The sequence below is a fragment of the Phyllobates terribilis genome, unplaced genomic scaffold (assembly GCF_046119375.1).
Source record: "Phyllobates terribilis strain yellow unplaced genomic scaffold, ASM4611937v1 Scaffold_4__5_contigs__length_816908805, whole genome shotgun sequence".
NCBI lineage: Eukaryota > Metazoa > Chordata > Amphibia > Anura > Dendrobatidae > Phyllobates > Phyllobates terribilis.
The window spans coordinates 678,189,682-678,254,859 of record NW_027362764.1 but is presented as its reverse complement, the minus strand read 5'-3'; the positions used below and the strand labels follow the sequence as shown (position 1 = coordinate 678,254,859).

The window sequence follows — 65,178 nt, the reverse complement described above, 5'->3', positions numbered from 1 at the left end:
GACACAGCAAGGGGACTCCAAAAAGAGTTTCCATTTTTTCCCAAAATTGTGGCACAGACACCACTTAACCCTAGAACGCATACCTGGGGCCGCGCAGTCCCGCCCTGTTAATTGTTTTCTATTTTCTGCAAGATTACTTTAGTTAGAATTTTGAAACTCTAGGTATTCTTCATGTATATAGTTGTTTGTCATTTGAGTTTGAGTTATTCAATGTTATTTGCACACGGGCCTAAAAGGCCCCAGGTATATGAAAGTGTAGATTTTTATGGTCATGCGTTCTAGGGTTAAGTGGCATCAATTGCCCCACAGTTGCTTAAAACGGTTGGTGAGGTGATATTACCAAATCCTCAAGCTTTTAGCCTCCCAAGGATAACACAGGATTAGAAAAGTCCTTGCGAATCCATGATTTGTTCATCTTTATAAACGTGAGTCTGTCTACATTCTCAGTGGACAGCCGCGTGCGCTTATCTGTCAGCACACCATCAGCAGCGCTGAACACACGTTCAGAGAGAACACTGGCTGCAGGGCATGACAAGATCTCCAAGGCGTGAGTGGCGAGCTCCGGCCATTTTTCCAGATTGGAATACCAAAATGAGCAAGGGTCCAGTGACATAGTCATGGCTTCGATGTTCACTTGGAGATACTCCTGCACCATCCTCTCTAGGCATTGACTATGTGTCAGACTTCTTGTCTCCTGTGGCCTTGCAAAGGATGGTCTAAAAAAGTGGTGAAGCGATTTCACAAAATTGCTGTTACCAGCAGATACTGTGTTACTGTTACGGTTTGAGTGATGAAGACTCGACAGTGCCGCGGTTGGCAAGTTAGAACTGTGAGATTCACTTCGTGCACCACTGGTGTTTTGTGGAAAAGCACATGTAAGATTCTGCAACAGCGTCTGCAGATACTCCTGCATGCGTCAATCCCTTTTTATGGCAGGAATTATTTCGGCAAATTTACTTTTGTACCGGGGATCTAAGAGTGTGGCAACCCAGTAGTCGAGATTACTTCGAATTCTGCAATCTGAGGGTCATGTTGCAGGTAGTGCAGCAAGAAGGCACTCATGTGTCTTGCGCATCCAGGAGGACCAAGTCCTTGTTGTGTTGGTAGCGAGGTAAGAATCATGCTTCTTTCCTCTGCCCTCTCCCCCCAACCTCGCACAACAGAAATGTGATCAAGGTCTCCCTCATCTGATGAGTCTTCCATGCCCATCGCCAGTTCATCCTCCACTTCTTCCTCGGCTCCTGCACCTTCCTCAACAGTTTGGCTGCTACCATGCGCCCTGTTTAATCCCTCTCCCCCACCCTCCCATGCCTGCCTCCTTGGTGCTGCCAACCGTCTGGACCTTGGAGATGTTATCCCTTCCGCATACGACTCCTCCTCTACTTCCTCCACCTCCTCTTGTCCGACCACCTGACTCTGAATTCTGTTTAATGTGTGCTCCAGCATGTAAATCACCGGAATAGTTATGCTGATAATGGCATCGTCGTCAGCACTAAACATCTTCGTCGCCATTTCAAAACTGTGCAGAAAAGTGTGTGGCGCCCCTGAGGGTGCAGTCACCACAGAGTTACTGCATCTCACCCAGAGGTGTGGTATCTCACCCTCAGGTAAGGAAGGCGTATGGCTAACACCTAACATCCAACACCTGCATCCAACACATACCCGCAGCGGGGTTAGGGCGAGATTGCTCCTAAGGGAGAGCACAGTTCCAGGTCCCTAGCTGGTGGGAGGATCCTATGTAGTGGGTGCTTAGGGGAGCAGCTTAGGGGAGCACATGACAGGGAGAGTATAAATTGAAAGCCATCTTAGAAAGAGCAAGCCAGTCAGAGGAGGAAAAGTGACAGGAGCAGAGGCTCGGCATGAGCTCTGCTCCGGAGGCGGGCCTAGCCTGGGAGGCCCAGGACTGAAGGAGAGAAGAGAGGAGTGGGAGCAGGAAGGCTCCAGGAACCGAAGGGACACTAGGGCTACGGGCCGTGCAGAAGGCCACCTGTACTCCCGCTGCTACCAGGAGGTAGAGGGGTCAGGCCAGATAAGGGGAACCGGTCCCTCAACTAGAGGAGAAACAGCAAGGCTCAACTAGAAACCGGAGGCTGCAGCATTTCATGTACTGCAGGCAAAAGTCCACACCAGTCTCACTAAGAAGGTAGCCACATAGGACCCAGGGGACGGAACACAAGTCGCCCGCCAAGGCCCGAGGATACCGGATAGAAGTGTCACTGGGTGTGAGGTGCAGGGAGAAGGCCAGAGAAAGGACACACAGAAGGGGGTCCTGCTAAGTACTCCGGAGTAGTGTTGAGCCACCCCCGTAGTGTTCGAGTTCGGTTCGGTTCGTCGAACACCCGTGTGTTCGCCGAACTGTTCGTCGAACTGTTCGTCGAACACCTTCGAACACCGTTAAAACCAATGGCAGGCAAACAAAAACACATAGAAACACATAGAAAACACCTTCAAAGGTGTCCAAAAGCTGACAAACTGCTCAGAAGACACAACTAACACATGGAAAAGTGACAAGTACATATAGTCATGCGAAAAGAAAAGAGGTGGAGGAGTAAAAGGAGGGGGAGACACAGATATAGGCATGTCATGCCCTTCTAAAATCCAAAAAGTGAGAAGCCGAGACGGCCAGTCCGCTCCTGCCCGTGCCACCTCCGTGTCGCCGGGTTTGTGCCAGAGCCGCGGTGAACCCTGACGGCCAGCCCCCCTCTCCCTATACTGGTGCCTGTCCGCTGGTGGGTCGAGAGAGCCCCCCTGTGGTGGAGGCAGCTCTAAGCTTTTTAATTTAAATTGTCCCTCTAATTTGAATGAATACACTTTAAATCCATTTACAAGGATCTATTGGAGGGCAAGTCTCATGCCAGCAGCCGTGTAATTCCAGCTCCAGTAGCGTCCACTAAAGCTGCTGCAGTTAAAAAGCTTTTATAAGGATCGAGCTCGGCTGTCCACCGCAAGGCATACTAGTGCCAGTCCCAGCCCCTATGCCTTGGGGTGCCTCCTGATGCTCTTCACTAAGTATCCCGTGGTCCCGAAGCATTTCCTTTGAAAAAATTGAGTGTCCAAACTACAGGTGGTGTAGCTTGCTTAACAGCCGGGATAATCCGCTGACTAGCAGACACTGCTACTAGGCACAAAGTATTTCCTGGGCTAGATGCAGTTAAAAATTTGTAAGTAGATACTCTCGTTGGATGCTGAGAAAGCATTCCATAGAGTCTCCTGGCACGCCATATATGATTCTCTTAAAAAGCTTGGGGTAGGGGTCTAGGGGACCCTTTTATAGCCAAAATCACGGCCCTGTATCACAATACGTCACCTAGGCTGAAGATAAATGGAACTGTAGCACCGAGGGCTCGGTTGCTACAGACGTATTGCACCTCACCCAGAGGTGTGATATCTCACTCTCAGATAAGGATGGAGTGTGGATCAGGACCCGACACCTGCATGCATTACACCACATTGCCGTGGGGCAGGGCGACCAATATGCCCCTGAGATGGGCACGACAGTCCCTGTCCCTGGCTGGAGTGGGGGGAGGGAACACTGAGGAAGGGGAACCCTGCAGTGCAGGAGCAGGGAGGAAGCAGTTCCTGGGTGCATTGAGAAGGGAGTATAAAAGGTGGGCACCATCTTAGTTCAGTGCAGAGAAGTCTGAGCAGAAGTGGCAGGGAGCAGGGGCTCTGCATGGGCTCTGCTCCGGAGGCGGGCCTAGTAACAGAGGCCCAGCCCTGCAAGAGGGAGAAGGAAGGAAGAGGAGCGGAGAAGGCTCCAGGAACGAGGAATGAAGGGATCCCAGGGGTGCGGACGGGCGAGTCGCCACCGCACGCCCGAATCCACCTGCGTGGAGGGGTCAGGCCAAAGGGGGAGACCGGTCCCCGAACTAGTGGAGGCAGGAAACGACCCTCAGCTAGAAACCGGAGGCTCTGACATTTTATGTGGCGCAGCCCCTTGCTTCACCCGCTAGGAAGGCACCACATAGGGTCAGGGAAACTGGCGCCAAGTTTACCAAGAGGAGGCCCGAGGCAGCCGGACAGAAGTGTTGGTAAGAAAGGCCAGACAAAGGACACACAAAGGGGGTCCTGTGAAGCGCTCCAAAGTTATCTGGGAGTTGTCTGAGCCCCTCACCTGGTGAGCACAGTACGACGTGGGCAGCCGTTACCTGCAGACGTGGTCTGGATAATAAGAACTGTGAGTAAAGGCCCTGAACTGCATCACTGACTCCGTGTCGTTACTGCTGCTGCCCTGCACCATCACCCCCATCCTCCGCATACACTGCCCTGAGGCTATACTCCTCCCGTGGGGAGTTATGCTACGCTCTGCTGCACCCACAACACCAGCCTTAGCGGTCTGCCCTGTAGCGGCGGTTCACTCTGATCGCAATCCACGGGTGGCGTAGTCGGACATTTAAACATCAAAACCACATAAATAGTTCCGCCACTGGTTTGACCGCCCTGAGCCACGGAACCGGATCGCCGCCACGAAGACTACAACCACCAGCATCCACCAAAAAGTGTCCGGCTCCGGGTGTCCCAAGGCCCAGGGGGTGCGTCAGAACATTTTCATCACCTTTCACAATCACCAATGGGACAAGGCAGGGATGTCCTCTGTCCCCTCTCTTATACATCCTAGTGACGGAGCACCTGCTCTCATCAATTCGCCATAACCCCAATATTAGGTGGATTGAGGTGGGAGGCACCGAGTTCAAGTGCTCTCTATTTGCTGATGATGTCCTAGTATATATCACTCAATCACATATATCCATCCCTGCTGTTATGGCTGAAATAGATCACTTTGTTACATGGTAAAATTTTAAAATCAATGCAGCGAAGTCTGAGGCCCTCGATGTCTCCCTCCCTAAATCCATATAGGATTCCATCCAGTCCAACTTTCCCTTTGCCTGGCCCTCACAGGGTATCAAATACTTAGGAATTCCTATTCATAGAGACCTCTCCCATCTATGTTATCTTAATTTTGGGCCCTTTATTGAACAATTCCATACAGACCACGGTTGGCAAGTTAGAACTGTAAGATTCACTACGTGAACCACTGGTGTTTTGTGGAAAAGCACATGTACACCGCGTTCCAAATTATTATGCAAAAAGTGTTTAGGAGTGATAAGGGAAGAATTTGTTTGTTTGTCAGTTAAACTCATTGATGGTGATGTGTGTCAGGGCTCTTTATATCACTGTAAGCAATTGCAGACACCTGTGCTAATTAGTTTGGCAGGTGTGTCCAATGAAAGGCAAGACTACTTAAGAAGGCTCTCTCACATTATTAAGCAGCCTACATTTTCTGCCAAAATGGGAAAGAAAAAGGATGTGTCGGCTGCTGAGAAGCAACAAATTGTGGAGTGTTTAGGTCAAGGCATGACTACAATCAACATTGTGCGATGATCAGGATGAAGTGTCTTGGCAATCAAGAAGTATGTAGCTGACTCACAGTACACACGTGTGCGTGCTGATAAGGGCAAATTGAGGACTCTTTCCTACAGGCAATTACGTCAGGTTGAAACAGCAGCGGCAAAAAAGCCTTGTCATAGCAGCAGACAAGTTTTTGAAGCTGCTTGTGCCTCCAACGTCCCCCGAACAACAAGATGCAGGGTCCTTCAGAGGTTTGCAGCTGTGCATATGCCATCCTGTCGACCTCCTCTATCCACTTCACACAAGCAGAAACGGCTCCATTGGGCCAAACATTACATGAAGACTGATTTCAAAACTGTTTTGTTCACGGATGAGTGCCGTGCAGCGCTCGATGGTCCAGATGAATGGAGTGGAGGATGGCTGGTTGATGGACACCCCACGCAAACACGGCTACAGCGCCAACAAGGAGGAGGTGGAGTAATGTTTTGGGCTGGAATCATGGGGAGAAAGATTGTCGGCCCCTTTAGGATCCCTGAAGGCGCTAAAGATGAACTCCATAATGTATGTGGATTTTCTCAAACAGCACTTCCTGCCATGGTTCAAGAAGAAGAACCGTGTATTTCACAGCAAGATCATTTTTCTGCATGATAATGCACCATCTCATGCTGCACATAAAACATCTGCATCTCTGGCTGATATGGGCATAAAAGGGGACAAACTTATGGTGTGACCCCCATGCTCCCCTGACCTCTACCCCATTCAGAACCTTTGGAGCATCATTAAAAGGAGTGTCTATGATGGCGGGAGGCAGTTCACATCTAAGCAACAGCTCTGGGAGGGTATTCTGTCCTCATGCAAAACAATTGAAGCAGAAACCATCCAAAACCTGACAAATTCAATGGACGAGAGAGTTCAGAAGCTCCTTTCGAACAAGGGGTCCTATGTGAAAATGTAACATCACCTAGAATAAAGTTTTGAGTTGAAAACTGTTTGATTTCAGTTTCTAACAACCTGCTAATGCTTATAATTTCAAAAATGACCATTTTTTTGGTCTTTATTAAAATGAAAAGGTTGATCGAAAAGTTTGGGGGATCTAAGAGTGTGGCAACCCAGTAGTCATGATTACTTCGAATTCTGACAATATGAGGGTCATGCTGCAGGTAGTGCAGCAAGAAGGCACTTATGTGTCTTGCGCATCTCGGAGCCCCAAAATTATTTTCCGGGCTAGATGCAGCTAAAAATTATTTTTAATTTTAAATCTGGTGAAGCTTATTATAGATGGCCTAATAGGATCAGTGCTGCACACTGCTACAAAGCCCAAACTATTTTCCAGTCAAGATACAGATAAACATGATTAGTAATTTGAAAGCTTAAAACGGTTGGTAGGGTGATTTTAACCAATCATCAAGCTTTTACTCTCCCCAGGATGACACAGGGGTAGAAAAGTCATTTCGGATCCATGATTTGTTCATCTTTATGAACGTGAGTCTGTCTACATTATCAGTGGAGAGCCGCGTGCGCTTATTTGTCAGCACACCACCAGCAGCGCTGAACACACGTTCAGACAGAACGCTGGCTGCGGGGCATGACAAGATCTCCAAGGCGTAAGTGGCTAGCTCCGGCCATTTATCCAGATTGGAAGCCCAAAAAGAGCAAGGGTCCAGTGACACAGTCGTGGCTTCAATGTTTACTTGGAGATACTCCTGTACCATCGTCTCTAGGCGTTGACTATGTGTCAGACTTCTTGTCTCCTGTGGCCTTGCAAAGGATGGGCTAAAAAAGTGGTGAAATGATTCCGCAAAATTGATGTTACCAGCAGATACTGTGGTTCTGTTACGGTTTGAGTGCTGAACACTTGACGGTCCCACGGTTGGCAAGTTGGAACTGTGAGATTCACTACGTGCACCACTGGTATTTTGTGGAAAAGCACATGTAAGATTCTGCAACAGTCTCTGCTGATACTCCTGCATGCGTGCATCCCTTTCTATGGCAGGAATAATTTCTGCAAATTTACTTTTGTACCGGGGATCTAACAGTGTGGCAACCCAGTAGTCAGGATTATTTCTAATTCTCACAATTCGAGGGTCATGTTGCAGGTAGTGCAGCAAGAAGGCACTCATGTGTGTTGCGCATCCAGGAGCACCAAGTCCCTGTTGTGTTGGTGGCGAGGTAACAATCATGCTTCCTTCCTCTGTCCTCTCCCCCCAACCTCGCACAACAGAAATGTGATCAAGGTCTCCCTCATCTGATGAGTCTTCCATCAGTTCGTCCTCCACTTCTTCCTGGGCTCCTGCACCTTCCTCACTAGTTTGGCTGCTACCATGCGCCCTGGTAAAACCATCTCCCCCACCCTCACATGCCTGCCGCCTTGGTGCTGCCGACCGTCTGGAACTTGCAGATGTTAGCCCTTCCGCATACAAATCCTCCTCCTCTACTTTCTCCACCTCCTCTTGTGCCACCACCTGACTCCGAATTCTGTTTAACATGTGCTCCAGCATGTAAATCACCGGAATAGTCATGCTGATAATGGCATCGTCAGCACTAAACATCTTCGTCGCCATTTCAAAACTGTGCAGAAGGGTGCATAGGTTCCTGATCTGAGACCACTCCTCCAGCGTGATTTGCCCCACCTCTGAATCTCGTTGGCCCAGGCTATACGTCAGAACGTATTGCACCAGGGCTTGTCGGTGCTGCCACAGTCGCTGCAACATGTGCAGAGTTGAATTCCACCGGGTAGGCACATCGCATTTTAGCCGGTGAAGTGTCAGGCCCAACGACTTCTATAGAGATGTAAGTCGCTGAGCTGCGGGATGCGAACGGCGGAAGTGAGCACACAGCGACCGTGCCCTCTGCAGAAGGCCATCTAGTCTGGGATAGTGGGCTAAAAATTGCTGGACAACCAGGTTCAACACGTGAGCCATACAAGGCACGTGTGTGACATTGCCCCGGCGAAGGGCCGCACCCAGGTTTGCAGCATTGTCGCACACGGCCTTCCCTGGTTTCAGGTCCAGTGGAGACAACCATTCATGAAATTGGTTCTCCAGAGCTGACCACAACTCCTCAGCTGTGTGACTCACATTTCCCAGACATTTCAATGTAAAAACCGCCTGATGACGTTGAGCCCTACTGCCAGCATAGTAAGGAGGTGTGCAGGATCCCTTCTGCGCAGTTAGAAAGCTTGTGGCATGACCAGACAGGCTTTGGGTGCAGGTGGAAGACCGAGAGGAGGTTGAGGAGGCAGAAGCAGTGGAGGAACTTTGACATAAAGAGGATTGACGCACAACTCGTGGGGACGGCAAGACTTGGACAGCAGCCCCTTGTCCTGCTGTCACCATAGTTACCCAGTGCCCAGTCAGCGACATGTAACGCCCCTGTCCATGCCTACTCGTCCAAGTGTCTGTGGTGAAATGCACCCTGTCACACACAGAGTTTCTCAATGAAGCGGTGATGTTGTGTGCGACATGCTGGTGGAGCGCAGGCACACCTTTCTTTGAGAAGTAGTGCCGACTGGGCATCTGGTACTGGGGCACTGTGACGGACATAAGGTCTCGAAAATCCTCTGTGTCCACCAGGCGGAAAGGCAGCATTTCTGTAGCCAAGAGCTTGCAGATGGTGAAATTCAACCTCTTAGCTATCTCATGGCTAGGAGGAAATGGTCTTTTACTTGTCCACATCTGAGGGACCGAGGGCTGGCTACTGTGCTTAGACGGGGTTGATAAGGGTGTCCCCGGCAAACTGCCGGTCTGTGAGGAAGATGCAGGCGGACATGTTAGGTTGCCTTGATCCAAAGGTGGTGCTATCGATGTCGGACAGCACTCAACACCAGCTGGTGTTACCACCTCCAAAGAAAATGATGACCTGCCAATCACGCTGGCTGTTGCGGGTAAAGAGGTGGCAGGTCTGCGCCCCAAAACAGGTGTGACTGCTGTCCCCCCAGTCACAGAGGATGAAGAGGCCGCGGATGCACAAGATATGGCAGATGGTGATTGGCCCGGCCGGCTAGGCCGCATTGTAGCACACTGAGCTTCCCACTGCAACTTATGCTTCATGTCCATGTGCCGGTTCATGCATGAAGTACTCAAACTATGTATTTTTTGGCCTCTACTTAGCTTTTGCTGACAAATGTTACAGATAACACGAGTTGGGTCATCTTTATCGATCTGAAAAAATGCCCAGGCTATGCAAGGCTTAGCACCCATGCGACCTGAAGAGCCACCACGACTTGTGTTGAGAGGCAGAGTTGTGTTTGAGGATGCAGTTGTTGACGTGCTTCCAGTACTGCGTCTCTGTCCAGGAAGGCGCAACCTGACCTCGTCGTCACTAGCATCTTCCTCCACCTCCTCTGCTGACCTCATCTCTTGGCTGACTGTGGGTTGACAGTAAGTGGGATCTCCGACCTCATCATCATCACCCTGTGCGTTATCACACCCGTCGTCCTCAGAGCCAACCTGTTCCTGCCCTGACAAAAAACTAAAGTTGTCGCTCCAATCAGGTATTTGAGTCTTATCATCGTCTTCCTCATTGTCTCCACCAACAGGAGTTACAGTTTGGGAATGAGGGTCTACATTATGGTCAGAACCTTCTGCGTCTGGTCCTGGATCCGACTCATAAAGATTCTGGGCATCAGTGCAGATCATTTCCTCGTCTGGATTCACAGAAGCGCTGGAGTCGACCTCTGATTCCCAGGCTATAGTATGAGTAAACAGCTCTGCAGACTCAACCATCTGTTCTACCTCATACTCAGACGGGCAGCTGGAGATTTGGGAGCTGTGAGGAAGCAAGTGCGATTGGGGTGACACCTTTGAGGACTGGAGTATTTGTGATGTTGAAGTTGATGTGGAGGAGAGCCCACTTAAAGGAGCACTTGATATCCGTTGAAGCACCTGCTGTTTTTGTGCCTCATCTGGAATTTGTAGCGATTGGCGTGGCCGTAAGAAAGGGATCTTATCACTTTGTCCGCTAAAAGAAGTAGACATTTTAGTTTGGCTGGAAGATGGTCTTTCTTCTGCACCTACCCCACGGACACAACCTTTTTTCCCCTTCCCAACACGCCTATTCCCCTTTCCACCAGCAGCAGGCCTTTTTCCACTCATTTTGGTGGTTAACTAATTCACAACTCTGGAGTTGTTTGCACAAAAAAACAATGGATGGTAACCGAGCAGAGCTGAGTGGCCAAACTGTGGTATTAGGCCAAAACTATTGGCTGGGCTAGATGCAGAAAAAAATTATTTTTAATTTGCAACCTGATGGAGGTCAGTATAGATGGACTAATAGACCAAGTCCCACACACTGCTAGAAGCCCAAATAATTTTTCAGAGCTAGATGCAGAAAAAAATTATTTTTAATTTGCAACCTGATGGAGGTCAGTATAGATGGACTAATAGACCAAGTCCCACACACCGCTAGAAGCCCAAATATTTTTTCAGAGCTAGAAGCAGAAAAAAATTATTTTTAATTTGCAACCTGATGGAGGTCAGTATAGATGGACTAATAGACCAAGTCCCACACACTGCTAGAAGCCCAAATATTTTTTCAGTGCTAGATGCAGAAAAAAATTATTTTTAATTTGCAACCTGATGGAGGTCAGTATAGATGGACTAATAGACCAAGTCCCACACACTGCTAGAAGCCCAAATATTTTTTCAGAGCTAGATGCAGAAAAAAATTATTTTTAATTTGCAACCTGATGGAGGTCAGTATAGATGGACTAATAGAACAAGTCCCACATGCTGCTAGAAGCCCAAATATTTTTTCAGAGATAAATGAAGAAAAAAATTATTTTTAATTTGCAACCTGATGGAGGTCAGTATAGATGGACTAATAGACCAAGTCCCACACACTGCTAGAAGCCCAAATATTTTTTCAGAGCTAGATGCAGAAAAAAATTATTTTTAATTTGCAACCTGATGGAGGTCAGTATAGATGGACTAATAGACCAAGTCCCACACACCGCTAGAAGCCCAAATATTTTTTCAGAGCTAGATGCAGAAATTTTTTTTATTCAATTTGCAACCTGATGGAGGTCAGTATAGATGGACTAATAGACCAAGTCCCACACACTGCTAGAAGCCCAAATATTTTTTCAGAGCTAGATGCAGAAAAAAATTATTTTTAATTTGCAACCTGATGGAGGTCAGTATAGATGGACTAATAGACCAAGTCCCACACACTGCTAGAAGCCCAAATATTTTTTCAGAGCTAGATGCAGAAAAAAATTATTTTTAATTTGCAACCTGATGGAGGTCAGTATAGATGGACTAATAGAACAAGTCCCACACGCTGCTAGAAGCCCAAATATTTTTTCAGAGATAAATGAAGAAAAATATTATTTTTAATTTGCAACCTGATGGAGGTCAGTATAGATGGACTAATAGACCAAGTCCCACACACTGCTAGAAGCCCAAATATTTTTTCAGAGCTAGATGCAGAAAAAAATTATTTTTAATTTGCAACCTGATGGAGGTCAGTATAGATGGACTAATAGACCAAGTCCCACACACCGCTAGAAGCCCAAATATTTTTTCAGAGCTAGATGCAGAAAAAAATTATATTCAGTTTGCAACCTGATGGAGGTCAGTATAGATGGACTAATAGAATGATGCTATTCCCAAAAGATTTTACTTCACTAGGTGCAGTAAAAAAATTGGTATTCTATACACAGGTGGTATATCTTGCAACACAGATAGGCTACTCCACTGACTAACACACTCTGCAATAGGCCAAAAAGGATTAGCTTTGCTAGATTCAGCCAAATGCTGTGAAAAAAACTTGCACAGCACTGGCACAGACCTGCCTGGCAAAAACTGATAGGAACTGATGTAACCTAGTCCTGAAAAGGACTCCAATTAAAATTAGTCTTTACTCCCACAATCTATCTATTTAAGAGCACAGACCTGCCTGATAAAAGTCGTAGGAAATGCTGTAACCTAGTCCTTAAAAGGACTGCAATCACAACTATTCCCTACTCCCAAGCTATCTGTATATTTGTGCGAAAATTGGCTTGAAATTAACAAGGTATAGCGCACACAGCAACAGCGGTGCCGTCTAACACGCAGCTGCAGCAGTGAGAAAATGGTGGCGACGGGGAAAATGGCTTGGTCTTATAGGGCAAGGACATGTGACATACACTGCCAATCACACATGCCCTTGCTTGTGTGAAAAAAAGCACTTCGCTCCGTGTGTGCGCTGCTGATAGGCTGACAGATTGCACCTCCCCACTGCAAATGCGGGAAAGAGAAAAAAAAATGGAGATCTTCATTGTTCCTGCAGAGATCCATCCCCTGCCCCTCCCCCCGCCCCGCTGTACACTCAAACTGCGTATTAACATTAATTTTCATCATTACTGAGAAAAAATCCAGTTATGATTTTGGTGCACGAACAGTTATCGAACATAACCTCGAACAGCCGAATTTTTCTCAAATTGTTCGTGTTCGCCGACCGGCTCGAACACCGCCCAAAACAGCTCGAATTTGAGATTGGCGAACAGTTCAAGTAGAACAACGCTCATCTCTACTCCGGAGCTATCTGGGGGTGGACTGAGCCCCTCACTGAGTACGCACAGCACGACGGGTGAGATAGCTCTGGTACCTGTAATCTGGACTGCAACAACTGTGAGTAAAGATCTTGGGACTGCATCACACGGACTCTGTGTTCATTACTGACTCCCTGCACTACAACCACCATCATCCACCCACACTGCCCTGAAGCTACACTCTTCCTGTGGTGAGTAATAATACCATTGCAGCAAAACCACCAGCTCTAGAGGACTGGTCCGCAGCGGCGGCCCCTTTGGCCGCACTCCACAGGTGGCGTAGTCGGAGATTATAAAATCCATATATACAAATTACCGTTGGATTGACCGCCCTGGGTCACGGACCGGGTCACCGCCACAGTGACTACAACCCCCAGCGTCTACCGGCCCGGCTCCGGGTACCCCACGGCCCAGGGGGCGCGTCAACTTCATAGGTCCCTGATCTGAGACCACTCCTTCAGCGTGATTTGCCCCACCTCTGGATCTCGTTGGCCCAGGCTATACGTCAGAAACTATTGCATCAGGGCTTGTCGGTGCTGCCACAGTCGCTGCAACATGTGCAGAGTTGAATTCCACCGTGTCGGAACATCGCATTTCAGCCGGTGAACTGGCAGGCCCAACGACTTCTGTAGAGATGTAAGTCGTTGAGCTGCGGGATGCGAACGGCGGAAGTGAGCACTCAGCGACCGTGCCCTCTGCATAAGGCCATCTAGTCCGGGATAGTGGGCTAAAAATTTATGGACAACCAGGTTCAACACGTGAGCCATACAAGGCACGTGTGTAACATTGCCCCGGCGAAGGGCCGCACCCAGGTTTGCAGCATTGTCGCACACGGCCTTCCCTGGTTGCAGGTCCAGTGGAGACAACCATTCATGAAACTGGGTCTCCAGAGCTGACCACAAGTCCTCAGCTGTGTGACTCACATTTCCCAGACATTTCAAAGTAAACACTGATGCCGTTGAGCCCTGCTGCCAGCATAGTAAGGAGGTGCGCAGTTAGAAAGCAGGTGGCATTACCAGACAGGCTTTGGGTGCAGGTGGAGGACCGAGAGGAGGTTGAGGAGGCAGAAGCAGTGGAGGAACTTCTAGATAAAGAGGATTGACGTACAACTCGCGGGGACGGCAAGACTTGGACAGCAGCCCCTTGTCCTGCTGTCACCATAGTTACCCAGTGCCCTGTCAGCGACATGTAACGCCCCTGTCCATGCCTACTCGTCCAAGTGTCTGTGGTGAAATGCACCCTGTCACACACAGAGTTTCTCAAAGAAGCGGTGATGTTGTGTGCGACATGCTGGTGGAGCGCAGGCACACCTTTCTTTGAGAAGTAGTGCCGACTGGGCATCTGGTACTGGGTGTAACGGGTCTGGGAGGCGGAACCTCTGGGCTACTATACAAGGGGGCGGTCCTTGTAAGGGAGCGGGTGGCGACCAGGCAGGCAGTCACAGCAGGTGACCGGGACAGTCTCTAGAAGAACGGGCAGGAGGTCACGGCAAGTGACCGGGGCAGTCTCTGGATGAACGGGCAGATGGTCACGGCAAGTGACCGGGGCAGTCTCTGGGTGAACGGGCAGATGGTCACGGCAAGTGACCGGGGCAGTCTCTGGGTGAACGGGCAGATGGTCACGGCAAGTGACCGGGGCAGTCTCTGGGTAAAGGGTTGGTACGACCTGTGGCGGCTGATGGTAGACGTGAGCTCCCAGGTGAGCAGGCGAGAGTCTCTGGATAAACGGGTGGTCACAGCATGTGACGGCGGAGCCTCCAGGAAGACCAACAGACAGGCGGCAGATGAGCGCTCCCAGGTGAGCGGGCAGGAGTCACTGGACAGGCAGGTGGTCACAGCACGTGACGGCAGAGCCTCCAGGTAGGCTAGCAGACAGGTAGCAGATGTGCGCTCCCAGGTGAGCGGGCAAGCTGGTCCATAGACAGACTGACAAGAGTTGGAAGGCAGACCGTCGGACCTCAGGCAAGCAGGCAGGTAGTTGATGTGCGCTCCCAGGTGAGCGGGCAAGCTGGTCCTTAGACAGACTGACAGGAGTAGTAAGGCAGACCGTCGGACCTCAGGCTAGCAGGCAGGTAGCAGGATATCAGGCAGGAATTAGACAGCAGACTGGCAGGAATCTGGCAGGTATCTGGCAGGTAACTGGCAACGGGACCTGAGGGCTGAAGCAGAGTAGTGAACAGTGCTACAACATTGCTCGGGCACCTCCATTTTGGAGGAGGTGCCTTTTATATGGGAGGTCCTCCGGCAATTGGCCGGGGACTCCTTAGGACGGCGCACGTGGTCCCTTTAAGAGAGGGGGAGCGCGCGCGCGCCCTAAGCACACTGCCGGGGAAGGAGCGCGTGCCGGAAGCAGCGGGGAGAGCAGCGCTGGAGGACGCCACGCCAGGAGCGGGGAGGTGAGAGGGACGGCGTCTCTGCCTAGAACGGGGCAGAGACGCCGATGCTACAGTACCCCCCCCTTTAGGCCCCCTCTTTTTTTTGGCCAGAAAGAAATTTCTCAAGGAGAAGCGGGGCGTTGATGTTCTCCCTGGGTTCCCAAGGTCTCTCCTCAGGACCAAACCCCTTCCAATCTACCAGAAAAAAGGTTTTTCCTCTTACCCTCTTGGAGGCCAGAATACTCTCTACCTCAAAGATGTCATCAGCGGACACCGGAGCAGGAGGGGCACCTGGATTTTTGGAAAAAAAGTTAAAGACAACGGGTTTGAGGAGAGATACATGGAAGGAGTTGGGGATCCGTAGGGTGGCCGGGAGTTTTAATTTGTAGGCCACAGGGTTAATTTGCCTGAGGACTTCGAAGGGGCCGATGAATCGAGGACCCAACTTGTAGGAGGATACTTTGAGCCGCACATGTTTGGATGAGAGCCAAACCTTGTCTCCCGGATGGAATTGGGGCAGATCCAGACGTCTCTTATCAGCATATCTCTTCATCCGCTCAGAGGAGAGAAGAAGAGCGGACCTGGTGCTCTCCCAAATAGTAGAAAATTCACTGACAAGAGACTCCGCAGCAGGGTTGTCCACAGAAACGGAGACAGGAAGTGGAATCCGGGGATGTTGGCCACCGACTATAAAGAACAGGGATTTGGAAGAGGACTCGGCCCATGGTAGGAGATCCACCCAGTCCGAGTGGTGAGCATCAACGAAGTGCCGGAGGTAGCTGGACTAGATCTGATTGATCCGCTCCACTTGACCATTGGACTGAGGGTGGTAAGCGGAGGAGAAATCCAGGGTAATGTCCAGCAGCTTACATGTGGCTCTCCAGAAGCGAGAGGTGAACTGAACCCCACGATCCGACACGATGTGGAGGGGCAGACCATGGAGACGGAAGATGTGGCGGATAAAGTCTTTAGCCAGCTCGGGTGCAGACGGAAGACCAGGCAGGGGAATGAAGTGGGCCATCTTAGAAAAACGGTCAGCGACAACCCAAATGACAGTGCAACCGGCAGAAACTGGAAGGTCGGTGATAAAGTCCATAGCGATGTGTTGCCAAGGAGCAGCAAGTACGGGAAGGGGCAGGAGATGGCCGGCAGGTAGATGTCGGGGAACTTTGTTACGGGCACAGGATGAACAGGCCGCGACGAAGTCTACCACGTCCTTACGCAGGGTAGGCCACCAGTAATGCCGGGTAATAAGTTGGAAGGTCTTCTTTTGGCCAGCATGGCCAGCTAGTTTAGAAGAATGTCCCCAGCGAAGAACCCTCTCCAGATCTGGCACAGCTACGAGCGTCTTACCGGGTGGAAGACGAGTCAGATACAAGGGGGCCACATTCATCACCTTGGAGGAGTCGATGATGTGCGTAGGTTCCTCCTCTTGATCGGAGGACAGGAAGGACCGGGACAAGGCATCAGCTTTGACGTTCTTGTCCGCCGGACGGAAATGAAGAATGAAGTCGAAGCGGGCAAAAAACAACGACCAATGGGCCTGGCGAGAATTGAGTCTCTGGGCATTTTGGAGATATGCCAGGTTTTTGTGATCCGTGTAGATAATTACCGGGTAGAGAGCCCCTTCAAGCAGATAGCGCCACTCTCCCAGTGCCAATTTGATGGCTAGCAATTCCCAGTCTCCAATGGAGTAGTTGCGCTCCGACGAGGAGAAGATTTTGGAGAAGAAGCTGCACGTTACCATTCTCCCAGTAGAAGACTTCTGGGTGAGCACCGCTCCGGCTCCGGAAGAGGAGGCATCAACCTCCAGGTAGAATTGTTTATTACAGTCCGGACGGTGCAGGACGGGAGCAGAGGCGAAGGCTTTCTTTAGGGAAAGGAAGGCCTCCTCGGCTTCAGGCAACCATGTTCTGGGGTTAGCCCCCTTACGGGTAAGTGCAGACATGGGAGCAGTCCGAGACGAGAAGTGTGGGATGAAAAGACGATAATAATTAGCGAAGCCCAGGAATCGCTGTATCGCCTTCAAACCTTCAGGACGAGGCCATTTTAGAACGGAAGAGAGCTTCTCGGGATCCATTTGCAGACCTGTTTGGGAGATGACATAGCCCAAGAACGGAAGGGAGGTCTGATCGAAGAGGCACTTCTCGTATTTGGCGTAGAGGTGGTTCTGCCGAAGCCTAAGCAGGACCTGACGAACATCCCTCCGGTGTGTGGGGAGATCCGGAGAGAAGACCAAGATATCGTCCAGGTATACCACTACGCAGGAGTACAGGAGGTCACGGAAGATGTCGTTGACTAGTTCCTGAAAGACCGCGGGAGCATTACAGAGACCGAAGGGCATCACAAGGTACTCGTAGTGACCGTCCCGGGTATTGAATGCCGTCTTCCACTCGTCTCCTTGACGGATACGGACCAGATTATACGCTCCTCGTAGATCCAGCTTGGAGAAGATCCTGGCGCCCTTGAGACGGTCAAACAATTCGGAGATGAGTGGCAGGGGATATTTGTTTTTTACCGTGATGAGATTGAGTCCTCTGTAGTCAATACAGGGACGTAGCGAGCCGTCTTTCTTTTTGACAAAGAAGAATCCGACTCCAGCCGGGGAGGTAAATTTTGGGATAAATCCCCTAGCCAGATTCTCTTCAATGTACTCAGACATGGCTCGGGTCTCGGCTGCAGACAACGGGTAGATACGCCCACGGGGAGGAGTGGTGCCAGGTACCAGGTCGATCGGGCAATCGTATGGCCTATGGGGTGGCAACGTCTCAGCTTCCTTCTTACCGAAGACGTCCGCATAGGGCCAGTAGGGAGCCGGGAGACCAGGTAAGTTAGCTGGAGTAGGCTGAGGGTGAAGTGGACGGACCGGGACTAGGCAGGTCCTATGGCAATCAGGACCCCATCGGAGTACTTCACCGGACCGCCAGTTCAATACGGGTTCATGTGTCTGGAGCCAAGGTAGACCTAGCAACAGGGAGTGAGAAAGTCCGGACAGCACATGGAATGAGATCTCCTCAGAGTGCAGCATTCCCACCTGCAGGGTTATGGGTTCGGTGACGAGCAGGATGGTCTCCGAGAGAAGTCTTCCATCCACGGAGGCGGCTGACAATGGTTCAGCCAGGGACTTGGTGGGAATATGGTATCTCTCTACCAGAGACTGGGAGATGAGGTTTCCAGCAGCTCCAGAATCCAGATGGGCGAGTTCAAAGAGACGGTTTTCTCCCCAAGCAATAGAGACCGGTAAGGTCAGAGACGGAGAGGGCTTACTTTTGTCTAGGACGACCTCTCCGAGTGGTCCTAGACACTGGCGTTTCCCGGCTTTTCCGGGCAGGAACGGATGAAGTGCTTCATACTGCCACAATAGAAACAGCTTCCCTCGGCTCGGCGAGATTCTTGGCGAGAACCGACCATCTTGGTCTGGTCGACCTGCATAGGCTCAGGAGAGTGTAGCTGAGGAGAGACGGAGGGAGTGACGGGTTTCTGAAAAGTAGGAGCTAGACGTGGAAACCTCCTCTCACGGGTGACCTCTTTGGCACGCTCCTGGAACCGCAGGTCAATCCGGGTGGCAAGAGTTATTAGGTCATCGAGAGTGGTAGGAATATCCCGACCGGCAAGTTCATCTTTTATATGGCCGGACAGACCCTCCCAGAAGACGGAAACCAGAGCGTCATTATCCCAGGCCAGCTCCGAGGCAAGGGTACGGAACCATATGGCATATTGGCCCACGGTGAGACTTCCCTGACGGAGGCGTAGCAGAGATGATGCGGATGAGGTCTTCCGTCCGGGTTCGTCGAAGACTTTCCGGAAAGCCGTGAGAAAGGCAGGCAAGTCGGACACCAGGGGGTCTCCTCTCTCCCATAGAGGATTTAGCCAGGCCAGGGCCTCTCCGGTGAGATGGGACATGATGAAGGCAATTTTGGCCCTGTCGGAGTTAAACTGGTGAGACAGGAGTTCAAAATGCAGGGTGCACTGATTTATGAAGCCCCGAGCCTGGGCGGAGTCGCCTCCGAAACGAGGAGGTGCAGAAAGCCGGGGTCCGGGGTAGGATACGTTGTTATTAGTGGGCAGTGGAGCTGCCGGATTGCGAGTCATGGCACTGGCGGTGGTTGCAGGCAGAGCAGTCAGAGTGTCCAGGCGAGAATTGACATTCCGCAGGTGACCCAGGATGGACTCCTGTTGGGACCTCTGACGGGACAGTTCATGACACAGGTCCGAGAGCGAGGGATCTTGGGGGCCACCGGGTTCCATGGCCCGAGCAAACTGTAACGGGTCTGGGAGGCGGAACCTCTGGGCTACTATACAAGGGGGCGGTCCTTGTAAGGGAGCGGGTGGCGACCAGGCAGGCAGTCACAGCAGGTGACCGGGACAGTCTCCAGGTAGGCTAGCAGACAGGTAGCAGATGTGCGCTCCCAGGTGAGCGGGCAAGCTGGTCCATAGACAGACTGACAAGAGTTGGAAGGCAGACCGTCGGACCTCAGGCAAGCAGGCAGGTAGTTGATGTGCGCTCCCAGGTGAGCGGGCAAGCTGGTCCTTAGACAGACTGACAGGAGTAGTAAGGCAGACCGTCGGACCTCAGGCTAGCAGGCAGGTAGCAGGATATCAGGCAGGAATTAGACAGCAGACTGGCAGGAATCTGGCAGGTATCTGGCAGGTAACTGGCAACGGGACCTGAGGGCTGAAGCAGAGTAGTGAACAGTGCTACAACATTGCTCGGGCACCTCCATTTTGGAGGAGGTGCCTTTTATATGGGAGGTCCTCCGGCAATTGGCCGGGGACTCCTTAGGACGGCGCGCGCGGTCCCTTTAAGAGAGGGGGAGCGAGCGCGCGCGCGCCCTAAGCACACTGCCGGGGAAGGAGCGCGTGCCGGAAGCAGCGGGGAGAGCAGCGCTGGAGGACGCCGCGCCAGGAGCGGGGAGGTGAGAGGGACGGCGTCTCTGCCTAGAACGGGGCAGAGACGCCGATGCTACACTGGGGCACTGCGACGGACATAAGGTCTCAAAAATCCACTGTGTCCTCCAGGCGGAAAGGCAGCATTTCTGTAGCCAACAGCTTGCAGATGGTGAAATTCAACCTCTTAGCTTTCTCATGGCTAGGAGGATATGGTCTTTTACTTGTCCACATCTGAGGGACCGAGGGCTGGCTGTTGTGCTTTGACGGGGTTGAGTAGGGTGTCCCTGGCAAACTGCCGGTCTGTGAGGAAGATGCAGGCGGACATGTTAGGTTGCCTTGATCCAAAGGTTTTGCTCTCGATGTCAGAGAGCTCTCAACACCAGCAGGTGTTTCCACTTCCCAATGAACTGACGACCTGCCAATCACACTGGCTGTTGCAGGTAAAGAGGTGGCAGGTCTGCGTCCAAAAACATGTGTGACTACTGTCCCCCCAGTCACAGAGGATGAAGAGGCCGCGAATGCACAAGATGGGGCAGACGGTGGTTGGCCCAGCCTGCTAGGCCGCATTGTAGCACAGTGAGCTTCCCACTGCAACTTATGCTTCATATCCATGTGACGGTACATGCATGAAGTACTCAAACTATGGATTTTTTGGCCTCTACTTAGCTTTTGGTGACAAATATTACAGATAACACGAGTTGGGTCATCCTTATCGATCTGAATAAATGCCCAGGCTATGCAAGGCTTAGAGCCCATGCGACCTGAAGAGCCACTATGACTTGTGGTCAGAGGCGGAGTTGTGGTTGAGGATGCAGTTGTTGACGTGCTTCCAGTACTCCGTCTCTGTCCAGGAAGGCGCAACCTAACCTCGTCGTCAATAGCATCTGTGACGCCCCGCTGCGCTTGGTATCACAGATCCTAGAAGAGTGTATTGATGGAATCCTCCACAAGAGGCCCCCATAAACATTCACACATCTCCACCTTCCACCTCAGACCAGCAGAGGGAGCCCGTTAGGGATATAAATAGGGAAGGTGGAGCTAGGCAGTTCAGTTCCTCTGAAGAGTTCCTGCAGTAGAGAAGCCTAAGAGAGGTCAGTCTGCAGTGGAGCTCAGTCTAGTCTAGAGAACTCAGTTAATAGTTCAGCAGTGGAGCACGAGGCTCCTGCTAGCTAGATTCAGGGAGCCCAGATAGAGCTTAAGGTGTGCCGGCGTCATAAGATCGGTGAAGCGCGGCAAGCTGCCGTTAGTGTGTATAGCCTATTGAGGGCCCGAGTAGGCCGAAGGCGAGTGGCGAGTTAGTACATAAGGGGCAGAGGAGCTTAACCAGCTCACCCCGAAGCATTTACCGGACACCGGATCCGAGCTTACCGGGATCTCTATGATCCAGTAAGGCATAACCGGAATCCCTGGAGAACTACAAGTCCCAGGATCGCTAAGGTGCTGATACGTAACAGAGCCAGGAGACGCTTAGGCCCCGCATACTGGGAGCGTGAACTTCAAGAGAAGGCCCTACCACAAGGTCAGCCAGCGCAGGACAGAGACAAAGTTAGGCCTAGCTCCAGGCAGGTCAGAAACTTACTGCGCAGAGGCAAGAAACAGGAGGCCCTACACCCGCTCATTGGGGATGATCCTGATATGCACCCTTCACCCTACAGTGCTCCAGGATGTGCCTGAATTTCCTCCAGTAAAAGGTACTGAAGTGACTACCGTGTCCGTTTCCGTTCTTGCTCTGACCCAGCTGGGTCTCGCCTGTCCTGCATTCCCCCTGCATACGCTGCCCTGAGACCTAGCTCCACCTGTGGGGAGCTATACCATCGAGCTGCCTTATCACGGGCCTCAGTGGACTGCTGCAGCGCTGGTGCTTCTCACCAGATACCACGGGTGGTGTCACAAACTCTTATAAAATTAACAATTATCCACCCTTTTAAAGAGTGACCCCAGGGTACGGGCCAGGGAGCCGACCACCGCGACATCCCAAAGGCCAGGCAAAGGCCCGGGTGACCTCATCGACTGGCTGACTGTGGGTTGACAGTAAGTGGGATCTCCAACCTTGTCATCATCACCCTGTGTGTTATCACACCCGTCGTCCTCAAAGCCAACCTCTTCCTGCCCTGACCGAAAAGTCAAGTTGTCGCTCCAATCAGGTATTTGAGTCTCATCATCGTCTTCATCATTGTCTCCACCAACAGGAGTTACAGTTTGGGAACGAGGGTCTACATTATGCTCAGAACCTTCTTCATCTGGTCCTGGATCCGACTTATAAAGATTCTGGGCATCAGTGCAGATCATTTCCTCGTCTGGATTAACAGAAGCTCTGGAGCAGACCTCCGTTTCCCAGGCTATAGTATGAGTAAACAGCTGTGCAGACTCAACCATCTGTGTTACCCCATACTCAGACGGGCAGCTGGAGACTTGGGAGCTGTGAGGAAGCAAGTGCGATTGGGGTGACACCTCTGAGGACTGGAGTATTTGTGATGTTGAAGTTGAGGTGGAGGAGAGCCCACTTGAAGGAGCACTTGATATCCGCTGAAGCACCTGCTGTTTTTGTGCCTCATCTGGAATTTATAGCGATGGGCGTGTCCGTAACAAAGGGATCGCATCACATTGTCCACGAAAAGAAGTCGACATGTTAGTTTGGCTGGAAGATGGTCTTTCTTCTGCAGATGTTACCCCCCCCCACCGCGGGGGGCTCCACCCACCAGCGGACAGGCACCAGTATTAGGAGAGGGGGGCTGGCCGTCAGGGTCCACCGCGGCTCTGGCACAAACCCGGCGACACGGAGGTGGCACGGGCAGGAACGGACTGGCCATGTCGGCTTCTCACTTTTTGGATTTTAGAAGGGCATGACATGCCTATATCTGTGTCTCCCCCTCCTTTTACTCCTCCACCTCTTTTCTTTTCGCATGACTATATGTACTTGTCACTTTTCCATGTGTTAGTTATGTCTTCTGAGCAGTTTGTCAGCTTTTGGACACCTTTGAAGGTGTTTTCTATGTGTTTCTATGTGTTTTTGTTTGCCTGCCATTGGTTTTAACGGTGCTCGAAGGTGTTCGACGAACAGTTCGATGAACAGTTCGATGAACAGTTCGGCGAACACACGGGTGTTCGACGAACCGAACCGAACTCGAACACTACGGGGGTGGCTCAACACTAGTTGTGTCTACAAGACCTTTTAAGGAAGCCAGCAAAAAAATTGAAGAGAAGGGAAAGCACAAAAGGACCTGGTCTTGCTGAGCACTGGAAAGGGCAGCCGACAGCCAGACTTCAAAGTAGAAAAGCAGCAAGTGAGAGGCTTGTCTCTTCCTTGGGCCACACCACCCTGAACACGCCTGATCTCGTCTGATCTTGGAAGCTAAGCAGTGTCAGGCCTGGTTAGTACTTGGATGGGAGACAGCCTGGGCTTTTGCTTTTTATTTCCTTCCACCAGCAGGGGGCACTCTCTTCTGTGCCTTTTTTCTATTCCCTTTCACAAGTGCACACATTCATTCTCTTTTCTTTTTTTCATTTGCTTTCTCTCTTGCGCTATTTCATCTCTGCAAAATACCAGCATCCTTCTGATCACCGTGGGCCTCCAGCATTGTTGCTTCTTTACTTTTAATACTAGGCTCCTTTTCACCAGGACCAGCGTCTCCCGCGTGGCTGGAGGCAACCACCGGTAACCCCAAGCAGAAGACCTTTGCAGGCAACACGACCCTCCCCCCTGAAGAGCAGCTCAAAGTCACTGGCAACCATCTCACCCTCTTCCTTCATTCACCCCTGGACGTCTCGCTCCGCCCCCAAGTTACGGGTCCAGCTTTCTCTTTCTGTCACATTACCGTGATGAAGGGTTTAGCCTGCAGGAGACCCTGCGCCGAGACATTTTTGAAGACACCTGATGCGGCGGGTGAATCACTGCTAAACAAATCACACCTGTAGGGACGGCACAGCCTTTGCATGGACCCTTCGGAGCCCGCCCCGTCACGGCCAGATTGCTCGCCTCCAAGCGATCCTGAGAAAGGCTGGCCGGGCGATGGATCATGCAGCGTCTACTGGCCATACCACCTTGGATACGCCTGATCTTGTCTGATCTCAGAAGCAAAGCAGGGCTGGGCTCGGACAGTACTTGGATGGGAGACCTCCTGGGAACACCGGGTGCTGTAGACCATTTTGATGACGTTTTGCCCTACTGCCCAGCTCGGCTAGCATGGAACGGCGCCTTGCCGGACACCGACCTTAAGTAACTTAGATGATGGAAGCCCTAAGGCCTCTGAGCCAGTTGGCAGCTAAGTACGCTACCCCGCCGCCTTCATGCAGGCCTGACACCGAGCTCCTTGCCACGGCTAGGAGTGCTTATTGACTCCGCAGCTCGCCGTGTTGAAATGATGGCGTTAAAAGCACCCGGGCCGTGAAGGGGCCAGGCTTTCAGCATGTGCCCAGGGAAGGTTTTGGATGCCGGCCGCCTAGCGAGGGCCAGCAGAAGTAACATGTTTCTCTGCAAAGAAGCTTGTGTAACCAAGCCAGACGGCTGACAAAGAGCTAACCTTAGGGCAAGGAAGGCAAGGAAGGTGTGGAAGGAATTGGGGAGGGGGGGGGGTGATTCCTGCTAGGGCCCTGAAATCATAAAACAGTCAGGAGAGTCTGATGCATGGTGACGGAGAGGTTGTAGGGGCAGATAGGGGGTGTTGTCACGTGCGAGCACGTGTGCATGCTGGCTTGTGTGTGAGAGTGCGCTTCCTAGGTGTGGCGCGCTGCAGACAGTCAAAGGGATTGTTCCCTTTCATTAAAAGTTAATCCCCGGCTGCAGGCTATTAGAAAGCAACTAACCGCGCTGTACTCACCCTACCCGGGTCTACCGGTGGGTCTCGCCTCTGCTCCCTGCCTGTGGCATTGGCCGTGAAGCTGACGCTCCGTCGACAGCGCTGCAGCCGATCAGTGAGCTCAGCGGCTCTGAGTGGGGCGTTGTGTCTACAAGACCTTTTAAGGAAGCCAGCAAAAAAATTGAAGAGAAGGGAAAGCACAAAAGGACCTGGTCTTGCTGAGCACTGGAAAGAGCAGCTGGCAGCCAGACGTCAAAGTAGAAAAGCAGCAAGTGAGAGGTTTGTCTCTGCCTACGGCCTCACCACCCTGAACACGCTTGCTCTCATCTGATTTCGGAAGCTAAGCAGGGTTGGGCCTGGTTAGTATGTGGATGGGAGACCGCTTGGGAATACCAGGTGCTGTAGGCTTTTGCTTTTTCCTTCCTTCCACCAGCAGGGGGCACTCTCTTCTATGCCTTTTTTCCATTCCCTTTCACAAGTTCACACATTCATTCTCTTTTCTTTTTTTCATTTGCTTTCTCTCTTGCACTATTTCATCTCTGCAAAATACCATCATCCTTCTGATCACCGTGGGCCTCCAGCATTGTTGCTTCTTTACTTTTAATACTAGGCTCCTTTTCACCAGGACCAGCATCTCCCGCGTGGCTGGAGGCAACCACCGGTAACCCCAAGCAGAAGACCTTTGCAGGCAACACGACCCTCCCCCCTGAAGAGCAGCTCAAAGTCACTGGCAACCATCTCACCCTCTTCCTTCATTCACCCCTGGACGTCTCGCTCTGCCCCCAAGTTACGGGTCCAGCTTGCTCTTTCTGTCACATTACCGCGATGAAGGGTTTAGCCTGCAGGAGACCCTGCGCCGAGACATTTTTGAAGACACCTGATGTGGCGGGTGAATCACTGCTAAACAAACCACACCTGTAGGGACGGCACAGACTTTGCATGGACCCTTCGGAGCCCGCCCCGTCACGGCCAGATTGCTCGCTTTTATGCACACGCCCGGACTGACTGGCGTGTGCGAGAGTAGTGGTTCCACTGGACCATGAACCGGAGAGTGCCTGGAGGGGCTTGACTAAGTATCTGGCCGATCCGACCAAGGTGGCACGACGGCATACGATGCCAGTGCACCAAGGAGAAACCGGGCAGAGGGACCAGGTGCTACTCCAGGTCAAACTCCGGACACGGGGGTTGACCCACACAGGGATTACTGGAACAGGCAGGTTAGGTTGGCACAGACTGGTGGATATAAGCGAACACGGCAGGTATGCAGACGGGTGGATACAGGCGAGTATGCAGGCGAGGAGGTACTGGCCGAAAGGACGGGCTGGAGCACAGAGAGGACAAGACCCAGTACAGACTGGGTCACAGAAACAGAACCGCAGATGCGGTAGCCAAACACAGCAGAGAGGGAATACCCGAAGCGGTGGGCAAGAGCAGAGCAGGACGGGACTGCCAGAGCAGCGAGCGCAAGCAGAGCAGGACAGGACTGCGGGAGCAGCGAGCAGATGCAGAGCAGGATGGGACTGCCGGAGCAGCGAGCAGAAGCAGAGCAGTACAGGACTGCCGGAGCAGCGAGCAGATGCAGAGCAGAAACCGCAGGAGCGGCAAGCAAGGCAAGAGCAGAGTGGAAACCGCAAGAGCGGCAAGCTAAGCAGGAGCAGAGCGGAAACCGCAGAGCGGTAAACAAGGCATGAGCAGAGCGGAAACCGCAGAGCGGTAAACAAGGCAGGAGCAGAGCGGAAACTGCAGAGCGGTAAACAAGGCAGGAGCAGAGCGGAAACTGCAGAGCGGCTAAGTAGGCAGGAGCAGAGCGGAAACCGCAGAGCGGCAAACAAGGCAGGAGCAGAGCAGAAACCGTAGAGCGGCAAACAAGGCAGGAGCAGAGCAGAAACCGCAGAGCGGCAAACAAGGCAGGAGCAGAGCAGAAACCGCAAGAGAGGCAATCTAAGCAGGAGCAGAGCGGAAACCGCAGAGCGGTAAACAAGGCAGGAGCAGAGCGGAAACCGCAGAGCGGTAAACAAGGCAGGAGCAGAGCGGAAACCGAAGAGCGGTAAACAAGGCAGGAGCAGAGCGGAAACCGCAGAGCGGTAAACAAGGCAGGAGCAGAGCGGAAACCGCAGAGCGGCAAACAAAGCAGAGCAGGGGGGACAGGGCTCTGTTCACACGGAACAGACAGGAAGAGAAAGGCAGAGCCAGATACCCACAGGGTACTTGCAGTGAAGTAGCGAGTGGACCACAAACTCACAAACGTGAGTACAGAGACAACAAGCAGGAGTTAGGTACGAGTTCAGACTCTGCAGAAAAAGGAAGGGAACGGACATAGAGGCAAAACAGGTAAAGGATAGGAGAGAGTTCAGACTGGAACTGAGTGTACGGAGGAGACCGACACTGCAGCGGGATACAGGAGCGGGTCTGGGAATACGGCCCCCAGAGAGGCGGGACGAACAGGCAAGGAGTGTGTTCAGACAGGACAGACAAGATACAGGAGCGGGTCTAGGTAATCGGCCCCTAGAAGGCGGGAGGAACAGGCTAGGAGCGTGTTCAGACAGGACTGGAAATACAGCCTCCAGGAGAGGCAGCAGGCAAGAGTACACAGACAGGACTCAGTTCAGACACGGGAACTGATACCGCAAGGCAGGAGACATAGACAGGACTCAGTTCAGACACGGGAACTGATACCGCAAGGCAGGAGACAAAGACAGGACTCAGTTCAGACACGGGAACTGATACCGCAAGGCAGGAGACATAGACAGGACTCAGTTCAGACACGGGAACTGATACCGCAAGGCAGGAGACAAAGAACGGGACCTGGCACCTTCAGAGTGCAAGCACACACTGAATGAAACACTATGCTCAGGCAGGGATAGATGGGAGCAGCTGAGCTATATACCAGGTGACAGACAGCAATAGGCTGAGGACGCACAAGGGGTGTGACCCACAGCAGGTACAAAAAGCAGGAAGTGATCGGGCGCCGCCCTTAAGCAGCAGAAACAGACACAAACAGACAGCATGGAGGGAAGCCAGAGAGACATTCTGGACAGGAGATCAAGTGCGCGCTCTTGCACAGTGGGAGATGGACCACTATGCAAGGACTCCGCCAGGTATGTTACAGTACCCCCCCCCTTACGCCCCCTCTTCTTCAGGCCTGCCAGAATCTCCTGCAGGGAATTTGAGGGCCAATTCTTCCCTTCGAAGAGATCACTTCCACTGTCCACCGGAAAAACTGGTCTCCTCTGGGTAGCTAGGATGCTACCTCCCATCCAGCCACCCTTAGCAACAGACGAAATGGGTGGAGTACCAGGAACAGCACACAAGGAAGTCTCACTCCACATACTTTCAGGTGGCATCCCAGAGGGTACAGGAGACAACTGGAAGTCCTCCACCGGGTTGGAGGGGGACAGAGACTTGGGGGTAATCTCTGCTTCGAGGTACATCTTGTCAAGCTCACAGGAAGAAATAGACGGGTTATCAGGTACAGGATGAGGAAAAGTCACTGCCTCTTTGTTATCTGGTGGTACCCCGGAGGATTCAGGAAACAACTGGAGGTCCTCCGCCGGGTCAGAAGAGTGCAGAGGCTCAGAGAAAACATCTGCTTCAGAGTTCACAAGGTCGGACTCACTGGACGAAGCAGGCGAGGTATCGGGTACCGAGTATAGGAAAGTCTCTGTCCATTCACCACCAGGTGGCACCCCGAAGGGTTCTGGAGACAACTGGCCGTCCTCCGCCTGGTCAGAGGGGTGTAGAGACTCACGGGTAACCTCTGCTTCAGAGTACACTAGGTCGGACTCACTGGACGAAGCAAGCGAGGTATCAGATCCAGGATATAGGAAAGTCTCTGTCCATTCACCACCAGGTGGCACCCCGAATGGTTCTGGAGACAACTGGAGGTCCTCCGCCTGGTCAGAGGGGTGTAGAGACTCATGGTTAACCTCTGCTTCGGAGTACACTAGGTTGGACTCACTGGACGAAGCGAGCGAGGTATCAGGTACAGAGTATAGGAGAGTCTCTGTCCTTTCGCTACCAGGTAGCACCCCGAAGGGTTCAGGAGACAACTGGAGGTCCTCCGCCTGGTCGGAGGGGTGTAGAGACTCGGGGGTAACTACCACTTTGGGGTACCCATTGTCAGGCTCACAGGACGAAGCGGACAAAGTATCGAGCACCGGGTGTAGAGAAGTCTCTCTCCATTTGTCATCGAGTGGTATCCCGGAGGATTCAGGAGGCAACAGATGGTCCTCCACCAGGTAGTAGAGGTGCACAGACTCTGAGGTAACCACAGCTTTGGAGGATCCTTGGACATGCACACCGGTTAAAGTGGGTGAAGCATCTGATGCCGGGTGCAGGAAGTTCTCCTGTGTGGAGTCTGGATGGGCAGAAGTCTCTTCGGGCAGGAGAACTGGTGCACTACCCACGCACATTACCCGTTGGGGCTTCTCCGGGATACAGGGAGATGAAGCTTCAGTAGGGACTTCAAGGTTGGGGTCAGGTGGTCTCAGGGAGGACAGACCCTGGCGTGACGGCTTGCCTCTACGTCTAGCACGTCTGTACTGCCTCTTGAGGTTGGGAGAAGTATTCCGGAAAGCGTAGTCACCCTGTGAGGATTCTGGGTGGACAGTAGTCTCATTGGGCTGGAGGACTATTGCGCTACCCACACACATTACCCGTCGGGGCTGCTCCGGGATATTGGGAAGTGAAGCTTCAGCAGGGGCTTCAGGGTTAGGGTCCTCGAAGACCACACGAAAGGCCACCAGGAAGGCCTGCAGGTCAAGGACGACAGGATCCCATGCTTCCCATAGGGGGGTGACCCATTTCAAGGCATCACCCGCTAGGTAGTCAATCATAAAGGCCACTTTAGCCCAATCGGAAGGAAAATAGAGAGGGTAGGCCTTAAAGTGTAGCATGCATTGCTCCACAAATGCACGACACTGTCTTGGATCCCCATAGTAACGTGGCGGATCCGCAGGAACGAGAGCTGATAGATCCATCTGGACGGTGCGTAATTCGCCTGGAACTCAGCTAAGGGAAAAAAAAATGTATCTATTTATTTTTAATGCATGTATTCACTAGAAAACGTCTCAGAGAGCGAAGGCCGTGGGGCTCAACGGGAACCATGGCCTGAGCATGCTGTTATGCACACGCCCGGACTGACTGGCGTGTGCGGGAGTAGTGGTTCCACTGGACCATGAACCGGAGAGTGCCTGGAGGGGCGTGACTAAGTATCTGGCCGATCCGACCAAGGTGGCACGACGGCATACGACGCCAGTGCACCAAGGAGAAACCGGGCAGAGGGACCAGGTGCTACTCCAGGTCAAACTCCGGACACGGGGGTTGACCCACACAGGGATTACTGGAACAGGCAGGTTAGGCTGGCACAGACTGGTGGATATAAGCGAACACGGCAGGTATGCAGACGGGTGGATACAGGCGAGTATGCAGGCGGGGAGGTACTGGCCGAAAGGACGGGCTGGAGCACAGAGAGGACAAGACCCAGTACAGACTGGGTCACAGAAACAGAACCGCAGATGCGGTAGCCAAACACAGCAGAGAGGGAATGCCCGAAGCGGTGGGCAAGAGCAGAGCAGGACGGGACTGCCGGAGCAGTGAGCGCAAGCAGAGCAGGACAGGACTGCCGGAGCAGCGAGCAGATGCAGAGCAGGACGGGACTGCCGGAGCAGCGAGCAGAAGCAGAGCAGGACAGGACTGCCGGAGCAGCGAGCAGATGCAGAGCAGAAACCGCAGGAGCGGCAAGCAAGGCAAGAGAAGAGTGGAAAACGTAAGAGCGGCAAGCTAAGCAGGAGCAGGGCGGAAACCGCAGAGCGGTAAACAAGGCAGGAGCAGAGCGGTAAACAAGGCAGGAGCAGAGCGGAAACTGCAGAGCGGTAAACAAGGCAGGAGCAGAGCGGAAACCGCAGAGCGGCTAAGTAGGCAGGAGCAGAGCGGAAACCGCAGAGCGGCAAACAAGGCAGGAGCAGAGCGGAAACCGCAGAGCGGTAAACAAGGCAGGAGCAGAGCGGAAACCGCAGAGCGGCTAAGTAGGCAGGAGCAGAGCGGAAACCGCAGAGCGACTAAGTAGGCAGGAGCAGAGCGGAAACCGCAGAGCGGCAAACAAGGCAGGAGCAGAGCAGAAACCGCAGGAGCGGCAAGCAAGGCAAGAGCAGGGCAGAAACCGCAAGAGCGGCAAGCTAAGCAGGAGCAGAGCGGAAACCGCAGAGCGGTAAACAAGGCAGGAGCAGAGCGGAAACCGCAGAGCGGTAAACAAGGAAGGAGCAGAGTGGAAACCGCAGAGCGGTAAACAAGGCAGGAGCAGAGTGGAAACCGCAGAGCGGCAAACAAAGCAGAGCAGGGGGGACAGGGCTCTGTTCACACGGAACAGACAGGAAGAGAAAGGCAGAGCCAGATACCCACAGGGTACTTGCAGTGAAGTAGCGAGTGGACCACAAACTCACAAACGTGAGTACAGAGACAACAAGCAGGAGTTAGGTACGAGTTCAGACTCTGCAGAAAAAGGAAGGGAACGGACATAGAGGCAAAACAGGTAAAGGATAGGAGAGAGTTCAGACTGGAACTGAGTGTACGGAGGAGACCGACACTGCAGCGGGATACAGGAGCGGGTCTGGGAATACGGCCCCCAGAGAGGCGGGACGAACAGGCAAGGAGCGTGTTCAAACACGACAGACAAGATACAGGAGCGGGTCTAGGTAATCGGCCCCTAGAAGGCGGGAGGAACAGGCTAGGAGCGTGTTCAGACAGGACTGGAAATACAGCCTCCAGGAGAGGCAGCAGGCAAGAGTACACAGACAGGACTCAGTTCAGACACGGGAACTGATACCGCAAGGCAGGAGACATAGACAGGACTCAGTTCAGACACGGGAACTGATACCGCAAGGCAGGAGACAAAGACAGGACTCAGTTCAGACACGGGAACTGATACCGCAAGGCAGGAGACATAGACAGGACTCAGTTCAGACACGGGAACTGATACCGCAAGGCAGGAGACAAAGAACGGGACCTGGCACCTTCAGAGTGCAAGCACACACTGAATGAAACACTATGCTCAGGCAGGGATAGATGGGAGCAGCTGAGCTATATACCAGGTGACAGACAGCAATAGGCTGAGGACGCACAAGGGGTGTGACCCACAGCAGGTACAAAAAGCAGGAAGTGATCGGGCGCCGCCCTTAAGCAGCAGAAACAGACACAACCAGACAGCATGGAGGGAAACCAGAGAGACATTCTGGACAGGAGATCAAGTGCGAGCTCTTGCACAGTGGGAGATGGACCACTATGCAAGGACGCCGCCAGGTATGTTACACTCGCAACCAAGCGATTCTGAGAAAGGCTGGCCAGGCGATGGATCAAGCAGCGTCTACTGGCAATACCACCTTGGATACGGCCATTCTTGTCTGATCTCGGAAGCAAAGCAGGGCTGGGCTCAGACAGTACTTGGATGGGAGACCTCCTGGGAACACCGGGTGCCGTAGACCATTTTGATAACGTTTTGCCCTACTGCCCAGCTCGGCTAGCATGGAACGGCGCCTTGCCGGACACCGACCTTAAGTAACTTAGATGATGGAAGCCCCAAGGCCTCTGAGCCAGTTGGCAGCTAAGTACGCTACCCCGCCGCCTTCACGCAGGCCTGACACCGAGCTCCTTGTCACGGCTAGGAGTGCTTATTGACTCCGCAGCTCGCCGTGTGGAAATGATGGCATTAAAAGCACCCGGGGCCGTGAAGGGGCCAGGCTTTCAGCAGGTGCCCAGGGAAGGTTTTGGATGCTGGCCGCCTAGCGAGGGCCAGCAGAAGTAACATGTTTCTCTGCAAAGAAGCTTGTGTAACCAAGCCAGACGGCTGACAAAGAGCTAACCTCAGAGCAAGGAAGGCAAGGAAGGCAAGGAAGGAATTGGGGAGCGGGGGGGTGATTCCTGCTAGGGCCCTGAAATCATAAAACAGGCAGTAGAGTCTGACGCATGGTGACGGAGAGGTTGTAGGGGAAGATAGGGGGTGTTGTCACGTGCGAGCACGTGTGCATGCTGGCTTGTGTGTGAGAGTGTGCTTCCTAGGTGTGGCGCGCTGCAGACAGTCAAAGGGATTGTTCCCTTTCATTAAAAGTTAATCCCCAGCTGCAGGCTATTAGAAAGCAACTAACCGCGCTCTACTCACCCTACCCGGGTCTACCGGTGAGTCTCGCCTCTGCTCCCGGCCTGTGGCATTGGCCGTGAAGCTGACGTTCCGTAGACAGCGCTGCAGCCGATCAGTGAGCTCAGCGGCTCTGAGTGGGGCGTTTTGTCTACAAGACCTTTTAAGGAAGCCAGCAAAAAAATTGAAGAGAAGGGAAAGCACAAAAGGACCTGGTCTTGCTGAGCACTGGAAAGGGCAGCCGGCAGCCAGACGTCAAAGTAGAAAAGCAGCAAGTGAGAGGCTTGTCTCTGCCTACGGCCACACCACCCTGAACACGCCTGATCTCGTCTGAACTTGGAAGCTATGCAGGGTCAGGACTGGTTAGTACTTGGATGCGAGACCTCCTGGGAACACCGGGTGCTGTAGACCATTTTGATGACGTTTTGCCCTACTGCCCAGCTCGGCTAGCATGGAATGGCGCCTTGCCGGACACCGACCTTAAGTAACTTAGATGATGGAAGCCCCAAGGCCTCTGAGCCAGTTGGCAGCTAAGTACGCTACCACGCAGGCCTGACACCGAGCTCCTTGCCACGGCTAGGAGTGCTTATTGACTCCGCAGCTCGCCGTGTGGAAATGATGGCGTTAAAAGCACCCGGGGCCGTGAAGGGGCCAGGCTTTCAGCAGGTGCCCAGGGAAGGTTTTGGATGCTGGCCGCCTAGCGAGGGCCAGCAGAAGTAACATGTTTCTCTGCAAAGATGCTTGTGTAACCAAGCCAGACGGCTGACAAAGAGCTAACCTCAGTGCAAGGAAGGTGCGGAAGGAATTGGGGAGGGGGGGGTGATTCCTGCTAGGGCCCTGAAATCATAAAACAGGCAGGAGAGTCTGACGCATGGTGACGGAGAGGTTGTATGGGAAGATAGGGGGTGTTGTCACGTGCGAGCACGTGTGCTTGCTGACTTGTGTGTGAGAGTGCGCTTCCTAGGTGTGGCGCGCTGCAGACAGTCAAAGGGATTGTTCCCTTTCATTAAAAGTTAATCCCCGGCTGCAGGCTATTAGAAAGCAACTAACCGTGCTCTACTCACCCTACCCGGGTCTACCGGTGAGTCTCGCCTCTGCTCCCGGCCTGTGGCATTGGCCGTGAAGCCGACGTTCCGTCGACAGCGCTGCAGCCGATCAGTGAGCTCAGCGGCTCTGAGTGGGGCGTTGTGTCTACAAGACCTTTTAAGGAAGCCAGCAAAAAAATTGAAGAGAAGGGAAAGCACAAAAGGACCTGGTCTTGCTGAGCACTGGAAAGGGCAGCCGGCAGCCAGACGTCAAAGTAGAAAAGCTGCAAGTGAGAGGCTTGTCTCTGCCTAGGGTCACACCACCCTGAACACGCCTGATCTTGTCTGATCTTGGAAGCTAAGCAGGTTTGGGCCTGGTTAGTACTTGGATGGGAGACCGCCTGGGAATACAAGGTGCTGTAGGCTTTTGCTTTTTCCTTCCTTCCACCAGCAGGGGGCACTCTCTTCTATGCCTTTTTTCCATTCCCTTTCACAAGTGCACACATTCATTCTCTTTTCTTTTTTTCATTTGCTTTCTCTCTTGCGCTATTTCATCTCTGCAAAATACCAGCATCCTTCTGATCACCGTGGGCCTCCAGCATTGTTGCTTCTTTACTTTTAATACTAGGCTCCTTTTCACCAGGACCAGCGTCTCCCGTGTGGCTGGAGGCAACAACCGGTAACCCCAAGCAGAAAACCTTCGCAGGCAACACGACCCTCCCCCCTGAAGAGCAGCTCAAAGTCACTGGCAACCATCTCACCCTCTTCCTTCATTCACCCCTAGACATCTCGCTCCGCCCCCAAGTTACGGGTCCAGCTTGCTCTTTCTGTCACATTACCGCGATGAAGGGTTTAGCCTGCAGGAGACCCTGCGCCGAGACATTTTTGAAGACACCTGATGCGGCGAGTGAATCACTGCTAAACAAACCACACCTGTAGGGACGGCACAGCCTTTGCATGGACCCTTCGGAGCCCGCCCCTTCACGGCCAGATTGCTCGCCATCAAGCGATCCTGAGAAAGGCTGGCCGGGCGATGGATCGAGGAGCGTCTACTGGCCATACCACCTTGGATACGCCCGATCTCATCTGATAATATCACAGCGTACCATAGCAATCAGTAATATCCATCTAATTATTATCAAAATATTAAAATAAATTATGTTTGGAATAATAAACAATAATAGATAATAATTCATTATCAATCAAGTTCTCCATATGATAGAACATTTTTATGTCATAGGTGTAATTACCTTTTCCAACCCATAGGTGTCAGTGTATTTTGAAAAAACAAGTTTATATATCTTTATTAAACCAATAATATCAAAGAATGTATACTCCTGAACCAAAATGAATAAATATATGAATGTATGAATGTATGAATGAATGAATGAATGAATGAATAAATGAATGAATGAATTGTTGTGTTTACTCAGAAAATGTAAACATTTTTTTCCTTAGCAATATATATTTAATGAAGCAATACTCTTGTATTAGACATTACTTTATTAAATATTAATATGTTTTCTCAATTGAGAAATTGAACGCAAATAAAATCAAATGAGAATTAAAAAATTAAAAAATAGAAAAATAAGAAGTATAAAGTAAGAAATAAAAGAAATCTACATATATATATTTCTATATTTCTTTAATAATTATTATTTCTTGATTTAACTAATAGTGAATAAGGGCAACCACACATCAAAATGGTTTACAAAGCAAATTTATATTTAGAATAATTTTCCACATGATAATATTCTTGAATAACTATAATATTATTTTTAATGGTTACCTAAATAGGTACACACCTCTCTTTAGTCAAATCTATGCTACTCATCGATATGAAATTTATGCACAATATTTCTAGAAGAATAATTATTTTTAATTTGGTTCTGATATATACATAAATTTTATAAAATAATATTTTTGGTATTAAGGGGGAAAATGTGTTTTTGATCCTGATTACATAATCAATTTTTGATCAATACTTATTTTCCACACATTTTAATAAAGAAGAAATAATAATAAGGTACTATGGTTTAATTAAGAAGGGTATTACATGCAAAGTTGCATAATTTAATATTTTTTGGTGGTACAAGGTTATGACAAATATGAAATCATCCAGATAATGGAGATATAAGGGTATTTTTTATGGAGAATATAACTACTCTGCATTTGTCATTAAAATTTAAAGGCCTTATTTTTATTCTTATTTTTACTCTTAATTTTATTTTTCATTTTTAAAATTTTATTCTTACTTTATACTTCTTATTTTTCTATTTTTAAATTTTTTAATTCTCATTTGATTTTATTTGAGTTCAATTTCTCAATTGAGAAAACACATTAATATTTAATAAAGTAATGTCTAATACAAGAGTATTGCTTCATTAAATATATATTGCTAAGGAAAAAAATGTTTACATTTTCTGAGTAAACACAACAATTCATTCATTCATTTATTCATTCATTCATTCATTCATACATTCATATATTTATTCATTTTGGTTCAGGAGTATACATTCTTTGATATTATTGGTTTAATAAAGATATAAAAACTTGTTTTTTCAAAATACACTGACACCTATGGGTTGGAAAAGGTAATTACACCTATGACATAAAAATGTTCTATCATATGGAGAACTTGATTGATAATGAATTATTATCTATTATTGTTTATTATTCCAAACATAATTTATTTTAATATTTTGATAATAATTAGATGGATATTACTGATTGCTATGGTACGCTGTGATATTATCAGATGAGATCGGGCGTATCCAAGGTGGTATGGCCAGTAGAAGCTGCTGGATCCATCGCCCGGCCAGCCTTTCTCAGGATCGCTTGGTGGCGAGCAATCTGGCCGTGACGGTGCGGGCTCCGAAGGGTCCATGCAAAGTCTGTGCCGTCCCTACAGGTGTGGTTTGTTTAGCAGTGATTCACCCGCCGCATCAGGTGTCTTCAAAAATGGCTCGGCGCAGGGTCTCCTGCAGGCTAAACCCTTTATCGCGTTAATGTGACTGAAAGAGCAAGCTGGACCCGTAACTTGGGGGCGGAGCAAGACGTCCAGGGGTGAATGAAGGAAGAGGGTGAGATGGTTGCCAGTGACTTTGAGCTGCTCTTCAGAGGGGAGGGTCGTGTTGCCTGCAAAGGTCTTCTGCTTGGGGTTACCAGTGGTTGCCTCCAGACACGTGGGAGACGCTGGTCCTGGTGAAAAGGAGCCTAGTATTAAAAGTAAAGAAGCAACAATGCTGGAGGCCCACGGTGATCAAAAGGATGCTGGTATTTTGCAGAGATGAAATAGCGCAAGAGAGAAAGCAAATGAAAAAAAGAAAAGAGAATGAATGTGTGCACTTGTGAAAGGGAATGGAAAAAAGGCATAGAAGAGAGTGCCACCTGTTGGTGGAAGGAAAAAAAAGCAAAAGCCTACAGAACCTGGTATTCCCATCCAAGTACTAACCAGGCCTAACCCTGCTTAGCTTCTGAAATCAGACGAGATCAGGCGTGTTCAGTGTGGTGTGGCCGTAGGCAGAGACAAGGCTCTCACTTGCTGCTTTTCTACTTTGAAGTCTGGCTGCCAGCTGCCCTTTCCAGTGCTCAGCAAGACCAGGTCATTTTGTGCTTTCCCTTCTCTTCAATTTTTTTGCTGGATTCCTTAAAAGGTCTTGTAGACACAATGTCCCACTCAGAGCCGCTGAGCTCACTGATCGGCTGCAGCACTGTCGACGGAACGTCAGCTTCACGGCCAATGCCACAGGCCGGGAGCAGAGGCGAGACTCACCGGTAGACCCGGGTAGGGTGAGTAGAGAGTGGTTAGTTGCTTTCTAATAGCCTGCAGCCGGGGATTAACTTTTAATGAAAGGGAACAATCCCTTTGCCTGTCTGCAGCGCGCCACACCTAGGAAGCGCACTATCACACACAAGCCAGCATGCACACGTGCTCGCACGTGACAACACCCCCTATCTGCCTCTACAAGCTCTCCGTCACCATGCGTCAGACTCTCCTGCCTGTTTTATGATTTCAGGGCCCAAGCAGGAATCACCCCCCCCTCCCCAATTCCTTTCGCACCTTCCTTGCCTTCCTTGCACTGAGGTTAGCTCTTTGTCAGCCGTCTGGCTTGGTTACACAAGCTTCTTTGCAGAGAAACATGTTACTTCTGCTGGCCCTCGCTAGGCAGCCGACATCCAAAACCTTCCCTGGGCACCTGCTGAAAGCCTGGCCCCTTCACGGCCCCGGGTGCTTTTAACACCATCATTTCCCCACGGAGAGCTGCGGAGTCAATAAGCACTCCTAGCCGTGGCAAGGATCTCGGTGTCAGGCCTGCGTGAAGGCGGCGGGGTAGCGTACTTAGCTGCCAACTGGCTCTGAGGCCTTGGGGCTTCCATCATCTAAATTACTTAAGGTCGGTGTCCGGCAAGGCGCCGTTTCATGCTAGCCGAGCTGGGCAGTAGGGCAAAACGTCATCAAAATGGTCTACAGCACCCGGTGTTCCCAGGAGGTATCCCATCCAAGTACTGTCTGAGCCCAGCCCTGCTTTGCTTCCGAGATCAGACGAGATCGGGCGTATCCAAGGTGGTATGGCCAGTAGACGCTGCTCGATCCATTGCCCGGCCAGCCTTTCTCAGAATCGCTTGGTGGCGAGCAATCTGGCCGTGACGGGGCGGGCTCCGAAGGATCCATGCAAAGGCTGTGCCATCCCTACAGGTGTGGTTTGTTTAGCAGTGATTCACCCGCCGCATCAGGTGTCTTCAAAAATGGCTCGGCGCAGGGTCTCCTGCAGGCTAAACCCTTCATCGCGGTAATGTGACAGAAAGAGCAAGCTGGACCCGTAACTTGGGGGCGGAGCGAGACGTCCAAGGGTGAATGAAGGAAGAGGGTGAGATGGTTGCCAGTGACTTTGAGCTGCTCTTCAGGGGGGAGGGTCATGTTGCCTGCAAAGGTCTTCTGCTTGGGGTTACCGGTGGTTGCCTCCAGCCACCCGGGAGACGCTGGTCCTGGTGAAAAGGAGCCTAGTATTAAAAGTAAATAAGCAACAATGCTGGAGGCCCACGGTGATAAGAAGGATGCTGGTATTTTGCAGAGATGAAATAGCGCAAGAGAGAAAGCAAATGAAAAAAAGAAAAGAGAATGAATGTGTGCACTTGTGAAAGGGAATGGAAAAATGCATAGAAGAGAGTGCCCCCTGCTGGTGGAGGGAAGGAAAAAGCAAAAGCCTACAGCACCTGGCATTCCCAGGCGGTCTCTGTTAAATTGTTAATTATGGAAATTCATTTGGAATGTTAATCGATAATCATTTTTCTTTGAGATCTATGCCTCAGCCATCGTGTCTAGTTGACATGCGCTATTTGTGTGTGTATTTTTTGTTCACTACCATATGTAGAACAGGTGTCCATACGACTGGCTATAAAAGCCCATGGTACAGAAAGGGGGGGCTCTCTTGCTCTGCCCACCCCACAAGACACAGAATCTTCATGCTGAGAAGCAGATGACATGTAGGCCTGGACACATGCTGGACAAAGACATGATTTACCAGCCAGGATCCAAGGAAAGATGGGTGAATCTCAACAATTAAGCTAATTATGGACAAATGGACAATTACTTTATAACTAATTATTGTATGTACCTGCTGCAATCTGATTCTTTTTAATGGACAATCCAAGAATAAATAGATACATTTTTTATAAGAATATCGTGATATTGATACTTTGAGAAGTCCTCAGTAGAAAAAAATAATACAGGAAGAGTATTATTTTACAATGGTGAGCCAGCCAGTCCTGTTTTTTTGTTTTTTAAATTAAGTAAGTGAATTTCTTCCGTGAACAAGGTGGGAGTCCTGACGAGCTGAACAGCTGTTGTTCACGTGTCAGTAAATTCACTATTTTGTCACGCGAAGCAGAAAGGACCTACAGACTGAGGAAAGACAGGAAGCAGAGGTAGTAACAAGGAACAGAATCACACAGGAAAAGAATCAGACGAACTGAAGACAGGACGTGCTGATAAAGAGAAGCCAAGGAATCTTAAGGTAAGCAAAATATGGATATAATTTCTTCTTTTGCTAAACAAAGTAATATTAATTTCAAAGTTAATGTAGGAGATGACATAGAAGTTTTGTGGCTCAGTTTATACAAAGAATGTGAATTGCAGAATTTACAGTTAACTTCTAAATTGGTAAATAGGGACAAACAGAAATTGAGAAATATTCTACATTTGGTATATTTTTTTCATAGTCTTGTGTTAGAGATTTCTAAGCAGGAAAATAGTGTAGAAGTGTCAGACGGTGATACTGATTCAGACTGTAATGTGGAAAATGAACAAGAAGTAAGACACGTGTCTGTAACTGAAGGTGACCTTGGGTCTGACCAAGAGACGGACATACAGAAACCTGAAATGGGAGGAGACATGACTGACATACGAGAAACCGACATACTAGGTGATGTGGGAGGAGACGTGAGTGACGTAGGAGGAACGGACGTACAAGAGCCACTAAAAATATCAGAGAATTCTGGAATTACCCAGGCTCAACTCCAAATTAAAATGAGGAAAAATTTGCTGAAATTATACAAAATCATGCAAAATATGATGTCAAAATCCATGCCTGTAGAAATTCAGAGACATTTGAGAGCTTCTCTGATAAGTTTGATTAATCCAATGAGGAGAGGAATCAATTATTTAAAATATGGATTCCTGTGACATTGTCCAGACGTTTACATTTAATGCCCTGTGAAAATGACTCTCCTAATGGATGGGAAAATGATTCGGACAGATTAAGATATTTGTTTTATTGTGTCACAAAGGATTTTCCCAACATAGAAGATCTGCAGAAACTAAGGATTGGTAGGAAGGAATGTACATATACATTCATGTCCATATTTGAACGGTTGTACAAAGCTCTCATCAAAAATGGAAAAGTACAACATATGATAACAACTTTTGTACAAAAATTCATATTCCTAAATTCAGTTTCCCAAGTTATGGCATCACAAAAAAATTCATTATTTGAATGTGCGCAGATGCTGGATTTTGTTAGAAAACATGAGAATCGTGAAAAGAAAATAAATCAAGCTAAATTTATAAAACCAGGAAAGGTAAAATCTTACCAAAAGCCAATATCAAACTCTCCTAGACTGAGTCATCCCCATAGTGAACTCTATCAAATACGCAGAAGATTACATATATGTTATAAGCCATATCAGCCAGTGCAAAGATCCATCTCTCCACAGAATGAGTTAATTCTCAGTCAGAACTGTGATTCTCTAAAAAGGAAAATGGCTGAAACTGATGGACAGAGACAGGTGAGACGACCAACTCACAGCGACGTCACTGAATGTGGACAGAAGAACAGGCAGTTCTCTGAGGTTTTGAAGGATGGAAAAATGTCTTTCCTAAATAGGGCATTCCTGGAGATATTTGAGAGAGACAGAAGATTTGGTTTTGGGAGTGGCTAAGGAAAAACTGTAATTATAATGTTGTATCAAAATGTAATAAAATGTCTCAATATTTATTTATAATCTTATACAGTAAAATTGTAGTTACATAGTTTTAAATAGTTCATATATATATATATATATATATATATATATATATATATACACTTGTCTAAGTAGAGATTGCGTATAATTGTATTTATATATACGTTTATAAGATATATATATATATTAATTAATAAATTAGAACTACATATATATAAATTTAAGTAGCAATATTTTGAATTACATTAGAACCAACCAATATATGTATAAGATATTTAAATAATTCTGTTTCTGTATGAATTTGTTATTTAATTTTATTTTCTTATATTTCCTTAGAGTTTTCATTCCAAAGCAGGATTTGATCAAAGAACTCTAAAATGGATTTATTTCTTTATTCACACAGGAAGTGAAAAAATTGCATGATTTCATGTGTATAACATTTTAAAATAGTAACAATATATCTAGTTGAACTATAATATATATGTAATACTTATTAATTCTTTTGTGTTGCTAATATTTTCTGTGCATGAAGTGTTCGTGCAAATTAAAGTAGCTTTACAGCATGACGTGTGACAGCTGCGGCCTTTGAACTTTGAGCTAATAGTATAGGATCACATTCATTCTATTTTCAACTGATGTAACTTAAGACCGGGCAGCCAGTGAAAAAATAATCTAAGACAAGAGTTTTTTCAAGTGTCTGAAATTCCAGTGACTTACTCTCATATTATATAATATGTACTTGGGGAATAGTCAAAGAAATATAAAGATATTCAATTGATATGGCAATGCGCATTAATAAATTGGGATACAACAATTTTGGGTTAAATATATATATATATATATCTAAAACTTCATATGTGGAATGTTTGAGTTGAACAGATCTGTGAATGTCAGAGTGAAGGTGACAGATGAGTAAATCAGCAGCTGCTAAGTGTGATTGATGTGACAGAGGCCTCGTATGTTTGTATGTTTGAAAAAAAAAAGTTTTTTTATGTGAAGGTACAAAAATATATTTAATTCTGAGGAAATTATAATACATAATTAGGTATTATCTACATATATATATTTCTATATTTCTTTAATAATTATTATTTCTTGATTTAACTAATAGTGGATAAGGGCAACCACACATCAAAATGGTTTACAAAGCAAATTTATATTTAGAATAATTTTCCACATGATAATATTCTTGAATAACTATAATATTATTTTTAATGGTTACCTAAATAGGTACACACCTCTCTTTAGTCAAATCTATGCTACTCATCGATATGAAATTTATGCACAATATTTCTAGAAGAATAATTATTTTTAATTTGGTTCTGATATATACATAAATTTTATAAAATAATATTTTTGGTATTAAGGGGGAAAATGTGTTTTTGATCCTGATTGCATAATCACTTTTGATCAATACTTATTTTCCACACATTTTAATAAAGAAGAAATAATAATAAGGTACTATGGTATAATTAAGAAGGGTATTACAGGCAAAGTTGCATAATTTAATATTTTTTGGTGTTACAAGGTTATGACAAATATGAAATTATCCAAATAATGGAGATATAAGGGTATTTTTTATGGAGAATATAATTACTCTGCATTTGTTATTAAAATTTAAAGGCCTTATTTTTATTTTTATTCTTATTTTTACTCTTAATTTTATTTTTCATTTTTAAAATTTTATTCTTACTTTATATTTCTTATTTTTCTATTTTTTCATTTTTTAATTCTCATTTGATTTTATTTGAGTTCAATATCTCAATTGAGAAAACACATTAATATTTAATAAAGTAATGTCTAATACAAGAGTATTGCTTCATTAAATATATATTGCTAAGGAAAAAAATGTTTACATTTTCTGAGTAAACACAACAATTCATTCATTCATTTATTCATTCATTCATTCATTCATTCATACATTCATATATTTATTCATTTTGGTTCAGGAGTATACATTCTTTGATATTATTGGTTTAATAAAGATATAAAAACTTGTTTTTTCAAAATACACTGACACCTATGGGTTGGAAAAGGTAATTACACCTATGACATAAAAATGTTCTATCATATGGAGAACTTGATTGATAATGAATTATTATCTATTATTGTTTATTATTCCAAACATAATTTATTTTAATATTTTGATAATAATTAGATGGATATTACTGATTGCTATGGTACGCTGTGATATTATAGGTTAGGAAAAACTGCCAGATTTGGTATCAGATTAGGGAATGAAGACTTCAATCAAGACATCGCAATTATGAATTCTATCTTAATAAAGACTTTTAATTTTTATAAATCAAAGAGATTCTCAAAAGTTACAAGAAGAAGCAACTGATATCCGGACGTCTCAGAAGGTAACAGGTGTGAATGCTGAGTGTTATAATAGACTGTGTCCATTACATACAATACAATTCACACCACTGATCACCAGGACGGCAGAGGACGATGATCCTATATGTACTGTGTTGTGTTCAAGTTTCATCACGTTCCAGTGGTTTCTTATCACCTGCAACGCTTCAATGAAAGCTGGTGAACAGGTAATACCTGGCATATGTGTCCTTTATATAAAGGACTGAGTACTGGTTATGGTGCTATATAAAGCAGGAAAGTGTCAAGTTAACCCTTGCTTTACTGACCAAAGATGTCACATCTGTTCCAAAAGTGACACGAGACCAGTGCGGACACACGGAAGATTCCAAAGACGATCCAACGTAAGTCCAGGTGACACTGCACAGATATTAAAGCTACATTTCATCCATGGACTTTGTTTTCTTATCAACTGACACACATGATCTTTCTAATAAAGAGTACAGTTTATGGACTGAACAATAATGAGCACAATTATGGACTGTACAATATCTACATGCTGTAATTTATTTCAAAGGAGTTTTCATCTAAAGACTGTGTTATAAAAGAACCAAGAAGAAGACGAGACGACGACGCGATGACATCAGATGATGATGATTGAACCCGCGATTGCTTCAATTTAGATATAGGGAAGTATAATTATACATATTAAATGAATATTAGTCACGGCTTACCATAACATGAATTCACATCATTATATAAAAATAATCCGATATTGATACTATAATTACTATTATTATTATTATGGAAATTTAATGATATTGCCAAGGAAGAAGGAAAGAAAAAATGATTGATGAATGTATCTTCTTTTGAGAATTTTCAGTTAAAGTCCTTTTATTCTCAAAAAGAGGGAAATGTTAAATGGTTAATTATGGAAATTCATTTGGAATGTTAATCGATAATCATTTTTCTGAGTTCTATGCCTCAGCCATCGTGTCTAGTTGACATGCGCTATTTGTGTGTGTATTTTTGGTTCACTACCATATGTAGAACAGGTGTCCATACGACTGGCTATAAAAGCCCATGGTACAGAAAGGGGGGGCTCTCTTGCTCTGCCCACCCCAAAAGACACAGAATCTTCATGCTGAGAAGCAGATGACATGTAGGCCTGGACACATGCTGGACAAAGACATGATTTACCAGCCAGGATCCAAGGAAAGATGGGTGAATCTCAACAATTAAACAATTAAGCTAATTATGGACAAATGGACAATTACTTTATAACTAATTATTGTATGTACCTGCTGCAATCTGATTCTTTTTAAAGGACAATACAAGAATAAATAGATACATTTTTTTATAAGAATATCGTGATATTGATACTTTGAGAAGTCCTCAGTAGAAAAAAAAACACAGGAAGAGTATTATTTTACAGTCTCCCATCCAAGTACTAACCAGGCCTGACCCTGCGTAGCTTCCAAGATCAGATGAGATAGGGAGTGTTCAGGGTGGTGTGGCCGTAGGCAGAGATGTAGGCTGCCCTTTCCAGTGCTCAGCACTGCAGCCGGGGATTAACTTTTAATGAAAGGGAACAATCCCTTTGACTGTCTGCAGTGCGCCACACCTAGGATGCGCACTCTCACAGACAAGCCAGCATGCACACGTGCTCGCACGTGACAACACCCCCTATCTGCCCCTACAACCTCTCCGTCACCATGCGTCAGACTCTCCTGCCTGTTTTATGATTTCAGGGCCCTAGCAGGAATCACCCCCCCTCCCCAATTCCTTCCACACCTTCCTTGCCTTCCTTGAACTGAGGTTAGCTCTTTGTCAGCCGGTCTGGCTTGGTTACACAGGCTTCTTTGCAGAGAAACATGTTACTTCTGCTGGCCCTCGCTAGGCGGCCGGCATCCAAAGCCTTCCCTGGGCACCTGCTGAAAGCCTGGCCCCTTCACGGCACCGGGTGCTTTTAACGTAATCATTTCCACACGACGAGCTGCGGAGTCAATAAGCACTCCTAGCCGTGGCAAGGAGCTCGGTGTCAGGCCTGCGTGAAGGCGGCGGGGTAGAGTACTTAGCTGCCAACTGGCTCAGAGGCCTTGGGGCTTCCATCATCTAAGTTACTTAAGGTCGGTGTCCGGTAAGTCGCCGTTCCATGCTAGCCGAGCTGGGCAGTAGGGCAAAACGTCATCAAAATGGTCTACAGCACCCGATGTTCCCAGGAGGTATCGCATCCAAGAACTGTCCGAGCCCAGCCATGCTTTGCTTCCGAGATCAGACGAGATCAGGCGTATCCAAGGTGGTATGGCCAGTAGACGCTGCTTGATCCATCACCCGGCCAGCCTTTCTCAGGATCGCTTGGTGGCGACCAATCTGGCCGTGATGGGGCGGGCTCCGAAGGGTCCATACAAAGGCTGTGAGGTCCCTACAGGTGTGGTTTATTTAGCAGTGATTCACCCGACGCATCAGGTGTCTTCAAAAATGGCTCGGCGCAGGGTCTCCTGCAGGCTAAACCCTTCATCGCGGTAATGTGACAGAAAGAGCAAGCTGGACCCGTAACTTGAGGGCTGAGCGAGACGTCCAGGGGTGAATGAAGGAAGAGGGTGAGATGGTTGCCAGTGACTTTGAGCTGCTCTTCAGGGGGGAGGGTCGTGTTGCCTGCAAAGGCCTTCTGCTTGGGGTTACCGGTGGTTGCCTCCAGCCACGTGGGAGACGCTGGTCCTGGTGAAAAGGAGCCTAGTATTAAAAGTAAAGAAGCAACAATGCTGGAGGCCCACGGTGATCAGAAGGATGCTGGTATTTTGCAGAGATGAAATAGCGCAAGAGAGAAAGCAAATGAAAAAAAGAAAAGAGAATGAATGTGTGCACTTGTGAAAGGGAATGGAAAAAAGGCATAGAAGAGAGTGCCCCCTGCTGGTGGAAGGAAGGAAAAAGCAAAAGCCTACAGCACCTGGCATTCCCAGGCGGTCTCTGTTAAATGGTTAATTATGGAAATTCATTTGGAATGTTAATCGATAATCATTTTTCTGAGTTCTATGCCTCAGCCATCGTGTCTAGTTGACATGCGATATTTGTGTGTGTATTTTTGGTTCACTACCATATGTAGAACAGGTGTCCATACGACTGGCTATAAAAGCCCATGGTACAGAAAGGGGGGGCTCTCTTGCTCTGCCCACCCCACAAGACACAGAATCTTCATGCTGAGAAGCAGATGACATGTAGGCCTGGACACATGCTGGACAAAGACATGATTTACCAGCCAGGATCCAAGGAAAGATGGGTGAATCTCAACAATTAAGCTAATTATGGACAAATGGACAATTACTTTATAACTAATTATTGTATGTACCTGCTGCAATCTGATTCTTTTTAAAGGACAATCCAAGAATAAATAGATACATTTTTTTATAAGAATATCGTGATATTGATACTTTGAGAAGTCCTCAGTAGAAAAAAATAATACAGGAAGAGTATTATTTTACAATGGTGAGCCAGACAGTCCTGTTTTTTTGTTTTTTAAATTAAGTAAGTGAATTTCTTCCGTGAACAAGGGGGGAGTCCTGACGAGCTGAACAGCTGTTGTTCACGTGTCAGTAAATTCACTAGTTTGTCACGAGAAGCAGAAAGGACCTACAGACTGAGGAAAGACAGGAAGCAGAGGTACTAACAAGGAACAGAATCACACAGGAAAAGAATCAGACGAACTGAAGACAGGACGTGCTGATAAAGAGAAGCCAAGAAATCTTAAGGTAAGCAAAATATGGATATAATTTCTTCTTTTGCTAAACAAAGTAATATTAATTTCAAAGTTAATGTAGGAGATGACATAGAAGTTTTGTGGCTCAGTTTATACAAAGAATGTGAATTGCAGAATTTACAGTTAACTTCTAAATTGGTAAATAGAGACAAACAGAAATTGAGAAATATTCTACATTTGGTAGATTTTTTTCATAGTCTTGTGTTAGAGATTTCTAAGCAGGAAAATAGTGTAGAAGTGTCAGACGGTGATACTGATTCTGACTGTAATGTGGAAAATGAACAAGAAGTAAGACACGTGTCTGTAACTGAAGGTGACCTTGGGTCTGACCAAGAGACGGACATACAGAAACCTGACATGGGAGGAGACATGACTGACATACGAGAAACCGACATACTAGGTGATGTGGGAGGAGACGTGAGTGACGTAGGAGGAACGGACGTACAAGAGCCACTAAAAATATCAGAGAATTCTGGAATTACCCAGGCTCAACTCCAAATTAAAATGAGGAAAAATTTGCTGAAATTATACAAAATCATGCCAAAATATGATGTCAAAATCCATGCCTGTAGAAATTCAGAGACATTTGAGAGCTTCTCTGATAAGTTTGATTTATCCAATGAGGAGAGGAATCAATTATTTAAAATATGGATTCCTGTGACATTGTCCAGACGTTTACATTTAATGCCCTGTGAAAATGACTCTCCTAATGGATGGGAAAATGATTTGGACAGATTAAGATATTTGATTTATTGTGTCACAAAGGATTTTCCCAACATAGAAGATCTGCAGAAACTAAGGATTGGTAGGAACGAATGTACATATACATTCATGTCCATATTTGAACGGTTGTACAAAGCTCTCATCAAAAATGGAAAAGTACAACATATGATAACAACTTTTGTACAAAAATTCAAATTCCTAAATTCAGTTTCCCAAGTTATGGCATCACAAAAAAATTCATTATTTGAATGTGCGCAGATGCTGGATTTTGTTAGAAAACATGAGAATCGTGAAAAGAAAATAAACCAAGCTAAATTTATAAATCCAGGAAAGGTAAAATCTTACCAAAAGCCAATATCAAACTCTCCTAGACTGAGTCATCCCCATAGTGAACTCTATCAAATACGCAGAAGATTTCATATATGTTATAAGCCATATCACCCAGTGCAAAGATCCATCTCTCCACAGAATGAGTTAATTCTCAGTCAGAACTGTGATTCTCTAAAAAGGAAAATGGCTGAAACTGATGGACAGAGACAGGTGAGACGACCAACTCACAGTGACGTCATGGAATGTGGACAGAAGAACAGGCAGTTCTCTGAGGTTTTGAAGGATAGAAAAATGTCTTTCCTAAATAGGGCGTTCCTGGAGATATTTGAGAGAGACAGAAGATTTGGTTTAGGGAGTGGCTAAGGAAAAACTGTAATTATAATGTTGTATCAAAATGTAATACAATGTTTCAATATTTATTTATAATCTTATACAGTAAAATTGTAGTTACATAGTTTCTAATAGTTCATATATATATATATATATATATATATATATATATATATATACACTTGTCTAAGTAGAGATTGCATATAATTGTATTTATATATACGTTTATAAAATATATATATATATATTAATTAATAAATTAGAACTTCATATATATAAATTTAAGTAGCAATATTTTGAATTACATTAGAACCAACCAATATATGTATAAGATATTTAAATAATTCTGTTTCTGTATGAATTTGATATTTAATTTTATTTTCTTATATTTCCTTAGAGTTTTCATTCCAAAGCAGGATTTGATCAAAGAACTCTAAAATGGATTTATTTCTTTATTCACACAGGAAGTGAAAAAATTGCATGATTTTATGTGTATAACATTTTAAAATAATAACAATATATCTAGTTGAACTATAATATATATGTAATACTTATTAATTCTTTTGTGTTGCTAATATTTTCTGTGCATGAAGTGTTCGTGCAAATTAAAGTAGCTTTACAGCATGACGTGTGACAGCTGCGGCCTTTGAACTTTGAGCTAATAGTATAGGATCCCATTCATTCTATTTTCAACTGATGTAACTTAAGACCGGGCAGCCAGTGAAAAAAGAATCTAAGACAAGAGTTTTTTCAAGTGTCTGAAATTCCAGTGACTTACTCCCATATTATATAATATGTACTTGGGGAATATTCAAAGAAATATAAAGATATTCAATTGATATGGCAATGCGCATTAATAAATTGGGATACAACAATTTTGGGTTAAATATATATATATATATATATCTAAAACTTCATATGTGGAATGTTTGAGTTGAACAGATCTGTGAATGTCAGAGTGAAGGTGACAGATGAGTAAATCAGCAGCTGCTAAGTGTGATTGATGTGACAGAGGCCTCGTATGTTTGTATGTTTGAAAAAAAAAAATGTTTCTTTATGTGAAGGTACAAAAATATATTTAATTCTGAGGAAATTATAATACATAATTAGGTATTATCTACATATGTATATTTCTATATTTCTTTAATAATTATTATTTCTTGATTTAACTAATAGTGGATAAGGGCAACCACACATCAAAATGGTTTACAAAGCAAATTTATATTTAGAATAATTTTCCACATGATAATATTCTTGAATAACTATAATATTATTTTTAATGGTTACCTAAATAGGTACACACCTCTCTTTAGTCAAATCTATGCTACTCATTGATATGAAATTTATGCACAATATTTCTAGAAGAATAATTATTTTTAATTTGGTTCTGATATATACATAAATTTTATAAAATAATATTTTTGGTATTAAGGGGGAAAATGTGTTTTTGATCCTGATTACATAATCACTTTTGATCAATACTTATTTTCCACACATTTTAATAAAGAAGAAATAATAATAAGGTACTATGGTATAATTAAGAAGGGTATTACATGCAAAGTTGCATAATTTAATATTTTTTGGTGGTACAAGGTTATGACAAATATGAAATCATCCAGATAATGGAGATATAAGGGTATTTTTTATGGAGAATATAATTACTCTGCATTTGTCATTAAAATTTAAAGGCCTTATTTTTATTTTTATTCTTATTTTTACTCTTAATTTTATTTTTCATTTTTAAAATTTTATTCTTACTTTATACTTCTTATTTTTCTATTTTTTCATTTTTTAATTCTCATTTGATTTTATTTCAGTTCAATATCTCAATTGAGAAAACACATTAATATTTAATAAAGTAATGTCTAATACAAGAGTATTGCTTCATTAAATATATATTGCTAAGGAAAAAAATGTTTACATTTTCTGAGTAAACACAACAATTCATTCATTCATTTATTCATTCATTCATTCATTCATTCATACATTCATATATTTATTCATTTTGGTTCAGGAGTATACATTCTTTGATATTATTGGTTTAATAAAGATATAAAAACTTGTTTTTTCAAAATACACTGACACCTATGGGTTGGAAAAGGTAATTACACCTATGACATAAAAATGTTCTATCATATGGAGAACTTGATTGATAATGAATTATTATCTATTATTGTTTATTATTCCAAACATAATTTATTTTAATATTTTGATAATAATTAGATGGATATTACTGATTGCTATGGTATGCTGTGATATTATAGGTTAGGAAAAACTGCCAGATTTGGTATCAGATTAGGGAATGAAGACTTCAATCAAGACATCGCAATTATGAATTCTATCTTAATAAAGACTTTTAATTTTTATAAATCAAAGAGATTCTCAAAAGTTACAAGAAGAAGCAACTGATATCCGGACGTCTCAGAAGGTAACAGGTGTGAATGCTGAGTGTTATAATAGACTGTGTCCATTACATACAATACAATTCACACCACTGATCACCAGGACGGCAGAGGACGATGATCCTGTATGTACTGTGTTGTGTTCAAGTTTCATCACGTTCCAGTGGTTTCTTATCACCTGCAACGCTTCAATGAAAGCTGGTGAACAGGTAATACCTGGCATATGTGTCCTGTATATAAAGGACTGAGTACTGGTTATGGTGCTATATAAAGCAGGAAAGTGTCAAGTTAACCCTTGCTTTACTGACCAAAGACGTCACATCTGTTCCAAAAGTGACACGAGACCAGTGCGGACACACGGAAGATTCCAAAGACGATCCAACGTAAGTCCAGGTGACACTGCACAGATATTAAAGCTACATTTCATCCATGGACTTTGTTTTCTTATCAACTGACACACATGATCTTTCTAATAAAGAGTACAGTTTATGGACTGAACAATAATGAACACAATTGTGGACTGTACAATATCTACATGCTGTAATTTATTTCAAAGGAGTTTTCATCTAAAGACTGTGTTATAAAAGAAACAAGAAGAAGACGAGACGACGACCCGATGACATCAGATGATGACGATTGAACCCGCGATTGCTTCAATTTAGATATAGGGAAGTATAATTATACATATTAAATGAATATTAGTCACGGCTTACCATAACATGAATTCACATCATTATATAACAATAATCCGATATTGATACTATTATTACTATTATTATTATTATGGAAATTTAATGATATTGCCAAGGAAGAAGGAAAGAGAAAATGATTGATGAATGTATCTTCTTTTGATAAATTTCAGTTAAAGTCCTTTTATTCTCAAAAAAGGGGGAAATGTTAAATGGTTAATTATGGAAATTCATTTGGAATGTTAATCGATAATCATTTTTCTGAGTTCTATGCCTCAGCCATCGTGTCTAGTTGACATGCGCTATTTGTGTGTGTATTTTTGGTTCACTACCATATGTAGAACAGGTGTCCATACGACTGGCTATAAAAGCCCATGGTACAGAAAGGGGGGGGCTCTCTTGCTCTGCCCACCCCACAAGACACAGAATCTTCATGCTGAGAAGCAGATGACATGTAGGCCTGGACACATGCTGGACAAAAACATGATTTACCAGACAGGATCCAAGGAAAGATGGGTGAATCTCAACAATTAAGCTAATTATACACAAATGGACAATTACTTTATAACTAATTATTGTATGTACCTGCTGCAATCTGATTCTTTTTAATGGACAATCCCAGAATAAATAGATACATTTTTTTATAATAATATCGTGATATTGATACTTTGAGAAGTCCTCAGTAGAAAAAAATAATACAGGAAGAGTATTATTTTACAGTCTCCCATCCAAATACTAACCAGGCCTGACCCTGCTTAGCTTCCGAGATCAGATGAGATCGGGCGTGTTCAGGGTGGTGTGGCCATAGGCAGAGACAAGCCTCTCACTTGCTGCTTTTCTACTTTGACGTCTGGCTGCCGGCTGCCCTCTCCAGTGCTCAGCAAGACCAGGTCCTTTTGTGCTTTCCCTTCTCTTCAATTTTTTTGCTGGCTTCCTTAAAAGGTCTTGTAGACACAACGCCCCACTCAGAGCCGCTGAGCTCACTGATCGGCTGCAGCGCTGTCGACGGAATGTCAGCTTCACGGCCAATGCCACAGGCCGGGAGCAGAGGCGAGACTCACCGGTAGACCCGGGTAGGGTGAGTAGAGCGCGGTTAGTTGCTTTCTAATAGGCTGCAGCCGGGGATTAACTTTTAATGAAAGGGAACAATCCCTTTGACTGTCTGCAGCGCGCCACACCTAGGAAGCGCACTCTCACACACAAGCCAGCATGCACACGTGCTCGCACGTGACAACACCCCCTATCTGCCCCTACAACCTCTCCGACACCATGCGTCAGACTCTCCTGCCTGTTTTATGATTTCAGGGCCCTAGCAGGAATCACCCCCCCTCTCCCCAATTCCTTCCTTGCCTTCCTTGCCTTCCTTGCACTGAGGTTAGCTCTTTGTCAGCCGTCTGGCTTGGTTACACAAGCTTCTTTGCAGAGAAACATGTTACTTCTGCTGGCCCTCGCTAGGCGGCCGGCATCCAAAACCTTCCCTGGGCACCTGCTGAATGCCTGGCCCCTTCACGGCCCCGGTTGCTTTTAACGCCATCATTTCCACCCGGCGAGCTGCGGAGTCAATAAGCACTCCTAGCCGTGGCAAGGAGCTCGGTGTCAGGCCTGCGTGAAGGCGGCGGGATAGCGTACTTAGCTGCCAACTGGCTCAGAGGCCTTGGGGCTTCCATCATCTAAGTTACTTAAGGTCGGTGTCCGGCAAGGCGCCGTTCCATGCTAGCCGAGCTGGGCAGTAGGGCAAAATGTCATCAAAATGGTCTACGGCACCCGGTGTTCCCAGGAGGTCTCCCATCCAAGTACTGTCTGAGCCCAGCCCTACTTTGCTACCGAGATCAGACGAGAATGGGCGTATCCAAGGTGGTATTGCCAGTAGACGCTGCTTGATCCATCGCCCGGCCAGCCTTTCTCAGGATCACTTGGTGGCGAGTGTAACATACCTGGCGGCGTCCTTGCATAGTGGTCCATCTCCCACTGTGTAAGAGCGCGCACTTGATCTCCTGTCCAGAATGTCTCTCTGGCTTCCCTCCATGCTGTCTGTTTGTGTCTGTTTCTGCTGCTTAAGGGCGGCGCCCGATCACTTCCTGCTTTTTGTACCTACTGTAGGTCACACCCCTTGTGCGTCCTCAGCCTATTGCTGTCTGTCACCTGGTATATAGCTCAGCTGCTCCCATCTATCCCTGCCTGAGCATAGTGTTTCATTCAGTGTGTGCTTGCACTCTGAAGGTGCCAGGTCCCGTTCTTTGTCTCCTGCCTTGTGGTATCAGTTCCCGTGTCTGAACTGAGTCCTGTCTATGTCTCCTGCCTTGCGGTATCAGTTCCCGTGTCTGAACTGAGTCCTGTCTTTGTCTCCTGCCTTGCGGTATCAGTTCCCGTGTCTGAACTGAGTCCTGTCTATGTCTCCTGCCTTGCGGTATCAGTTCCCGTGTCTGAACTGAGTCCTGTCCGTGTACTCTTGCCTGCTGCCTCTCCTGGAGGCTGTATTTCCAGTCCTGTCTGAACACGCTCCTAACCTGTTCCTCCCGCCTTCTAGGGGCAGATTACCTAGACCCGCTCCTGTATCTTGTCTGTCCTGTCTGAACACGCTCCTTGCCTGTTCGTCCCGCCTCTCTGGGAGCCGTATTCCCAGACCCGCTCCTGTATCCTGCTGCAGTGTCGGTCTCCTCCGTACACTCAGTTCCAGTCTGAACTCTCTCCTATCCTTTACCTGTTTTGCCTCTATGTCCGTTCCCTTCCTTTTTCTGCAGAGTCTGAACTCGTACCTAACTCCTGCTTGTTGTCTCTGTACTCCCGTTTGTGAGTTTGTGGTCCACTCGCTACTTCACTGCAAGTACCCTGTGGGTATCTGGCTCTGCCTTTCTCTTCCTGTCTGTTCCGTGTGAACAGAGCCCTGTCCCCCCTGCTCTGCTTTGTTTGCCGCTCTGCGGTTTCCGCTCTGCTCCTGCCTTGTTTACCGCTCTGCGGTTTCCGCTCTGCTCCTTCCTTGTTTACCGCTCTGCGGTTTCCGCTCTGCTCCTGCCTTGTTTACCGCTATACGGTTTCCGCTCTGCTCCTGCTTAGCTTGCCGCTCTTGCGGTTTCTGCCCTGCTCTTGCCTTGCTTGCCGCTCCTGCGATTTCTGCTCTGCTCCTGCCTTGTTTGCCGCTCTGCGGTTTCCGCTCTGCTCCTGCCTACTTAGCCGCTCTGCGGTTTCCGCTCTGCTCCTGCCTACTTAGCCGCTCTGCCGTTTCCGCTCTGCTCCTGCCTTGTTTGCCGCTCTGCGGTTTCCGCTCTGCTCCTGCCTACTTAGCCGCTCTGCGGTTTCCGCTCTGCTCCTGCCTTGTTTACCGCTCTGCGGTTTCCGCTCTGCTCCTGCCTTGTTTACCGCTCTGCAGTTTCCGCTCTGCTCCTGCCTTGTTTACCGCTCTGCGGTTTCCGCTCTGCTCCTGCTTAGCTTGCCGCTCTTGCGGTTTCCACTCTGCTCTTGCCTTGCTTGCCGCTCCTGCGGTTTCTGCTCTGCATCTGCTCACTGCTCCGGCAGTCCTGTCCTTCTCTGCTTCTGCTCGCTGCTCCGGCAGTCCCGTCCTTCTCTGCATCTGCTCGCTGCTCCGGCAGTCCTGTCCTGCTCTGCTTGCGCTCGCTGCTCCGGCATTCCCGTCCTGCTCTGCTCTTGCCCACCGCTTCGGGCATTCCCTCTCTGCTGTGTTTGGCTACTGCATCTGCGGTTCTGTTTCTGTGACCCAGTCTGTACTGGGTCTTGTCCTCTCTGTGCTCCAGCCCATCCTTTCTGCCAGTACCTCCCCGCCTGCATACTCGCCTGTATCCACCCGTCTGCATACCTGCCGTGTTCGCTTATATCCACCAGTCTGTGCCAGCCTAACCTGCCTGTTCCAGTAATCCCTGTGTGGGTCAACCCCCGTGTCCGGAGTTTGACCTGGAGTAGCACCTGGTCCCTCTGCCCGGTTTCTCCTTGGTGCACTGGCGTCGTATGCCGTCGTGCCACCTTGGTCGGATCGGCCAGATACTTAGTCACGCCCCTCTAGGCACTCTCCGGTTCATGGTCCAGTGGAACCACTACTCCCGCACACGCCAGTCAGTCCGGGCGTGTGCATAACAGCATGCTCAGGCCATGGTTCCCGTTGAGCCCCACGGCCTTCGCTCTCTGAGACGTTTTCTAGTGAGTACATGCATTAAAAATAAATAGATAAATTTTTTTTTCCCTTAGCTGAGTTCCAGGCGAATTACGCACCGTCCAGATGGATCTATCAGCTCTCGTTCCTGCGGATCCGCCACGTTACTATGGGGATCCAAGACAGTGTCGTGCATTTGTGGAGCAATGCATGCTACACTTTAAGGCCTACCCTCTCTATTTTCCTTCCGATTGGGCTAAAGTGGCCTTTATGATTGACTACCTAGCGGGTGATGCCTTGAAATGGGTCACCCCCCTATGGGAAGCATGGGATCCTGTCGTCCTTGACCTGCAGGCCTTCCTGGTGGCCTTTCGTGTGGTCTTCGAGGACCCTAACCCTGAAGCCCCTGCTGAAGCTTCACTTCCCAATATCCCGGAGCAGCCCCGATGGGTAATGTGTGTGGGTAGCGCAATAGTCCTCCAGCCCAATGAGACTACTGCCCACCCAGAATCCTCACAGGGTGACTATGATTTCCGGAATACTTCTCCCAACCTCAAGAGGCAGTCCAGACGTGCTAGACGTAGAGGCAAGCCGTCACGCCAGGGTCTGTCCTCCCTGAGACCTCCTGACCCCAACCTTGAAGTCCCTACTGAAGCTTCATCTCCCTGTATCCCGGAGAAGCCCCAACGGGTAATGTGCGTGGGTAGTGCACCAGTTCTCCTGCCCGAAGAGACTTCTGCCCATCCAGACTCCACACAGGAGAACTTCCTGCACCCGGCATCAGATGCTTCACCCACTTTAACCGGTGTGCATGTCCAAGGATGCTCCAAAGCTGTGGTTACCTCAGAGTCTGTGCACCTCTACTATCTACTACCTGGTGGAGGTCCCCCTGTTGCCTCCTGAATCCTCCGGGATACCACTCGATAACAAATGGAGAGAGACTTCTCTACACCCGGTACTCGATACTTTGTCTGCTTCGTCCTGTGAGCCTGACAATGGGTACCCCAAAGTGGTAGTTACCCCCGAGTCTCTACACCCCTCCGACCAGGCGGAGGACCTCCAGTTGTCCCCTGAACCCTTCGGGGTGCTACCTGGTAGCGAAAGGACAGAGACTCTCCTATACTCTGTACCTGATACCTCGCTCGCTTCGTCCAGTGAGTCCAACCTAGTGTACTCTGAAGCAGAGGTTAACCATGAGTCTCTACACCCCTCTGACCAGGCGGAGGACCTCCAGTTGTCTCCAGAACCATTCGGGGTGCCACCTGGTGGTGAATGGACAGAGACTTTCCTATATCCTGGATCTGATACCTCGCTTGCTTCGTCCAGTGAGTCCGACCTAGTGTACTCTGAAGCAGAGGTTACCCGTGAGTCTCTACACCCCTCTGACCAGGCGGAGAACGGCCAGTTGTCTCCAGAACCCTTCGGGGTGCCACCTGGTGGTGAATGGACAGAGACTTTCCTATACTCGGTACCCGATACCTCGCCTGCTTCGTCCAGTGAGTCCGACCTTGTGTACTCTGAAGCAGATGTTTTCTCTGAGCCTCTGCACTCTTCTGACCCGGCGGAGGACCTCCAGTTGTTTCCTGAATCCTCCGGGGTACCACCAGATAACAAAGAGGCAGTGACTTTTCCTCATCCTGTACCTGATAACCCGTCTATTTCTTCCTGTGAGCTTGACAAGATGTACCTCGAAGCAGAGATTACCCCCAAGTCTCTGTCCCCCTCCAACCCGGTGGAGGACTTCCAGTTGTCTCCTGTACCCTCTGGGATGCCACCTGAAAGTATGTGGAGTGAGACTTCCTTGTGTGCTGTTCCTGGTACTCCACCCATTTCGTCTGTTGCTAAGGGTGGCTGGATGGGAGGTAGCATCCTAGCTACCCAGAGGAGACCAGTTTTTCCGGTGGACAGTGGAAGTGATCTCTTCGAAGGGAAGAATTGGCCCTCAAATTCCCTGCGGGAGATTCTGGCAGGCCTGAAGAAGAGGGGGCGTAAGGCGGGGGGTACTGTAACATACCTGGCGGCGTCCTTGCATAGTGGTCCATCTCCCACTGTGCAAGAGCGCGCACTTGATCTCCTGTCCAGAATGTCTCTCTGGCTTCCCTCCATGCTGTCTGTTTGTGTCTGTTTCTGCTGCTTAAGGGCGGCGCCCGATCACTTCCTGCTTTTTGTACCTGCTGTGGGTCACACCCCTTGTGCGTCCTCAGCCTATTGCTGTCTGTCACCTGGTATATAGCTCAGCTGCTCCCATCTATCCCTGCCTGAGCATAGTGTTTCATTCAGTGTGTGCTTGCACTCTGAAGGTGCCAGGTCCCGTTCTTTGTCTCCTGCCTTGCGGTATCAGTTCCCGTGTCTGAACTGAGTCCTGTCTATGTCTCCTGCCTTGCGGTATCAGTTTCCGTGTCTGAACTGAGTCCTGTCTTTGTCTCCTGCCTTGCGGTATCAGTTCCCGTGTCTGAACTGAGTCCTGTCTATGTCTCCTGCCTTGCGGTATCAGTTCCCGTGTCTGAACTGAGTCCTGTCTGTGTACTCTTGCCTGCTGCCTCTCCTGGAGGCTGTATTTCCAGTCCTGTCTGAACACGCTCCTAGCCTGTTCCTCCCGCCTTCTAGGGGCCGATTACCTAGACCCGCTCCTGTATCTTGTCTGTCCTGTCTGAACATGCTCCTTGCCTGTTCGTCCCGCCTCTCTGGGGGCCGTATTCCCAGACCCGCTCCTGTATCCCGCTGCAGTGTCGGTCTCCTCCGTACACTCAGTTCCAGTCTGAACTCTCTCCTATCCTTTACCTGTTTTGCCTCTATGTCCGTTCCCTTCCTTTTTCTGCAGAGTCTGAACTCGTACCTAACTCCTGCTTGTTGTCTCTGTACTCACGTTTGTGAGTTTGTGGTCCACTCGCTACTTCACTGCAAGTACCCTGTGGGTATCTGGCTCTGCCTTTCTCTTCCTGTCTGTTCCGTGTGAACAGAGCCCTGTCCCCCCTGCTCTGCTTTGTTTGCCGCTCTGCGGTTTCCGCTCTGCTCCTGCCTTGTTTACCGCTCTGCGGTTTCCGCTCTGCTCCTTCCTTGTTTACCGCTCTGCGGTTTCCGCTCTGCTCCTGCCTTGTTTACCGCTCTGCGGTTTCCGCTCTGCTCCTGCTTAGCTTGCCTCTCTTGCGGTTTCTGCCCTGCTCTTGCCTTGCTTGCCGCTCCTGCGGTTTCTGCTCTGCTCCTGCCTTGTTTGCCGCTCTGCGGTTTCTGCTCTGCTCCTGCCTTGTTTGCCGCTCTGCGGTTTCCTCTCTGCTCCTGCCTACTTAGCCGCTCTGCGGTTTCCGCTCTGCTCCTGCCTTGTTTACCGCTCTGCGGTTTCTGCTCTGCTCCTGCCTTGTTTACCGCTCTGCGGTTTCCGCTCTGCTCCTGCCTTGTTTACCGCTCTGCGGTTTCCGCTCTGCTCCTGCTTAGCTTGCCGCTCTTGCGGTTTCCACTCTGCTCTTGCCTTGCTTGCCACTCCTGCGGTTTCTGCTCTGCATCTGCTCGCTGCTCCGGCAGTCCTGTCCTGCTCTGCTTCTGCTCGCTGCTCCGGCAGTTCCGTCCTGCTCTGCATCTGCTCGCTGCTCCGGCAGTCCTGTCCTGCTCTGCTTGCGCTCGCTGCTCCGGCAGTCCCGTCCTGCTCTGCTCTTGCCCACCGCTTCGGGCATTCCCTCTCTGCTGTGTTTGGCTACCGCATCTGCGGTTCTGTTTCTGTGACCCAGTCTGTACTGGGTCTTGTCCTCTCTGTGCTCCAGCCCGTCCTTTCGGCCAGTACCTCCCCGCCTGCATACTCGCCTGTATCTACCCGTCTGCATACCTGCCGTGTTCGCTTATATCCACCAGTCTGTGCCAGCCTAACCTGCCTGTTCCAGTAATCCCTGTGTGGGTCAACCCCCGTGTCCGGAGTTTGACCTGGAGTAGCACCTGGTCCCTCTGCCCGGTTTCTCCTTGGTGCACTGGCGTCGTATGCCGTCGTGCCACCTTGGTCGGATCAGCCAGATACTTAGTCACGCCCCTCCAGGCACTCTCCGGTTCATGGTCCAGTGGAACCACTACTCCCGCACACGCCAGTCAGTCCGGGCGTGTGCATAAAAGCGAGCAATCTGGCCGTGACGGGGCGGGCTCCGAAGGGTCCATGCAAAGTCTGTGCCGTCCCTACAGGTGTGGTTTGTTTAGCAGTGATTCACCCGCCACATCAGGTGTCTTCAAAAATGTCTCGGCGCAGGGTCTCCTGCAGGCTAAACCCTTCATCGCGGTAATGTGACAGAAAGAGCAAGCTGGACCCGTAACTTGGGGGCGGAGCGAGACGTCCATGGGTGAATGAAGGAAGACTGTGAAATGGTTGCCAGTGACTTTGAGCTGCTCTTCAGGGGGGAGGGTCGTGTTGCCTGCAAAGGTCTTCTGCTTGGGGTTACCGGTGGTTGCCTCCAGCCACGTGGGAGATGCTGGTCCTGGTGAAAAGGAGCCTAGTATTAAAAGTAAAGAAGCAACAATGCTGGAGGCCCACGGTGATCAGAAGGATGCTGGTATTTTGCAGAGATGAAATAGTGCAAGAGAGAAAGCAAATGAAAAAAAGAAAAGAGAATGAATGTGTGCACTTGTGAAAGGGAATGGAAAAAAGGCATAGAAGAGAGTGCCCGCTGCTGGTGGAAGGAAGGAAAAAGCAAAAGCCTACAGCACCTGGTATTCCCAGGTGGTCTCCCATCCAAGTACTAACCAGGCCCAACCCTGCTTAGCTTCCAAGATCAGACGAGATCGGGCGTGTTCATGGTGGTGTGGCCATAGGCAGAGACAAGTCTTTCACTTGCTGATTTTCTACTTTGACGTCTGGCTGCCGGCTGCCCTTTCCAGTGCTCAGCAAGACCAGGTCCTTTTGTGCTTTCCCTTTTCTTCAATTTTTTTGCTGGCTTCTTTAAAAGATCTTGTAGACTCAACGCCCTACTCAGAGCCGCTGAGCTCACTTATCGGCTGCAGCGCTGTCGACGGAACGTCAGCTTCACGGCCAATGCCACAGGCCGGGAGCAGAGGCGAGACTCACCGGTAGACCCGGGTAGGGTGAGTAGAGCGTGGTTAGTTGCTTTCTAATAGGCTGCAGTCGGGGATTAACTTTTAATGAAAGGGAACAATCCCTTTGACTGTCTGCAGCACGCCACACCTAGGAAGCGCACTCTCACACACAAGCCAGCATGCACACGTGCTCGCACGTGACAACACCCCCTATCTGCCCCTACAACCTCTCCGTCACCATGCGTCAGACTCTCCTGCCTGTTTTATGATTTCAGGGCCCTAGCAGGAATCACCCCCCCCTCCCCAATTCCTTCCGCACCTTCCTTGCCTTCCTTGCACTGAGGTTAGCTCTTTGGCAGCCGTCTGGCTTGGTTACACAAGCTTCTTTGCAGAGAACCATGCTACTTCTGCTGGCCCTCGCTAGGCGGCCGGCATCCAAAACCTTCCCTGGGCACCTTCTGAAAGCCTGGCCCCTTCACGGCCCCAGGTGCTTTTAACGCCATCATTTCCACACGGCGAGCTGCGGAGTCAATAAGCACTCCTAGCCGTGGCAAGGAGCTCGGTGTCAGGTCTGCGTGAAGGGCGGCGGGGTTGCGTACTTAGCAGCCAACTGGCTCAGAGACCTTGGGGCTTCCATCATCTAAGTTACTTAAAGTCGGTGTCCGGCAAGGCATCTTTCCATGATAGTTGAGCTGGGCAGTAGGGCAAAACTTCATCAAAATGGTCTACAGCACTCAGTGTTCCCAGGAGGTCTCCAATCCAAGTATTGTCCGAGCCCAGCCCTGCTTTGCTTCTGAGATCAGACGAGATCGGGTGTATCCAAGGTGGTATGGCCAGTAGACGCTGCTCGATCCATCGCCCGGCCAGCCTTTCTCAGGATCGCTTGGTGGCGAGCAATCTGGCCGTGACGGGGCGGGCTCCGAAGGGTCCATGCAAAGGCTGTGCCGTCCCTACAGGTGTGGTTTGTTTAGCAGTGATTCACCCGCCGCATCAGGTGTCTTCAAAAATGTCTCGGCGCAGGGTCTCCTGCAGGCTAAACCCTTCATCGCGTTAATGTGACAGAAAGAGCAAGCTGGACCCGTAACTTGGGGGCGGAGCGAGACGTCCAGGGGTGAATGAAGGAAGAGGGTGAGATGGTTGCCAGTGACTTTGAGCTGTTCTTCAGGGGGGAGGGTCGTGTTGCCTGCAAAGGTCTTCTGCTTGGGGTTACCGGTGGTTGCTTCCAGCCACGCGGGAGACGCTGGTTCTAGTATTAAAAGTAAAGAAGCAACAATGCTGGAGGCCCACGGTGATCAGAAGGATGCTGGTATTTTGCAGAGATGAAATAGCGCAAGAGAGAAAGCAAATGAAAAAAAGAAAAGAGAATGAATGTGTGCACTTGTGAAAGGGAATGGAAAAAAGGCATAGAAGAGAGTGCCCCCTGCTGGTGGAAAGAAGGAAAAAGCAAAAGCCTACAGCACCTGGTATTCCCAGGCTGTCTCACATCCAAGTACTAACCAGGCCTGACACTGCTTAGCTTCCAAGATCAGACAAGATCAGGCATGTTCAGGGTGGTGTGGCCGTAGGCAGAGACAAGCCTCTCACTTGCTGCTTTTCTACTTTGACGTCTGGCTGCCGGCTGCCCTTTCCAGTGCTCAGCAAGACCAGGTCCTTTTGTGCTTTCCCTTCTCTTCAATTTTTTTGCTGGCTTCTATAAAAGGTCTTGTAGACACAACTAGTGTTGAGCCACCCCCGTAGTGTTCGAGTTCGGTTCGGTTCGTCGAACACCCGTGTGTTCGCCGAACTGTTCATCGAACTGTTCGTCGAACACCTTCGAACACCGTTAAAACCAATGGCAGGCAAACAAAAACACATAGAAACACATAGAAAACACATTCAAAGGTGTCCAAAAGCTGACAAACTGCTCAGAAGACATAACTAACACATGGAAAAGTGACAAGTACATATAGTCATGCGAAAATAAAAGAGGTGGAGGAGTAAAAGGAGGGGGAGACACAGATGTCATGCCCTTCTAAAATCCAAAAAGTGAGAAGCCGACATGGCCAGTCCGTTCCTGCCCGTGCCACCTCCGTGTCGCCGGGTTTGTGCCAGAGCCGCGGTAGACCCTGACGGCCAGCCCCCCTCTCCTAATACTGGTGCCTGTCCGCTGGTGGGTCGAGCCGCCCGCGGTGGGGGGGGAGTAACATCTGCAGAAGAAAGACCATCTTCCAGCCAAACTAACATGTCGACTTCTTTTCGTGGACAATGTGATACGATCCCTTTGTTACGGACACGCCCATCGCTACAAATTCCAGATGAGGCACAAAAACAGCAGGTGCTTCAGCGGATATCAAGTGCTCCTTCAAGTGGGCTCTCCTCCACCTCAACTTCAACATCACAAATACTCCAGTCCTCAGAGGTGTCACCCCAATCGCACTTGCTTCCTCACAGCTCCCAAGTCTCCAGCTGCCGGTCTGAGTATGGGGTAACACAGATGGTTGAGTCTGCACAGCTGTTTACTCATACTATAGCCTGGGAAACGGAGGTCTGCTCCAGAGCTTCTGTTAATCCAGACGAGGAAATGATCTGCACTGATGCCCAGAATCTTTATAAGTCGGATCCAGGACCAGATGAAGAAGGTTCTGAGCATAATGTAGACCATTGTTCCCAAACTGTAACTCCTGTTGGTGGAGACAATGATGAAGACGATGATGAGACTCAAATACCTGATTGGAGCGACAACTTGACTTTTCGGTCAGGGCAGGAAGACGTTGGCTTTGAGGACGACGGGTGTGATAACACACAGGGTGATGATGACAAGGTTGGAGATCCCACTTACTGTCAACCCACAGTCAGCCAGTCGATGAGGTCACCCGGGCCTTTGCCTGGCCTTTGGGATGTCGCGGTGGTCGGCTCCCTGGCCCGTACCCTGTGGTCACTCTTTAAAAGGGTGGATAATTGTTAATTTTATAAGAGTTTGTGACACCACCTGTGGTATCTGGTGAGAAGCACCAGCGCTGCAGCAGTCCACTGAGGCCCGTGATAAGGCAGCTCGATGGTATAGCTCCCCACAGGTGGAGCTAGGTCTCAGGTCAGCGTATGCAGGGGGAATGCAGGACAGGCGAGACCCAGCTGGGTCAGAGCAAGAACGGAAACGGACACGGTAGTCACTTCAGTACCTTTTACTGGAGGAAATTCAGGCACATCCTGGAGCACTGTAGGGTGAAGGGTGCATATCAGGATCCTCCCCAATGAGCGGGTGTAGGGCCTCCTGTTTCTTGCCTCTGCGCAGTAAGTTTCTGACCTGCCCGGAGCTAGGCCTAACTTTGTCTCTGTCCTGCGCTGGCTGACCTTGTGGTAGGGCCTTCTCTTGAAGTTCACGCTCCCAGTATGCGGGGCCTAAGCGTCTCCTGGCTCTGTTACGTATCAGTACCTTAGCGATCCTGGGACTTGTAGTTCTCCAGGGATTCCGGTTATGCCTTACTGGGTCATAGAGATCCCGGTAAGCTCGGATCCGGTGTCCGGTAAATGCTTCGGGGTGAGCTTGTTAAGCTCCTCTGCCCCTTATGTACTAACTCGCCACTCGCCTTCGGCCTACTCGGGCCCTCAATAGGCTATACACACTAACGGCAGCTTGCCGCGCTTCACCGATCTTATGACGCCGGCACACCTTAAGCTCTATCTGGGCTCCCTGAATCTAGCTAGCAGGAGCCTCGTGCTCCACTGCTGAACTATTAACTGAGTTCTCTAGACTAGACTGAGCTCCACTGCAGACTGACCTCTCTTAGGCTTCTCTACTGCAGGAACTCTTCAGAGGAACTGAACTGCCTAGCTCCACCTTCCCTATTTATATCCCTAACGGGCTCCCTCTGCTGGTCTGAGGTGGAAGGTGGAGATGTGTGAATGTTTATGGGGCCTCTTGTGGAGGATTCCATCAATACACTCTTCTAGGATCTGTGATACCAAGCGCAGCGGGGCGTCACAGA

The 65,178-nt window shown here is 48.4% G+C and overlaps 1 non-coding gene and 11 pseudogenes across 1 annotated transcript; 5 read left to right on the top strand and 7 right to left on the bottom strand.

The window, feature by feature from the left end:
- Positions 1-24,167: 24,167 nt before the first annotated feature.
- On the top strand, positions 24,168-24,287 carry LOC141267414 (5S ribosomal RNA; annotated as a pseudogene).
- A 942-nt stretch (positions 24,288-25,229) lies between these two features.
- LOC141268151 (5S ribosomal RNA) lies at positions 25,230-25,348 on the top strand (annotated as a pseudogene).
- A 6,950-nt stretch (positions 25,349-32,298) lies between these two features.
- On the top strand, positions 32,299-32,418 carry LOC141270244 (5S ribosomal RNA; annotated as a pseudogene).
- Positions 32,419-33,360: 942 nt separating this feature from the next.
- Positions 33,361-33,479, top strand: LOC141269552 (5S ribosomal RNA; annotated as a pseudogene).
- A 921-nt stretch (positions 33,480-34,400) lies between these two features.
- LOC141268409 (5S ribosomal RNA) lies at positions 34,401-34,519 on the top strand (annotated as a pseudogene).
- A 2,991-nt stretch (positions 34,520-37,510) lies between these two features.
- LOC141270232 (5S ribosomal RNA) lies at positions 37,511-37,617 on the bottom strand (annotated as a pseudogene).
- Positions 37,618-38,558: 941 nt separating this feature from the next.
- Positions 38,559-38,678, bottom strand: LOC141267642 (5S ribosomal RNA; annotated as a pseudogene).
- Positions 38,679-46,070: 7,392 nt separating this feature from the next.
- Positions 46,071-46,190, bottom strand: LOC141269738 (5S ribosomal RNA; annotated as a pseudogene).
- Positions 46,191-53,856: 7,666 nt separating this feature from the next.
- LOC141269950 (5S ribosomal RNA) lies at positions 53,857-53,976 on the bottom strand (annotated as a pseudogene).
- Positions 53,977-60,874: 6,898 nt separating this feature from the next.
- LOC141270430 (5S ribosomal RNA) lies at positions 60,875-60,993 on the bottom strand. Its single transcript, XR_012321666.1, has one exon. It is a non-coding gene; the product is annotated as a 5S ribosomal RNA (ribosomal RNA).
- Positions 60,994-61,935: 942 nt separating this feature from the next.
- Positions 61,936-62,055, bottom strand: LOC141269129 (5S ribosomal RNA; annotated as a pseudogene).
- Positions 62,056-62,661: 606 nt separating this feature from the next.
- LOC141269873 (5S ribosomal RNA) lies at positions 62,662-62,780 on the bottom strand (annotated as a pseudogene).
- Positions 62,781-65,178: the final 2,398 nt, after the last annotated feature.